The sequence below is a fragment of the Microtus oregoni genome, unplaced genomic scaffold (genome assembly GCF_018167655.1).
Source record: "Microtus oregoni isolate MIOR12 unplaced genomic scaffold, Mior012 000077F_ref0000221, whole genome shotgun sequence".
In the NCBI taxonomy this organism is placed as follows: Eukaryota; Metazoa; Chordata; class Mammalia; order Rodentia; family Cricetidae; genus Microtus; species Microtus oregoni.
In genome coordinates, this window is record NW_024544029.1 from 4,342,941 (window position 1) to 4,414,506 (window position 71,566).

The 71,566-nt window shown below is 43.0% G+C and overlaps 3 protein-coding genes across 5 annotated transcripts; 1 reads left to right on the forward strand and 2 right to left on the reverse strand.

Moving 5' to 3' along the window:
• The first annotated feature begins 6,618 nt into the window (after positions 1-6,618).
• On the forward strand, positions 6,619-7,593 carry LOC121441402 (testis-specific H1 histone-like). The gene has a single exon (XM_041642533.1). It carries the CDS (start codon positions 6,619-6,621, stop codon positions 7,591-7,593), a length of 975 nt encoding a protein of 324 aa, XP_041498467.1.
• A 2,735-nt stretch (positions 7,594-10,328) lies between these two features.
• On the reverse strand, positions 10,329-25,293 carry Znf641 (zinc finger protein 641). 3 transcript variants are annotated; one of them, XM_041642651.1, is made up of 7 exons: positions 25,171-25,293; positions 22,587-22,795; positions 21,828-21,919; positions 20,963-21,023; positions 20,533-20,662; positions 19,832-19,945; positions 10,329-18,994 (listed from the first exon to the last, which is right to left on the reverse strand). In XM_041642651.1, the coding sequence occupies exons 2-7, from the start codon at positions 22,719-22,721 to the stop codon at positions 18,240-18,242; spliced, it is 1,287 nt and encodes a 428-aa protein (XP_041498585.1). In that variant the 5' UTR covers positions 22,722-22,795; positions 25,171-25,293; the 3' UTR covers positions 10,329-18,239. The 3 variants fall into 3 exon arrangements, with proteins under 3 accessions (XP_041498585.1, XP_041498588.1, XP_041498586.1); XM_041642654.1 differs by lacking the exon at positions 20,963-21,023 and having other exon boundaries at positions 20,533-20,620; positions 25,171-25,287; XM_041642652.1 differs by lacking the exon at positions 20,963-21,023 and having other exon boundaries at positions 25,171-25,287.
• Positions 25,294-57,465: 32,172 nt separating this feature from the next.
• Positions 57,466-58,389, reverse strand: LOC121441520 (olfactory receptor 8S1-like). The gene has a single exon (XM_041642763.1). The coding sequence runs from the start codon at positions 58,387-58,389 to the stop codon at positions 57,466-57,468; it is 924 nt and encodes a 307-aa protein (XP_041498697.1).
• Between the last annotated feature and the right edge of the window lie 13,177 nt (positions 58,390-71,566).

Consider the following 71,566-nt stretch of genomic DNA (forward strand, 5'->3'; position numbering starts at 1 on the left):
CTTCCTCTTGAAGTAGATTGGTGCTGCCAGGAGCAGAGTGTCTCATTGTCATGAAAAGTCCTCAGTTATTAAAACATTAAATGTCCTATTCTGTAATCTTTGAAAGACATGAAGATTGTCTATCTAACTGAAATACATCTCTATATATCTAGAAAATCTAACTAACATGACTACAAGCTTTACTATTATCGATGATTATCCATTAACAACCTATATTTCTTAATTATACAGTACATATTTAAATGAACTACACAATCACAATACCTTAATCAAAATCAGAAACACTTATACATATAACAAAATTGACCTTAAATCGCTATCAATAAAGCAAAATCTATACTAATGCAAATTATTCATATCTATCATATCCCCCTTTAAATGTAAAAGAACATTTATAAACATTTTTTGGGAATTTGGGCGCAGTTTTTTTCTCTCCAAACTGCTTCCTGCTGAATGGGGGTGTCGTTAATTTGGTCTTTCATGGTATAACCTGTGTGCTAGTTTCATCTCAGTTGGCAGTTGAGCGAAGCAATTTTTTGAAGGCGTTCACACCAACCCTTCAGGAGGGCGTGGTCCATCATACCAAATCGGAGTAGAAGAAATGAACAGCGTCTCATCCTCTGTGAAAACAAAATAAGAAACTCCTTTCCAAAGTATCATGTCCTTAGATCCAAATTTCAAAGTCAAGGCATCAAAATATCTATGTCGGATTAGTTCAGCAGCATTTATAAATAAATATCTTTTAACAGCTGTTGCTCCTTCCTCAGCATTCAAACAATTCAAAGAGAGCATAATAGCATACAGTATCAAGATTCTCTGTGTATTTTCCATCTTTGTACAGCTTTGTTTTAACCTCTATTTTGTTTATTTTTACTTTTAACTCTTTGCTTTTTGAGACAGGTTCTCTGTATCTTTGACCTGAAGTAACTCTGTAGACCAGGCTGTCTTTGAACTCTCAGAGATACGCCTGTCTCTGCCTCCCAGGCATTCGGGATTAAAGGTGTACACTACTACACCTTGAACTCACAGAGATCTGTTTGTCTCTGCCTTCTAGGCACTGGAATTAAAGGCTTGTGCCACCACACATAACAATTCTCTTCCTTTTTTTGTTTTTTACTTTAAGAACTTTAAATTTTAGTCTGCATATATTTTTAACACACTTCAAACCATTTAGAACTTTTCTCTGTCTTTGAATCTCTCTTTACTGCATATCTCTCTTTTTCTGACCACATGAATCTTTAATTTACCAAGCAATATCAGTAGGATTAAAGGCGTGGCTTTGCCGGCTGGATCCAGCCCATTCCTTAGCTTTCCAGCCTCATGGCTGAGGTATTGGCTGTAGCCAGCAACCGCACAAACCGCCTGCGTAAAAGAGTCAGAGTTTGTCCTGGCAGGACAGCCCAGAAAGCCGGCATTTTTAAACAGCGCAGCTTTTTTCCTGCTACGGCTGAAAACTGAAAAGCATGCGTTCAGCTTTTCGTCAACACCGTTTAAGTGTTTCGTGGCAGGACCTCTTAATGAGCTGCAGGCTTTGCAGCTAAAGCTGAGTCAGGAAGCCTCTCTTAGATGAGGCGCTTGCTTGCCTCTAACAAGCAGAGCAGACCCGAGAACACAGCGAGTCTAGTTGTCATCAAACAAATCGTAGCACTTTACTCCAAATGCTCTATTCAAAAGCTCTGTCTCCCGCAGGAGCCAGACAGAGATCGCAATGGCGGCACAGCCCCAGGAAGTCGCGCTTTAAAATGACACAGCATTTTTTCTGCTACTGTTGCCGAATCAGGAAATCTCTCTACAGCACGCCACCAACAAACAGCAAAAATCTGTGTTAAACTCTCTCTCCCTTATTTTTAAGCCTTCTCAGGTTTTTTAAATGGGTTTAGTTGTCCACACGTCTGGGTGCCAACTGTAGTAATGGGGGCGGCAGCGGGGCTGCGTCCCCAACACCCCAGCTGCCTGCCCAGCTAGCTTATGCCCCGAAATAATTACACGGACACTGTATTCTTTTAAACACTGCTTGGCCCTTTAGCCCTAGCCCTTACTGGCTAATTCTGTTATCCCAATCAACCCATCTCTAATAATCGGTGAGCACCGGTCTTACTGGGAAAGGTTCAGCATGTCTAACCTGGCGGCTTGCTTCATGGCGTGTGTCTGCCCAGGAGCCAGGAGCATGGCGTCTCTGCTGAGGCATCTGCTCAGGAGAGCAGAGCTGTGGAGTCTGAGCTCACTTCCTCTTCCTTCCGGCATTTTGTTCTGTTTACTCCACCCACAGGGCCAAGCAGTTTCTTTATTGGCCAATGACCTTCCTCCATCAAAACTGTCTTGGCCCTTTAATAGGACAGAAAATTAGGTAGGCAGAGTAAACAGAACAGGATGCTGGGAAGAAGGCAGTGAGGGCAGTCGCCATAGCTCTCCTCTCTGAGATGGAAGCAGGCTAGAATCCTTCCGGGTAAGCCACAACCTTGTGGTGCTACACACATTAATAGAAATGGGTTAAGCAAGATGTGAGAATTAGCCAGTAAGAGGCTAGAGCTAATGGGCCAAGCAGTGTTTAAAAGAATACAGTTTCCATGTAATTATTTGGGGTAAAGCTAGCCGGATGGCAGGAAGCGGCCCGCCGCTCCCACTACTACACACTGTAGCAGGAACCTTTGCCTTCTTCAGTTGTAGAATAAATGCTTTCCATTTCCCCCAATTTCGTACAACATTGATGATAGGTGTGTGGTCCATGGCTTTTGAGATATTCTTCATCCAACCCTAGATTCTTCAGGATTTTTAACATGAAGGCATGATGAACTTTGCCAAGTGCCTTTTCGGCATCTTTAAGACGATCAGGTGATTTCTAATTTATATTATATTTATTGATTTGAGTATGTTGAACAACCTCAGATCCTGGGATGAAACCAACTTGAACTTAGTGTAGAACCTTTTCTTTTCCCCACCCAGAGTCTCAGTATGTAACCTGGATTTTGTCTAATAGATCAAACTGGCTTTGAACTCACAGAGTTCCACCTGCCTCTCCCTCTAGGATGCTGGAACTAAAGGCATGCATCTCTATGTCCAGCTCAGTGTAGGATCTTTTAAATGTGTTCTTGAATTTGAATTGCAGGTCTTTTCTGGAGAATTTTTGCATATATACATATACATCAGGTAAGTTAGTCTGTAGTTTTTTGTTTTATGTCTTTATTCAGGACTGATATCAGTGCTTGTCTTGGTTTTTTTGTGTGTGTGTTTTTCCCCTGCTGTGATAAAATGCTCAGACAAAGGCAACATCAGAGAGAAAGGGTTTATTCTGGCTTGTGGTTTAGGGATATAGTCTATCATAAGGAAGACCAGGGGACAGAGGTTTACAGCGCAGGTCACAAGCAGGAGAAAAGAGCAGTAAAGTTTTTATATGTATATTTCTGCTTGTGATTAAGGTATTGTGATTGCATAGTTCATTTTAAAAATAATGTACAATTAAGAAATATAGGTTAATAGATAATCATCTATAATAGTCAAGTTTGTAGTCATGTTAGTTAGATTTTCTAGATGTATAGAGATATATTTCAGTTAGATAGGTATTCTTCAAAATTTCAGAGACCTTCAGAATATGGCAACTAAAACGTTTGAAAACTTAAGACTTTTTATGACACTGAGACACATCTGCTCCTGGCAGCACCAATTACTTCAAGAGGAAGATGTGTATTGAAAAGGCTCCTTATGGAGTTGGTTGATCATTTGGCAAGAAACTGCTCTTGCCTAGACTGCTTGATAAACTGGACTTGAGGACCCGCAGAGAAATGACTGCTAAACTTGCCTGAAGGTGAGATGATCCTTTGGGGTTCCTGATTCATGAAAGAGTCTGTGAGACATTCTGCAGGACTCAGAAAAGTATGATGGACAAACTGCCAGTATAGGCAGAACTGTCTTTGAAATTTCCTGCGTCATGGAAAAAAATCTGCTGGGTACTATGGGCCTGTAGGCTGAAGATGTATGCCTTAGTGGTACAGAAGAACTTTGGGTGACTGTCCAGGTAGCGAGATGTCTCTGTCAATTCTAGAATTTTGGAAGTTGCTTGCAGTGCATTTCCTACTTACTTAGGTAATATTATATGCTTCTGGAGTCTTTGATGGAGTTGAAGAATTTATAGTTATAGTTTTCCTTGGTTATGATAAAAGATGAAGTAGATATAAATATTGTAACTGAAATTCTTGTTTGATAATTGTTTTGTTATATGTAATTTTACTATGTTAAAGATAAAGCCTTCCTTTTTGTTTAAACAGAAAAGGGGAAATGGTGTGGGAGATCCTTTCGTCTATGTGTTGTTTTTATTGGTTAATGAATAAAGAAACTGGCTTAGCCTATAGCATGTGAAGAGAAGGTCGGATTTAGAGAGAAGCCATGGAGACACTGGAGATAGACAATGGGAACTTTATCCGGTAAGACACAGCCACGGGGCAATATACAGATTAATAGAAATGGGTTAAATTATATATATATATATATATATATATATATATATATATATATATATATATGTTAAGACTTGCCTATAAGAAGCTAGAGCTAATGGCCAAGCAGTAATTCAATTACTAGAGTTTCTGTGTGATTATTTTGGGTCTAAGCTAGTCTGGCAGCCGGGAACCAACAAGCAGCCCTCTCCAACAGAAACCAGGAAGAAGGCAAGGGAATGGGCACTAGGGAAGGGGGATGAACAAGAAAAATGTACGAAGTTTATGTATGAGGATGCCATAATGTAAACCCTCTTTCATGATGACTTCAAAATTAAAAAAGTTAATTAAAAGTAACTGTCTTAATTAAGATTTCTATTGCTCATATGAAACACCATGACCAAAAACCAAGTTGGGGAGGAAAGTGTTTATTAGACTTAGACTCAGCATTGCTGTTCATCACCCAAGGAAAGCAGAACAGGAAGTCAAACAGGGCAGGATCCTGGAGGCAGGAGCTGATGCAGAGTCCACGGAGGAGTGCTGCTTACTGACTTGCTCTGCAGGGCTTGTTCAGTCTGCTTTTGTGTGGAACCTAGGACCACCAGCCCAGGGACGGTCCCACCCACCATGGGCTGGGCCTTCCCCTCTTGATCCCTGTAGTAGTTTGAATGTAATTGGCCCTTATAAGCTCATAGGGAATAGCATTATGGGAGATGTGGCTTTGTTGGAATAGGTATGCCCTCGTTGGAGGAAGTGTGTCATTGTGGAGGTAGACTTTGAGGTCTCATATATGCTCAAGTATCTCAGTATCTCAGACTACTTCCTGTTGCCTACAGGATCAAGATGTAGCTCCTTCTTCACTCTCAGCTCCTTTTCTAGCACCATGTTGGCCTACAAACCTCCATGGCCTGCCATGATGATAATGGACCAAACCTCTTAAACCATAAGCCACCCAATTAAATGTTTTCCTTGATGAGAGATTCCATGGTCATGGTGTCTCTTCACAGCCCTAGAAACCCCAAGACAATCACTAATTGTGAAAATGCCTTACAGCTGGATCCCATCAAGGCATTTATCCAGGTGAGGTTCCTTCCTCTGGGTTGCCTCTAGCTTGTATCAAGATGACATGAAACCAGCCAGGAAAGTAACACACCTAAGCAGAAAAATCTTAGGACGTATTTCATCATAGTGAAGCTTTTGGCTTGGTTTTCAGTTGGCGTTTTAGCTTGAGGTGTTAGACTACCACATCTTCTATGTTAGAGTAGCGTTCTGTGTTTATGGACCTATGTCTCCTAACCAAAATCCAGGTTTTTTTCTTTCCTAAAATTTATTACATGCATTGTACCCTTACATACCAAATTAAAAACAAAACCAAAAAAGCGCATAGGATTACAGAAATAATTGTGGTTGTGGTAATTAAGAAGGATCAATTGGCCTAGAGAGCTTCAGTTTTGGAGAAAGAATTTTAGCAGGAACTTGAAAGTTTGTCTAGGCAGGGAAAAAAGTAGAGTGGATAGGCAATCCAAGAAAGTATTTTCCGGGGATTCGAAACCTGGTTGGGTCTGGCCATCCTGCCTAGGGGAAGGAGGCCTCTCACCTTCCCATGGTGAGAACCTGAACAGCAGGGAGGCCACAGAAGAGTTTCTTTCTCTCCTGCCCTTGGGCTCCTTCCACTGCCAGGTTGCTTTGAGACATAAGTGCAGAGGTGGCAGTGGGGGGTGGTGGAGGAGGCTGGGCTTTTGTTTCTTGGATCCTCTTTTCCTTTTTACACACATCATATTGGTTTCTTGGTGTGGGTTGGGGGCAGCTCCTCTTTTCTTGGGTGGGTGTTAGCACAGTACAAGAAAGATAAGAACTCCTGCAGGAACCGACCCAGATCAAATCCCTGGAGGGGAGAGTCAAGCAGCTCTGAAGAACTGGGGGTGGGGGGAGGCAGAAGTAAAAGGAGATCAGAGTGCAGGCAAGCTGTATCTGTCCTCCTACCAGGGCGCGAGCGGGGGTGGGGTGGGTGGGGGGGTGGGGTGGGTGGGGGGTGGGGGGGTGGGGGGGTGGGGGGTGGGGGGTGGGGGGTGGGGGGGTGGGGGGGGCTGGGCCCCCCTTTGTGACGTGAGTGCCCCAGAGCTCCACACTTTGTAAGTCCTGAGGCCAGATCACAGTAGTTGGCCCCTCAATGGGGGAAGAGGGTCCCATGGCTGAGGGGGCCCAGCCCAGAGGGGAAACCCAAGGCGCAGAAATTACGATCCAGATTCAGCAGCCAACAGAGAGAAACCCGAGGACACCGGCCAGGCGGGACCCACACTCAGTGCTCAGGGTGTCCCAGCTACTGCTCAGGGCCATCGCTGGCCACCGGAGGCTGACTCTGGCAGAGCTCAAGAAGGAGCTGGGAAATGCTGGCTATGAAGTGAGCCGGAAGATCAACTGCCACGACAGGTCTGAGAGGGGTACGCTTCTGAGGGTCAGTGGCAGCAATGCTGCAGGCTACTTCAGGGTCTGGAAGGTTACAAAACCGAGGAGAAAAGTGGGACAGTCCGGGCTGGTGATGGGCCGCTGCTCTTCAAGGAAGACCCTGCCCCAATCCCGATCTCGAGCCCCGAGACCACGCAGACCCCGATCGCGTCGCAAGGCAGCCAAGAAGGCCAGAGAATGCTGGAGACACAATTCTAGGACTTTGAAGGCAAAGTCCAGGATAACCAGATCAATGGTTAGGACAAGAGTCAGGTCAAGGGCAAGGTCAAGGGCAAGGTCTAGAGTTATGGACCACGTGTGTGCCAGGGCCCAGGAACAGGCTTGTGCCAGGGGCAAGGAACAGGCTTGTGCCAGGACCAGGACACAGGAGTGTGTCCAGGACCGGGAGCAGGAGTGCACAAACACCAGAGAAGAGGCCCATATGGGAACCAGGATGCAAACCAGGGCCAGGGCCAGGGCAATGGACAACATCAGAGCAGGACCTTCAAGAGAAGACGGCAGGTCTCGATCTAAAAATGAGAGCCGGCCAAACTCGAAATCCAGGGACAAGAAGAGGCAGGAACCTGAGAGGGTGGTAAAACGAACCATCCAGAAACCAGCTGTGGCTATAGTTAACAGTGTTTCCAACCTACAAGGAAAAGCACGCACCAAGGCTTCTGCGAAAAGCAACAGTCCTGGGTGCTCGAGGAATCCTTAATGCCGAAGCTGTTTTCTGGGCGCTGTTTCCTTTCCAGACAGGCTCCAAGGAGAGTAACTCTCTTTCATTGAAGCTATTTACAAGACCTTCCTGTGTCTGTGTTTCCTCTTGCTCGCCACTGGAAGGGAAAAGGGTGGGTGTGGAGGTGAGATCTAGAGCAGGGGCTTGGAAGGGGAGGGGAGGGGGAATTGAGACTCTGCTATTCCCACGGGACCTTTCATAAAGAAAGGAAATAGGAAGAGAGAAATCACTAGGGCTACACAACAATGCCCGCCAGGAGCACCATCAAATCCTCAATGAGTCTTTGAGAGGAGGACAAGAGAAGAATAACCTCTGAATAATTCAGACATGATCTTTAATTTTAGGGTAAAACTTGATTAGAGTGAATTTGTAGCTTTTATCCTGAATTACAGTATTTTATATACAGTATATAAAACCTTGGATGCGAATGCAAGGTTAAATGAGGTGGAGGGTGAAAGCATTCAGCATGGGGTGTGGCACAGCGTAGGCGTTCGGGACAAGCGTGTGTAACTAGTGTAAGTGTGTGTAAGTGGTTTTCGATGGGGCGCTGGTGTCCGCAGAGAAGGACCGGATGGCGACTTAGAACACTCCAGGTTCCAGTCAGAGCTCTGCTCTTCTGACCTTAGCCATGCCTTTCACCTAAGCACCTGTGGTCTTGAATTGTTTCTTTGTAAAATATTGGGATTGTTACACAGTGTCAGGGGGGTGAAAAAGGACTAAACCTCATAGTGAGGACTGGATGTAGGGAAATTCAGCAGAGGGGAATTGAGAGCTGGGAAAGTGTGAATCTCAGAGGGGAAATTGCTAATATTGACAACACGCTTATGAGAGGTGCAGGCAAGACAGAGGCCAGAAGGAACACTTCGCTCGTGCACTTTTCTAGAACAAGTCTACTCTGGGCGCAGTGAGCCTAGAGTGAGCATAGTATGTTTTAGCTCTGCATGCGAGGGTGATGGGTAGCAGGAGCCATTCTCTTGCCACAGCTGTGACTCTAACTTCCTGGATAAGGAAGGTGTTAAGACACAGACAGTCTGCCTCCACGTGAAGCCAGATAAGTGAGAGAAGGGATGCTGCTGGGGTTTTTTATTCTTGAAAAAAAGGTCATAGTGGACATGGGCGCTTTCTCCAGCTGTATAGCTGGCTGTGATTTTCCCAGGAGAAACTTCATCTTCCACAAGGGAAAATTCAATCAGTATGCACTCATGTTATGTTTTCTTGTTTGTTTGTTTGTTTGTTTGTTTTGGTTTTTTCAAGACAGGGTTTCTCTGTAGCTTTGGTGCCAATCCCAGAACTAGCTCTTGTAGACCAGGCTGGCCTCGAACTCCCAGAGATCCGCCTGCCTCTGCCTCCCGAGTGCTGGGATTTTTAGGCGTGCGCCACCACCGCCCGGCTACACTCATGTCATGTATAGGAAAGCACGCTACTGTGAACTTCCTTTCGTGCACAGGAATGACCATGTTAAATTCACCAAAGCCAAATCAGAAAAGCACTGGCCGCGTGTCTCCCGTGCATGTGATCTGAAGTGTGAACCCCCACATCTGCAGTTCTGAGCACTTGAATGTGAATGGCCAAGTGAAGCAACGGGAGTGAGAATAGGGTCGATCTGGAGGGAGGAACATTGTCTACTGGACACACAGCAAAACTAAAAGCCCTTATGGCTGGAGGTTACGGCATACACTTCTAGTCCTGGGTTTTAAACCCCCCAAATACAGATCTTGAATCATTTCTACCTACAATAACCTGTTAATGACTCTGGTCACTCATCTATTTTTCCTAGAATCCACCACACTTCTATTATTACTGTTTAAGCAAAATTCCATTCAGTACAACTTAATCAACCTTATATTACCTTGATCAGAACCAGTAGCAAATAGGAGATCCAAACCCTCAGCCTGTCTGGACTAAGATGATTATTCCATTTATTTTCATTGATGAACTCTGGAGTAACTGTTTTAGGGAAATACAGGAACTCATGAACTCAATTCGGGCTGCCCAGCTCATTGGGCTATCTGAGTGCTCTACCAAAGGACTTCCTCCAAATAGCTAATTATATCCCTCAATCCAGTCATTAATGCAATACTCTGGGTCCTATCCTGAGAACACTAAAATGAATAAGTCATAATCTCCATTTTTTAATATACATTGCACGGAAACTTTTGGTTATTTTAATCAGAACAAGGAAGTAAATGTCTTTATCCTCAATTCTTGGCTTTCCTCTTAACTCGCTTGTTTAATACAATGATAATCAGATTATTATTGGGAGTAGCATTGTAGTGAACATTTATGTGAAGCTATTCCTGGGGAGACAAGAACAAATATCTGTTTACCCCAGATAAAAAATCATGACAGATCAAAGTGAGGCTACAACCTCAGTCCAACTTGGTGAATCAATGAGTTTTATTGAGGCTACAATAATATGGGTGATGGAGGAAGGTCATTGGTTAAATAAAAAGAAACTGCTTGGCCCTCATTGGTTAGAAGATAGGTGGGAGGAGTAAACAGAACAGAATGCTGGGAGGAAGAGCAAGTGAGCTCAGACTCCCCAGCTCTCCTCTCGGGAGCAGACGCCTCAGGGAGACACCATGCTCCCAGCTCCCAGGCAGACACACGCGATGAAGCTCCGACCCAGGATGGACATAGGTAGAATCTTCCCGGTAAGCGCACCTAGGGGCGCTACACAGATGATTAGAAATGGGCTAAATTAATATGTGAGAATTAGCCTAGAAGAGGCTAGATAGAAATGGGCCAAGCAGTGATTAAATGAATACAGTTTGTGTGTTGTTATTTCGGGCATAAGCTAGCCAGGCAGCCGGGGTGCTGAGGACACAGCCCCGCCACCCTTGTTACTACATATGGGTGAGAGGTTAATGACAGGAGCAGAAATGACTCAAAGACAGCTGTATCATTCCCAGCCCTGTAAGACCACTCACGGCACTGTGTAAGACCACTCACAGCCCTGTGTAAGACCACTCACGGCACTGTGTACGACCACTGCTTGCTCTCTGACTTCCCTCTCTGAGGGCTTTGTTAACTCTTGTGGCAGACCCGTTCCCTTCTCCCTATAGACACTTCCAGACCTTTACTCTCTTAGTCCAAGCCCATTCCTTTACGCCAGCCCCAAATATCTAGAAACACATTCTACAGGAACCCCCAGGAACCCTAGTGGCAGGGACTCAGAAGTACTCCCTATGAGACAACCCATAGTCACCACAGTTTCCTCAGATCCAGAGCAGGTGACAGAACCAAGTAACAGAGCCCTCGACCCTACAAAGACCATATATCAACACCTACAATCATGGATATCCACAAATCTAGAAACCTAGATGCCACTGAGAAACCACACCCACACCACCCTAACCTATAAGCCTCCGCCAGAGTCCAGCAACTCTCCTACAGAAAAGTTCCTGAAAAGCAAGACAGCTGAAGCACAAGCCAAGCCTTCAAACAGCTATTATGAATACGCTTAAAAACCACAAAGAGGAGATCAATCAACCCCTTAATAAAGTCTGTGAAAGCATAAACAGTGGAAGGAAGTGAATGAAACAGTTGAGTGTCTGAAATTAAAATTAAAGAAAACCCAAATTGAGGTAAAACTGGAGATTAAAATTTTAGGACGTGAAACAAAGTCTGTCTCACCAACAGAATACGAGACATATGTTTTAGAGTTTCTGTTGCGATGAAGAGACATCATGACTATGGTAACTCTTATAAAAAAATTATTGTTGTGTCTTCATCACGATGGGACATGGCAGCATGCAGGCAGACGTGGTGCTGGAGGAGCTGAGAGTTTTACATCTTGATATATGGGTAACAGGAAGTGGCCTGAGATACTGGGCATGACTTGACCATATATGAAACCTCAAAGCCCACCCTCACAGTGACACACTTCCTCCAACAACAAAGCCACACCTCCTGTTAGTCCCACTTTCTATGAGCTTATGAGGACAATTGCGTTCACACTACTACAACATACAAGAGAAAAATCTTAGGGATTGAGCACAAGATAGAAAAGATAGATTCCTTAGTCAAAGAAAATGTTAAATTTTTTTAAAAAAACAAACAGGCACAAAGCATTCAGGAAATCTGAGATACTGTGAAAAGACTAAGTCTAAGAATAACAGGAATTGAGGACCTAGAAATCCAGGCCAAAGGCACAGAAAATATGTTCAACAAAATCAATGAAGAAAATTTCTCTGACCTAAAGGAGAAAATCCCTACCAAGGTATAAGAAGCATAATTAGCACCAAAAAGACCAGACTAGAAAATAAATTTTCACAACATATAATTAGAACACTAACCACATAAGAGAAAGAAAATTTAAAAGCTGCAAGAGAAACACCCAAGAAAACATAGGAATAAATAATCCCATGACAGCAAATCAAAAGACATGGGGAGGGAACCCCACACCATAAAAAAAAACTAACAGGAGTCAGCAAACACTGCTCCTTGAGGACTCTCAGTGCAGATGGTCTCAATTCCTCAATAGGAAAGACACAGACTAACAGGCTGGGTTATGTAAAGCTATAATTGAGAACAGCGTGTATCGTTCTTTTTCCTGTTTGTGTTCATAGTCCGATTTTGTGTTTCAGTAAATATAGCTTCATTTTTTTTTTTTTTTGATTTTTCGAGACAGGGTTTCTCCGTAGCTTTTGGTTCCTGTCCTGGAACTAGCTCTTGTAGACCAGGCTGGCCTCGAACTCCCAGAGATCCGCCTGCCTCTGCCTCCCGAGTGCTGGGATTAAAGGCGTGCGCCACCACCGCCCGGCAGCTTCATTTTTTTTTTTTATTTGACCTTTTTGCTGTGTTTATTCCTCTCTTCAGTCTGCAGTAATCTGGTATTCTCTGTAAGTCAGAAAGAACGTGTGTGTGTGCGTGCGTGATTGTGTTTGTGTGTGCATGTGTATGTTGTGTGTGTTCTCATAAAATGTTTTTCTTTATGCTTCAACCAAAGCAGATAGCTTTGCTAAGTAAAGTGGTCTGGGTTGGCATTTGTGGCTTGATTTTAGATCTTGGAGTACATTGCCTCAATCTCTTCTGGCTTTTAATTACAAAAGTTCCCATTGGGACTTGGCTGCCATCAGAAGGTGTTGCCCAGATTAAAGGGGGGATCTTCCTACTCAAAAGATCTGAATTAAAAGCAGATGTTTGTCTTACTTCAGATGATTTACTTAAGAACAAAAATGTTAGCAATGTACCCGGCCACTTGGGCTTTAGAGTTGATTCCAGATGTAGTCAAGATGACAACTAAGAAGAGCCATCACAGCATGGCTTGTGTCTTTTCTCTTGAAGCTGTCAATATCCCCTCACTGCTGTGTGGATTTAGTGTTTTCACTAAGCTTTCTTCTCTGGTCTGGTCTATTAGGTGTTCTGCGTACCTTTGGCATCTAACCACTGTGTCTTTCTATAATCTCCTTCCTTATATTGTTTCTGTGTTGGTGAAGGTTACATGTCTAGAACCCACTTCCACACTATTTGAATGTCAAGGGTCTCAAATTAGCAAATTTCTCCTCCTCTCACTTCTGGGGAACTCCAACATGGCAAGCTATCTGGTTGAGCTGACTCTCATTAAAGCCAAAAGGCAAGCACCCAGAAACATGAAAACTTGCAGTCTGAGGATTTAATATAGGGACAACACAACAAGATCCAAAGAAGAGAATTTAAAACCTGAAGTGGTGTGAGCATGAAAGCTTGGACGGAGTAGACAGCATGTCAGAATTTCAAGTATTTGTTGAAGCTAGTTGCAGACAGGGTTGCGCCCAATGAATTCAGGATCACAATGGCTGTCCTTCCTTTTTTCTCAATTCCCTAATTTCTATCTGTGTCCTTTTTTCCCCTTGTGGTGGTAAAGACCAGATTTGTTGAAAAGGTTTTCTCAAGTGGTTGAGGGGAAGTAAGAGTGAACACAAGGAGACATGAATCAGCCTGAGAAACCCTCAGAGACATCTGTAGCACCACCCTTCAGCAGGGTCCCCTAGGCTTCTTTCATTGTACGGGGTTCCTACGGCCCTGTGCTACACTCATGAGGTAAAGAGGTTCTTCCTGCAGGGCCACGGGCTTGTTCTCAACAGATCAGTGGGTCAGCCGTCAGCCTCTATGGCCCTTGTCTCATCCCTTTCAAAGCAACCCCAGAGCCAGCTTTCTCTGTGTCTTAACTCCACCTGAGCCAGCTTCAAGCTTCTTTTAGCTTCCCCTAAATACCTAGCTTCTGTGAACTTGCCTTGAGGTCAGTTGGAGGAGGTCATCACCACCTGGGCCTCCATACTCCAGGCCCTTGCAGAGTGGCCCTGAGACTGGTGGAGAACTGGGGAGGGGAGTGTCCAAGGTCTGTCCTCATTCAAGGGCCCCACCCTCTCCATGCAGCACTGCAGTGCCCTCTAAAGCTGATCTCTGACCCAGCAAAACTGGGAGGTGGGTAATCTGAGGGGACTTGTTACTGAGGCAGGATTTGGAGGGGCAACTGGGGGCTGGTCAAGATTGAGGCACAACCTGCCTTTCACCCCACAAACTCACCCATTAGCAATACTCTGTCATGGCCTTAAAAAAATCTGGAGAGATGAACAGGGAATAGAAATTTAGAATATGGCAATTTAGGTCATCCTTGTAGGGCTTCCTGCCTACCCCAGTTGAGCCAAAAATTTAGGGGAAGGAATGGAAAGAACGGGTTGACCTCAGCATGGGAGAGTTAAAGATGAAACTCGGCAGTGGGCAGAGGAACAGATGGGATCACAATGGAGTGGAATTCATCAGAAACTTGAGAAAGAAACTAGGTTCTCAGAGACAGAAATAGGGCAGAATAGATACCTTTGGAAAGGGGTGAGATTGCTCAAAACCCAGATAAAAGTGAGGAAGGAACAGGAAGTGTGTCACTTATGGGGAAGCAGAAGTGGTGGCAGCGCCTGAGCTGTGGACTCAAGCGGTTGTTTTGTTTGCAGTGTAAAACAATGAGATATTGAAATCTCCAGTCCCAATCGATTACAGGAACTTGACGTTACAGATATTGGTGGCCAACGCTAGTCCGTCGGGGACAAGGAAAGAAAGTAGGGGACAGGACCCAGGATGGGCCTCCTGAGTGTGATGTTCCACTTAGAGGGTGAAGCAGCATCGTTGCTTGGATGAAATCTGAGTTCAGCCAGTGGTCCTCAATTCTGGAGGGCATGCTTTAAAAAACATCATTGGGGTCAAAGGCCACACTCTTAGAAACACAGTGTGGTAGAGCACACAGAGAATGATGGGATCTTTTCAGCTCAGTTTCACCCACCCCTGTTCAGTGTGATTGGCGGAAGAGGGACAGAAGGAACCTCTAGGTGTGGGGCAGGGCTCACACTGCCCTTGGTGGAGACAGGAAACAGTGGTTTCCTTGTAGGAGTGTTGGGACGGGAGAAGTTTTGTCCCAAACCATGGCCCCCATACCTCCCCTGAAAGCATAGCATCTCTCTAGAATACAAAGCACCTTGAGAAAGCAATACCCTCTGGGCTACCGAGTTCTGTGTAAGGCTTCTCTAGGAGAATGAAAGGGGCGGATAACCAGAATAATGAAGACATACCATAAACAGGGATGCACAATGGGCTCCTCCCTATAGACCACCCTATTTACAATTTTCTAGAGAGAACACCGGTACATTTTATTTAAAGGGGCCAGTGCAGGGCTCTGGAAAGGTGACTTGACATTTAAGAGCACTTGTTGCTCTTGCAGAGCACAGGGATTCCATTCCCAGCACCCACATGGTGGATCACAATCGTCCATAATGACAGTTCTGGGAGATCCATTGCCCATGTCTGACCTCTGAGAGCATCAGACACACATAGTGCATATACATCCATTCAGGCAAAACACTCATACACACAAAACTTCAAAAAGTTAAAGGGATAGTGTGGTCATGAGGTACAGAGTTGAGAAGGTGAAAGCTTGAAGCTGTGGAAAGTTTCCTGTGGGGGGGAAAGGGACCTATTCATTCATTTAATGGCTGTTGCTTGTTTTATTATTTGTGCACAGGCAGTGGTATTGGACCGAGGTAGGCCAGATGAGGAAATGAGCCAAAGGGCTGTTCCTTTTGCACAAAGCCCTTGGACTCTACCTGCCTGTCAGCGGGGTGCTGTAGGTGCACCTACACTTTGGGGGCTCCACTTCCTATCCCTGCAATGACTAGGAGAGAGAAAAGGCTGGAGGTTAAGTGTGGCCATCACCAGGCATAATTTGATAAGATGGAAGGTAACTTCCGCATGCCCTTAAAGACAGCTGTGCAAGCTGAGCTGTGAGTGTGCCCGTGTCCCTATGGACAGAGGATGGTGTAAGCAGATTCCAGTATTGTGATCCAGCCCTGTCCTCATCTCTGGACAGCTTTAGGATTTTAATCCTTAAAATATGTCCTGAATCTTGCCTTGTACTTCTTGACGCGGGGATCTATACAACAACCATGAGTCAGGCAGGAATAAATTCCTTCTGGTTTTTAGACAGAATCTCATTACATAGCTGTTGCTAACCCAGAAGTCAGGGATCCATCCTCCTGCCTCCCAAGCGCTGGGATTACAGGTGTGAGATACCACAATGAGCCTTTGAAACATGTTCTCCTACAAAGGGCGTTACCCAGAACTGACTTAAGTGGGAGATTTTTCTGTTTCTCAACACTGACTCCAGACTGACCTTGTTCCTGGGGCCTAGGGTAAGGTCTGCTCGCAAAGGGCTGTCTGCTTTTGCTGAATTCATCAGAACACAAGACAAATGCATTCCGGCTCTAGAAGGAAGGCTAGTCTCAGCAGCAGGAGGGAGTTGATGTGAGGATGCTTACTTAACCAGGAGGCCCAGTCAGCAACATGACTCTATTTCAATTCCTCTTGAGCCCAGGGCCCAAGAGCTCTGTCTGATTCACCCAGATCTTTCTGAGCAGTACCTGCATCAACTAGATTGCTGCAAACCACTTCCTCCTACTTCTCTGGCTAATTCCAACTGTATTTGAGAAATGAATATTTTAGGGGAAACAAAAACAGCATGAAAACCTTGAAGAGAAAAATATCCACTTTTACATACTTTGCTCTTTTCCTCCCCAACTCCAAACTTCTCTTATATAGAAGATAAATTGTACGTTATAAAACTGGTTGGATTGTAAGATTAATACCACCACCAAAAAGAAAAACAGTGGCCAACTCATGAGCCAACAGACGTGAGAACATTGCAGGCGGCTAACCTTAGAGTCAAGAGTCTCGGTGTAATGTCATTTCCAGAACACAGAGGAACCCTCTCAGAGAGCTCTTTTACCCTCACCAGTGCCAGACCTAGCTACAGCCTTTTCCCCAAAAGTCCCTTTTCCTGGGAGAATGAGATGCTCGACAACAGTTCTTCCCTTTGAAGAAGCTAAGAAAATCCAACAAGAATAATGGGAGTAACTTCTGGTGCTGCTATTCCTGTCCTAATCTTGTAGCACTTAAAACAAGACAAAACTGCACTGAGCACGACCCACTGGCACCTTGCTTGAAGTCAACAAAAAATAGTCTCTTTCCATCTATGTGGGAAAAAATAATTTTCATCACAGAGATTCTGACTTAGATATACAAATCCACAAACGTCTACATCCCAAGAATTCCGGGGGAAACGTACACAACTTAAGCCACCATTGCACCGTTCTACTGAGAATCCCTTTACAAAAAAAAAACAGAAACGCATACTGTCCCCACTAGTCTTACCTTAGAACACAATCCTAGAACACCTCGTGAGTCCAGTCTGCCCTGAGCATGCTTTCCACAAAGATTCTTCACACGTACACAGACACCAAATACAAAGGGAAGGCTCTTGAGGGGAATAGTGTTTTCTTCGGCGTGGGCCTGGACTACTTGGGGTGTAAAGTCCATCCTTTAGCTTTGTAATCTGATCCTCAGCCGTGTGTGTGTGTGTGTGTGTGTGTGTGTGTGTGTGTGTGAGAGAGAGAGAGAGAGAGAGAGAGAGAGAGAGAGAGAGAATAGAATAGAATAGAAAGTGAAAGGCCACTCTATGTTTTTCAGAGGTAAGGGTGAGAGGCACGTGTAATGATGGGGAAGATGATAGACCTATACAACAATGTCTGGCCCCCATGCTTTCATAGATCAACATCGGGGTTCTGAGTGTCTGGTCACTGTTTCTTTCTTGTTTCCTCGTCGCCTTTTAACCCAGTGATGACAGAAATACATTTCACAGGGTCACCAGTTCTGTGGGAATCTGAAATAGATCCTGAGGCCAAATAAATTTAGGAAACATTGCATTAATAGACACTAATTTGACTGCAGTAGTTCTCAGGGCCCTTGATATACTGACATGGCCCCTTTCACTTTATATCCCCTCTTCAAAGGGGATATAAAATAATCAGCACACAAGGGTGATGCATGAATATTTAGACTCCAACATAGTCTCCAACCAATGAAAACGAACCTCACCCATCACTACTGGTTCCACTGTTTTCTTGGCAGTGGGTTCAAGCTGAATAATCACACACAGATTTTGCACTGTTTCCCAAAATTTTGCCCAAAGAACTCTGTTTTCGTTTGAGAAATGGTAAGAAATGCTCTGGCCATCAGGGTCCAGGAGAGGGGCATCTCTGGCAGTGGCTGCTGATAGAACCGGCTGAGAGGTTTGACCATAGCTACAGAAGAGACGGATTTCAAAAGGCAGATGTCCCTCTGTCCCATCTGCTCCCAGGACTCTGTCCCTGGTGGGTCAGCAGGTGCCTGTCCAGGTGGTGCTTGCGACCAAAGCTCTTCTCACAGCGAGGGCAATGGAAGGGCTTCTCCCCAGTATGGGTCAGCCAGTGTCTCACGAGGTGGTGCCTTCGGCCAAAGCTCTTCCCACATTCGGTGCACACATGGCACTTTGGCACCGGTGGGGCAAGCTGCTGCTGCCCATTCCCGGGACTCTCTCCGATCTCTTGGCCCTTGTAGGACTTACCCTCCGCGTGGACTCTCTGGTGGCTGGCCAGATGGGAGTTGCATCGAAAATTCTTGCCACACTCAGAACACCTGCTTGGCTTGTCACGTAGATGGGTTTTCTGGTGCCTAATCAGGTGATGCCTTCTCCCGAAGCTTTTCTCACACTTGAGGCAGCTGTAGGGCCTTTCCCCAGTGTGTGTTTGCTGATGCCTGGTGAGATGGGAGCCCCACACAAACCGTTTCCCACACTGAGGGCACGTATGGGGCTTTAAGAGAGTGTCCATCTCAGCACTACCCAGAAGGCTTGAGAAGATGTCTTCCCGAACAAAGGGTGGGCTTAGGAGCATGTCTCTGGGGCCCCTAGGCATGGACTCCCAGCTCTGAGCCTGGCCTGGATTCCAGGGAACAGTTTCTTCAGATACACCGGATAACACCCTGGGAGCTTCCGGCTCCATTTCAGGAGTGTCACCTTCATGCTCGCTCCCATCTCCTATGGGGAAGGAAGAATAGCACTCTTAGAAGGAGAACTCGAAGATGCTATCCCAGCACTCAGTCCCAGGGAAAGTTGTATGGTGCCAAATGTTATCCCAGAGGGGCTGGAAGAGCACGTGTGAAATCACAAGGTTGTGCAGTCGCTACAGGGATGTTCAAGAGCCTAGTCTTGAAGAGAAATGAGTCAAGTTTTCATCTGAGACTCTTTACCTTGTAAGTCTTCATTTCGTTCATAAAACAGGAACGCCCCCCGTGTGTGTGTGTGTGTGTGTGTGTGTGTGTGTGTGTGTGTGTGTTTCTCTCTCTCCCAGTAAGACTAGAATCCGTCTTTTCAGGATAATTATATCCACTCTTGATCTACACTCAGTAAGTGATAAATACTCTCATTATTATTTTTCTACCATCATTATGTATTTACTACCGTTCATCGCTACCAGCCCCATCTTCACACCTCCATCTGGACAGAGAGGGAAGGAATGAGCTATAGTCGTCGCTGGTTAAGTCACCAGCTGTCAGCATCAGTAGATTCATTCAGAAGACATCTATCTCTGCAGTGACATGGACGCTGACCTACAGCATCAATAACGACTCTTATCAGATGACTATTACGTTTTGATGCTCTTCTGCAAACACGTTAGCATAGCTAGCTGTAGTAACTTAGAAACGAGGTCTCACAGGTATGACCTATGATCCAAGCCCACACAGCCTGACTTCAGGGTCTGCCTTGCATGCCTTCTGCACCGCAGCCTTGCTTTTGGAAATGTAAGAATTCTGAGCTTTTTGCTTAGTGACACAGTAAAGACGACACCACAAGAGAGGGTTTCTGGGTCCTCACCTGTATATGTGACCTTCAGGATATCTCTCCCTTCTAAGTCCTGGGGGTCAGGTACCCACTGCTCTCCTCCTCCGTCTGGCTGAGAAAGCATGTCCAGTTTGGGAATCGGAAACCCTGCACACGAGAAAAGGAAACAGACACACACCAGCTTATTTCAACAGCAATTCTATATTAATGAACAAAACCGTTCCCTAGATTCCTCCTTGGGATGCCAGGACTGAAGAGTTGGACAGAAGCCTCCAGTCACTTCTGTTAGTCCCTCTTTCTTTTTCTAGAAAACCACAAGCTCTTTCCCAAGGAACCAGTTTGTCTTCCACTCACCTCCTCCTAAGCCATATCCTTCTGGCCATGACTGTACCTCAGATCCACTGTCAATTCCACTGCAGTACCCTTACCTTCCCATGGGGGCGCTCCAGGTCCCAGGGATCTAGCTCCAGGTGTCCCTGTCTCTGCTCTCTAAGAAGTCTCAAATTCCCAACCAAGATGAGCTTCAATTTTTCCCTCCATAATTTGCCATTATGTACAAAAAGATCCCTTGCTTCAACTTTTTCAGGCTGATCTCCAACATTCTTTCTTTGGTGGAAGTCTACCTAGACAGAGTCCCTGCCAGCGAAAGCCTCCTAGGCAGGTACTATCCAACAGCTCTCAGGTGATCCCACCCTCCCAGGAGAGCCTTTCAGGACACAGAATGTCCTGCTTACTCAGAGAGACGACAATCCCACAGTTTTCCTGCATGACATATTCTCCATAAAAGTCAGTCTGCGAGGGATCCAGGCTCCGCCACTCCTCCTGGGAGAAGCACAATGACACATCCTTGATGGTTACCAGTCCCTGAAACAAACACAGAGGTTGTCTATCAGCAGTTGCTCTGATGGAAAATACGATCTTACTATGAAGGGCTGAGATAGTCCAGGAAGGAGGGTGAGAGAGGACCCAGCTAGAGAACTGCCAACAGGTGAGTAGGCAAGACCCATAGCTTTGTAAAGAGAAAAAGCATAAAGAAATGAGATCAAGGAGTGAGTGAGGATAATTCGCTAGACGAGGTTCCCGTGTGAGACCATGAGAAGTCAGAGCCGTGACAAAGGCATCACTCCCTCTTTAACTATAGGTGTCTACTAAGTCTCCTCTTACCTCCTCATCCTTTCTTGCAGACTGTATCACAGCCTCCTTCCTCCACTCGACCTTCCCTTCTCTGTCAACACAACATGACATGAACAAAACACGCTGGCTCCCCTGGTATGCTATGATATCCCATCAGGTGCTACGGTACAGTGGGTAAGCCCAAAATCTGGAGCCAAATGACTGTTAGCTCTACTGCATCTTAGTGGTATTATCCGAATGCCTCCATCTCTCTCTGCTTCAACGTTCTCACGATAAAATAGGATGATTGCATGGCTCCCATATTACACAGCATATACAAGGTGCACAGGAGAGAATGCATGTGATAAGCTTTCTGCACGTGTTGCTATTAGCGATGCTGCTGTCTTTCCTGGCTGGTCTCTAGACTTGTGCTCTCTTCCTGCTTCTTCCTTCTCTTCTTTTTCCTAAAAGCTGTAAGATCTACACACCCCTCTGCTTTGTGCTTTCCAAGCTTTTCTCGGACCCTCTTTTCTCACTTCTTTCAGGATTTTTTCTTTTTTTTTAATTTTATTTTTGAGATAAGGGCTGACCATGCTACACAGACTGGCCCAAAATTCTTGGGCTTGGGCAACACTTGTGCCTCAGTCTCCCTAGTGACTGGAATTACTGCTGGGCACCATCATACCTGATTACAGATTTTCTTCCCCCAAAGAATTCAATTAGTTATTCTGAACTCCTCATCCCATCCCACAGATAACATTAAAAACCAATTTACATCCCTTAGAAACGGAATCTACTCGGCTATAAGCATACCTTTAGTGTTCATGGGAACTAACCAGCCAACGGGATGATGCCAAAGCTATAGAAAGGCAACTGCAGTGACCTTGGGAGAAGACAGGGTGGGGAAAGAACTCACCTGGGATCCAGCTGCAAGAAGTGCGGCTGCCATTTCCCAGTCTGCAGTGTTGCCCTCCTGAGGAACTGCTGGAGCATAGGGAGCAGACTGAGCTGATAAGGGGAGAGAGGAGCTGTTAGAGATTAAAAAAAAAAAAAAAAAAAAAAAAAAAAAACCATCTGTCCCAGCATGCACTGGGGCCCATTTTCCTTCTCAATCTATGCTCCCTGGTAAAAACTCAAATGTATACATTTAAATGTAGAGGCCTTCACTCAACTAGAAGACTAGAAGACTTATAGTGCTTCCAAAGCACCCTGTAAGGATTTAATGACATTGAATTGGAATAGTCATAGCATGAATGGATTCTTATCAAGTATCCTACATATTATTGACCGTGTTTTACAATAATCATGAGTCTCTAGCACTTCCTGTGTCTCCCACATCCAATACCATTAACTATGCACTTGCATGTAGGAGGAACGACTATGGGAGAAACAGAAGAAGCTCATTGGCACAGTTAGGGAAATGCAGGGCCCCACTGTATACTGGACAGCAGAGTACAGGAAAAAACAGGCTGGATCTGGTATTAGATGTGTCCTTCAGTCCATGGCCCTTAGAGTTAACTGTTGCTGGAGATGTAACCCAGGCTGGCCTGGAACCCTGGAACTCGTGGCAATCCTCCTACCTTAGCCTCCAAGTAATGAGATTACAAGCATCCAGCCAGGTAGGGAATATCTAACCCTACTTTTTGAGCAGAGACTAGAAGACTTGTGTCCTCACACTTCTCCTGAAGGGACAGTGGCTCCTCTTCAAGGTCACAGTGAAGGTGCTCCAGCGCCCCTGGTGCTGTTCTCCATGGGCCCTCTTCCTGGTTTCCTCTCTCCATCTGGGACTCTGCTCCATCCAGATGTACATTTGTCGACTCCCATCCTGCTCCCAGGACTACAGGCTGTTCAGAAAGCATTTCTGCGGCAAGCACAGACTGTGACCTGGAACATGCCAAAAGCAACTACAGAAGGGGGGGAAGGGCATGCCAAAGCCATTTCAGAGAAGGCTGAGGATGACAGTGAGAGGAGCCCAGCAGGAGACAAACTCACAAAGCATGATGTTGAGTCAAAACTTTTCTGGAGGAACTAAGGAACTGACCAGCGCCACACAGTCAAGGTGCTGCCATTTTGGAGACCTCGTGCTATAAAGTACATCCCTGAGGACCGCAAGAACTTCACTTAAAAATAAAAGAAAAATCCCGAAAACCCAGAGGCTATCCGTTGCATTTCTACCATCCAAAGTGCAGTGGGTGTGGGGGAAATGCAGGAAGGAATGCATTCAACAAAGATGGGAGTGAGCAGACCCAGAGATTCTATGCCACAAACTGCAACCTCATCAACTGATTTAGACGTCCCACCCAGGGGTGTGACCTGTCATGAGCACCTGTTCAGAAAGCGTCTCCTGTAAGAAAAGCCTCAGCAAAGGGACATGTGACCAGTCACTCATATGTAGGAAATGAACAGTGATACAAGCATAGCAGAAAAACCAGGATCCCGGAGCCTATAGCTGAGGTATAAATACCTAACACAGTCCTAACTGATGAGAGAAACTGCAGGTCAGTGAGGAGCTGAAGTAATTGGAGAAAGCAGAAAAGAACGGAGGTTGGACAAGATATGGAAACCAGGGAAGGTGTGTTATTAACACAAACTTTGGGGGAATCAACAGCCCCATGGTCTGAAATACAAGATACACTTGCTTGACAGGCACCAGTCACAATGCATTATATACATTCAAGAATGGTGTGGAGAAGGCAGGATTTGCTCATTGGAAGACATTCAAGTCAAGAAAGGGACAGCACACACCGTCAGTGGAAATGGACACGTTTTTTGCTTGTCAAGCACAGAAGGCTGAGCAGTCACACCAGCTGTAAACATCTGTATGTATCAAACAGAAGGAACGGGTTCTGGACCCAAGGAAGAGATTTAGGTTAGTTTTGTTGTTGTTGTTTTGTTTTTAAAGAATCAGTCCTACCAAGCATACGATCAAGTCTGCACTCCTCTTTGGACATTTATAGAACAAGACAGGTCCCATTTGAGAATGACTTTCTGCTTGGCAATCTATTTTTGTGATTCTTATACAATACCCAAATAAACAGGGTCGCCAAAAATCTCCCAAGAACGGGTCAGAATTTCAGTAGCTACTTTGGCTATCACGCGATCATTCGATACGTGAATTGAAGGCTACAGTAGACCTCAAGCGGCTTACTTTCTTGTCTATTTTTCTTTGACAAAAATTTCTAAGCACAGTGTACAGGAAAAACAAATTTCTCTTTCATCTTTGAAACCCAAAGATCCTCGTGGACGCATCTTGGACTAATACCCAGTTTACGTGGTCTCTCTTTCAAGGACTTCTCATGAGAAAGGAAAAGAGTAAAGTGTACTAAGGGGAAACTTCAATTATAGCTCTCCTCTGAATTTCAGCCCCTGTGTCCGTCTCAGTTTTAAATGCGCAGGGCACCGATCGCCCTTCTTCTCCATAAGCCATCCTTGTTTCTGACTGCCTGCGCAAGTTCTCAGCACATTTCAAGTCCAGCCTAGCACCTGGACACCTGCCTCCAACCCATTTCCCTTCATGTCCTCTGCAGAAAGGTCCTCCCACGCACGGAAGCCTTTCTGAAGAGCCCACTGGGCCTGCTGGATGACGACAGAAAAACCTTTGAAAATGCTGGCAAAACCCGAGCAAAGGAAGGAGTGGATAACTGTCACCTCCCTGCATTCCCTAAGGAGATCATGGCAGAGCGAGCACCTGAGCTGCAGAATGAACCTGTTTTCTCTCCTTTCTTTCCCTAGTTCAGGATGATCCCAAGCTGGCCGGAGCATAGGTTCTTGGGCTTTCCTTCCTGTTATCTGCTTATGTACCTAGGAGGCTGGGCATCTGCAGAAAGTTTTTTCTTTCTTTCTTTCTTTCTTTCTTTCTTTCTTTTCCAGCGAGTTCTGTTGTTGGATAGAGAATGGGCCCTGGTATCAAAGAGGGGCCCAAGGGCACAGGGACGTGAGTGACTCTAGTAGCCCAGCCGCGGGTGTGGCACAGCCCGGGCCCCGAGCCTGCAGCGAGTAAGGTTTCTTCTCTCCGGATCACAGCACCCCGGGGAGGGTCAGATTTCAGAAGACTCGGGACATGACAAAACCTGAGCGAGCAAAGTGGGGCCAGAAAACAGGTTCCCTCGAGCCGAGGCTAGAGCAAGTGAGAAAAAGGGTGCCGCGGGCGTCCGCGCGAGTGACAGCAGTGGGACCGGGTACGCAGCATCGAGGCCACAGTCCCCACTGCCAGGCCGGCTCCCTTCCCCTTCGCCCGCCCGCGTCCCGGCCACACTCACCCCGGCTCGGGCCCTTGGTGCTGCCTCCCGCCTGGCGCGGCCGAGCCCGCGGCCCGCACAGCCAGCGACAGGCGACGGCGGCCAGCGCGGGGCGGGCACAGGAAATCCCGCCGCTTCCGGGGCTCCTTGGTGCGGGCGGGGGTGGGCGCGGGCGGAGGGGACAACTGGACCCGTGGTCGGGTCGCCGCAGCCCCAGGGCGCGCTGCTCCGGGGGTCCCGCCCACAGCCGGTGCCTCCGACCACCCACAGCGCCCGGTTGGCCAAGTGGGCTGGTTCCCTCTGCTTGCCCTCGCGACAGCCAAGGCCGACCAGAGAGAGCACCGAAGACAGTGGACTCCGAAGGAAGCCTTTTGGTTCCACCAAGATGGTGCTGTATGAAGGGGGCTGTGCCGCTGCATGGTCTTCGGATCTGAAGAGACATGGGTTGCCAGCGTGCACACCATATTTAGAAGATTTAATTTTTTAAAAAAAATGTAATAATTAAGCTATGTTAGTTAAATATGTTAATTTTGCACATTACAAATGTGACCTGCGTTACATTTCTTCAGGGCATTTCCACCTTAAAGCATTAAGAGGAAAGTGACTGGTGAAGACCAGAAAGGCCTACAAAACAGATAATGGTAGAACCAGCTAGTAAATGTCACAATGTTTTATCAAACATTATCAAAATCATTCTGCAAAATCTTACCGCTCAGACTTAAAGAATAAATGACTCAAAGCAGAGCGTATGCGACAGGTATTCCTTTAATAGGCATCAACTCGCTGTTAAATGTCATTCGTTGTAAATATATGTTGGAAATCAAAGAAAGAACTGTCAGGGGAGGCTTGCGTCAATGGCTATTTGCCATAAACTATAATGTGATTTGTTTTTAAAAATCTACCCTGAGCTAGGAGCGAAGGCAAGTGATTGTGTCTGAGGGAGGTTGGAGACTCAGGAAATCAGTGGAGGAGCAGAAGAGGAGGATACTAGGCTGGCATTCTACCAGCTGCTCACTGGATGTGTGGGCGTGATAGGACCAGAATGTTCAGCCTCAGCCCCCTGAGCAGGCTCAGGGCTTCTCGCTTACACACCATGGGAAGCGCTAATTAGTGTGAACTGACAACATCTCAGTGCCTGGACTGGTAAAGGGAAAGGCCTTTTCATACCGTTTGCAAAGTGCTGTGAGTTGGTTGAGACCAGGAGGAGGAGGTTCGGCTCTTTGCATTCGTGAAAGGGACCAGGCACCTCTCATCTAGTGTCTCCACGATCTCAATGACAGTTCAGCCAGAGCTCTCTTCCCTCGTCTTACTCGTAGACTCGACTACTCTAAGGCCAATTCTGGAAATATTGTACTTAATTTTCCTTGTAGCTGGAATTCATGCATCTGCTTACATGGCCACAACTAAATCTAGGGTGGCTGTGATGTGAAGTGTGGGCGCCTGATAGACTCGAAGCTCCTGATGCATGGTGGTAAACTGAACTTACCAGAACACCTAAACCAAACTTTACCTGAAAAGCCTGTTTAGGAGAAGCTGGTAAACATCGTAACAGCCAGGATGTTCGTCTTCCCCCTGGAGGTAGGGGCATTGTGAGATACCATCCTACACCCTAGAAGAAGGAAAGGAAGCGAAATAGGTTTACATCTAATGAAGTGGGACACTAATATTTTATGAACATCTGTTTTATGCCAGGACACTATTTTAAACATCACAGGGAATAAACGTTAAGATGCAATCATATTTGCTCTTGACGGTTCTATCTCTTTAACAATCAATCAGCAAATCCTGTCAAGTGTAGCTGTTACTGCTACATGAGTTCGGGGGCGTGGAGTGGAATGTTAAAAAAAGAGAGAGCCCTGCTCTGAGTTCTAATCTGGTGCACCTGTCTCTGGGACAGTGTCTTATTCTCTTTCACCCTAATTATATGGAAGCCCAACGCCATGCCGTATTATGTGGAGAACAGCAAGCAGAAGTCTCCACCTTTTAAATGTTTCTGGTAGGAGAATTTCAATACCTACTTTGGAGGTGGAGGTGTAAAAAAATAAAAAGGGCATTGCAGACAGGAAGGTGCTGATGAGTGTGCTACGGGAAGGTCACGGACATAGGCATGTCTGTCTAGAGTAGAAAAGAAATAAAATAGGAAGCTGGTAGAATGGGTCAAGGGTTTTATTTTAATTTGCTATGTCAGGTGATAGTCACTGTCACTACCCTTTTGTTTATATAGAAATGATGTCACTATCCAAGTGTTTATAACGAAATGGTGTATCTCATGGTTCTTACTATATCCTCCTTATTATTATGGTTCTTATAACTTATAACCTGATGGTCCCAGCCTGTTCTTTTGGTGAAACGCTGTTTTTAAAAACTGAATGAAGTGTCCTGCAGTAGGATTCTAATATGTGGAACACGGAGTCCCTTAACCTAACTAAGGAAGTGAACTAACTAACCCTAACCCTAACCCAAAACCTAACCCTACCGTAACATAACCCTACATTCCTTAGAATGTAGCAGTCCTTCCTGGGCACAGGGAGAGGTCTCAGACATTTAGAGTTCTCAGGAAACTTTCAAATGTCTTAAGAGGTCAGTAGTCTTTGTGCATCAGCCCTGGCTCCTCCATCTTTGTGCACTAGCCCTGGCTCCTCCATCTTTGTGCGTCAGCCCTGGCTCCTCCATCTTTGTGTGTCAGCCCTGGCTCCTCCATCTTTACACATTAATCCATAAATATTGAGCATTGGGGATTTTTACAAATTCTTGGAGCCTGCTCCTCCACCCCTCAAGCCAAAAGATTCTAGTCTAGAATAGAATCTCTGTTGAATGTCTTTTTTTTTTTTTTTTTACTTTTCAGTCTTCCTTGGCAATTCTCGTGTAAAGATAGGTAATCTTCAACCACTTCAAAGAACTGCAGAATATAGCACTTAAATAACTTAGGGTTCTGTGGATGTGAGGCACAATTGCTCCTGGCAGCACCAATCTACTCCCGAGAGAATGTTGAGCACTGAAGACACTCCACTTGGAGCTTGTTTTCTTCTTGGAAAAACTGGCCTTTGGGCAAGAAAGTACCCATGCCTCGACCACTAACAAAATACACAGTGTCTGAACTGGACAAGCAGGATACAAGAAAAAAGGCTGCCAAACCTTGCTAAGACAGGGTAAGTCTTGACAACTTTCCTGCCTTTGAAATGGCCTGTCAGTTACTGTAGGCCTTAGCCAAAGTTGGTTGCTCCAGCGTTGCAAATGAGACTTTGGGTGATTGCCCAGGTGTCCAGTTGTCTCTGTCAACTACTGCATATTTTGAAAGCTGCTTGATTGCACTTCTTGCCTACTCAAGTAATATTATCTCCCTTCTCGGGTCTTTGATAGGGTTGAAGATTAGATAGTTGTAGTTACTTTCCTCTTATAACTTAGCCAAGCCATTTCTATATAACTCTTAGACTCCTTAGGATAAAATAATTATTGAAACATTTAGCATATGTTTCTTGTTTAATATTATTTATGCTGATTGTAATTCCATTTTTTATACTTGATATATATAGTTTTGTATTGGGTTTGGAACTCTCTTATTTAGACAAAGTGGGGAGGTGATAGGGAACCTCCTTTAGTCAGTGGCCTTTGAGAGGCTGGACCAGGTCGGGCATGGCCTTGGGTACCAAAAAGGTGTGCATCTTTTTCTCTCTCTCCTCTTTTACACGGATGCTGGATTCAGTTCCTGTTCCCCATTCATGAAGAGGATTGTTATCTGTGAGTCCCCCCCTAAATAAAGAACCCCTTATTGATGGAGGAAGGTCATTGGCTAATAAAGGCACTGCCCTGGCCCATTTTATTGGTTAGAGGATAGGTGGGAGGAGAAAAACAGGACAGAACGCTGGGAGGAAGAGGAAGTGAGGTCAGAGACTCCACAGCTCTGCTCTCTCGGGAGCAGATGCCTCAGAGAGAGACGCCATGCCCCGCTCCCGGGATGAAGCTCCGACCCAGGATGGACTAGGCTAGAATCTTCCCGGTAAGACCGGTTCTCACAGATTATTAGAGATGGGTTGATCGGGATGTGAGAATTAGCCTGTAAGTGCTAGAGCTAAAGGGCCAAGCAGTGCTTAAAAGAATACAGTGTCTGTGTAATTATTTCGGGGCATAAGCTAGCCATGTGGGCGGCTGGGTGTGGGGGACGCAGCCCTGCCGCCCCATATTACTACACCTTATTATACTTAGTTCTGAGCTAGTGTGGGATTAATTTATTCACATTCTCCTTCATCCCATGGGGAGTCAACAAAGTCTGTCATAGCATTTGAGGTAGGATCAAGGCCCTCCACCCTGTATCTAGGCTGAACAAAGTATCCATCTACAGGGAATGGGCTCCAAAAGAGCCAGATCATACACTAGGGATAAATACTGGTTCCACTGCTAGTGGCCCCACAAACTGCCCATGCCACACAACTGTCACCCACGTTCAGAGGGCCTCGTTTGCTCTTATACTGGTTCCCCAACTGTCAGTCCAGGTTCAGTAAGCTCCCACTAGCTTGAGTCAGTCATTTCTGTGGGTATCCTCATCACTGGCCCCTTTGCCATAATATTGTTCTATAACTAGACACCAGGGGTTCAGCCCAGTGCTTAACTGTGGATCTCTGCATCTGCTTCCATCAGTTACTGGATGAAAATTCTATGATGACATTGTAGGGTTAGCGAGAAAGCAGGCACTAGGGAAACTCCCAGGAAACCACAAGGATGACCCTAGCTAAGAATCTAAGCAACAGTGGAGAGGGTACCTAAACTGCCCTTTCCCTGTAATCAGATTGATGACAACCTTAATTGTCATCATGTAACCTTCATCCAGCAACTGATGGAAACAGGTTTTAAACAAGAAGAATGCATGCTTTGATTTCAAACATTTTTAAACCTCTTGCAAGGCCCAGATATTATGGTTAGAATTTTGCCTTAATAATATCAATCCAGGAGAAGGGATTAGAGAAAGTTCAGTGTGGAGTGCTTGTTTAGCTTGCAAGAAGCCCTGGGCTCCATATGCAACTCTAGGAAAACAAAAACAAAAACCTAGAGAGGACAGCCTTGTTGGCTTTGTTAGGTATCTTGAAGCACTTGGTATTATTTGCCAGTGGTAGCAAGATTGAAATTTAGGCTGAGCACTGATGAGGAAACAGGGTGCCAGGGGAAGGGTTAAGACCAGGCTCTGGTCCAGGAAGAGAGTGGAGAGGAAAGTCTGTCTAGGGGAGCAGGCGTCTGTATGGTAAAAGTGGGGAGGGGCGGGGAGTCACAACTTTTCAGGAGAGCTAGAGGAGATTGCTACATTTCTGCAGGGGGCTTCCCTTCAGCAGAGTGTTTGCAGAAGAAACATCTTGGGCCAGAGAGGAAGCAGATAGCTCTGCTAGGACACTTCTTTAAGGGAACAGAGCAGAACTCAGCTGTAGCTGCTCCAGGAGAGGAGCAGGATCCCTATATCCTGCGGGGAGACCATGCCCCACTGCACCGCAGCTTCAGGTAGCCTGGCTTCCTGATAGTCAGGACACCTTCCCTCCAGGGCTGAGCTTTCCCGTTGCAGATCCAGTCTCCAGAGCTGTCCTGTTGCAGTTCTAGGTAGTCTGGCTTCCCAATAGTCAGAACACCTTTCCTCTAGGGCTGAGCTGTCCTATTGCGGCTCTACCTCCCTCCTCCCCCACAGGGCTCTACGCTCCCCCCCAAAAAAACTGTCCTATTACGGCTCTACCTCCCCAGAGCTGTCCTGTTGTGGCTCTAACCACCCCCCCCCCCTTGTCCTATTGTGGCTCTACCCCCACCAGAGCTGTCCTATTGTGGCACTAACCCCCCAGCTGTCCTATTGCTGCTCACCCCCCCCAGTTGTCCTATTGTGGCTCTACCCCCTCCAGAGTTATCTACCTCCCCAGAGTTGTCCTATTGCAGCTCTAACCCCTCCTAGAGCTGTCCTATTGCAGCTCTAAACCCCCCTCCAGAGCTATCCTATTGTGGCTCTACCCCTCCAGAGCTGTCCTATTGCGACTCTAAGTATATCCTGGCTTCCCGATAAGTCAGGATATCCCAACATCACTACTGTACCATCACTACATCACCCACATGCTAAAGGTCAGTTGCCTTTGACCTCATTAGTTTTCTCTTCAGTCAACATCTCAGAGATCAAGCAACATAAACTATGGGGTCAAAAAGGAAGACCTAGTCTTCAAGGAGAAATTTGTATCTTCCATCTTTTAACCAATACACCTGTGCAAAAACCAAGACTGACCTTACACCACCTATGTAGGTAACAAACTGGTGTTACTTTGAAAATATGCTCTAGGTTATTAAGAGAAATTTCAGCTCAATTCAAATATGGTTTGTTTTTATTTAAACTGGGAGTTTTCAGTCAGCACTTGAAGTTGGCTTAGCTGGCACTCCTCTTTTTACCTGACCCCAACCAAAGAAAACACTATTTCTCAAGTTTTCAGCTAACGTCAGTTTTCTCCTACTTCGGTGAACATGGAATCAGTCAAACTAATTTTGCCCAAACCAGTCCCAAAGTCCTACTCTAGCTCTTTGTGATAGGAATCCTGTGTAGACCATGAGGGCTTCATTCCATTCTTAGCATGTGGACCTTCCCTGTTTCGTTTTGATTTGGGTTTTTTGTTTGTTTTGCTTTGTTTTCCTTCAGGGCACAATCTAGAACCCATTTAACTAGAATAAGAGACATTTCCAATCCTGCGTATTCTCATGTACCAAGTACTGATCTACCTCACAAAGTCAAGACACAAAGTGGATTCAATTTTTCTTTCACCCTCCCAACCAGACCCCCGAGAAAGGCATATCGAATATTATCAGGTTCTACAAAGAGTGGTACAAACTTGGAAAAGATGAGCTTTTATACAAGCATTCCTTCAGTATTTTCAGAGAGAATTCTAAGTCTCCTTTTTGTCTCCTGCTCCCTTTAGACTGCTACCGCCTTCCCGAAGGCACTCAACCTCACAGTCAGTATTTTAGACCTCCAATGACTTAACAGGATTTTAGAGTAAAACCTTTTGAGAGTCCTAGTAAATTTCTTATTCCTTACCAGTGCCTTTACTATTTCAGATGAGCAAAGGTTAGAACACTGTGAGCTCCTTCTGCAGCAAGACTTTGTACAGATTCAAGAATGTGTTCTTTTTCCCCCCTTTATCCTGAATTTCACCAAGATAGCTTTCTCCTGTAGGATCAAACTGTGGTTGAAATTCATGGAGGGGTCATGGGGAACAGCTGAAGTTTGGCACCATGAGAAACCAGGCCAGGACTCTGCTCAACATGAGACCTCAGTTGAAGTAGAAGCCCCAGGACTGAAGGGGTCATGAAGAGAACCTGAGGTTTGGCACCATGTAGCAAGGTCAGAGAACCAGAAGAGAGCCCAGGACAGGCTATTGGTGGGTGCAGTGCAGTTACAGTGAAGACCTCAAAATTTTGGAGGTGTCCCTACCATGGGATACTTCCTAAGAGAAGCGGAAACTGTGGGATAGAGCCAGCCTGGGCCTAGGAGGCAAGCTGTGTGTTCTGTGGCCAAACCCTTTGGGACCCAGAGGGTCGTGCGTGAGTCCCTGAAGTCTGACTCTGGGCTTCACACTGTTGAATTTGGGTTTTGTTTTGCTTTGCCTGTGACTGTGCCCCCAGTTCTTCCCTCTGGGAGTAAGAAAATATATAACTTGTTTTTGATTTTATGGGAGCCCACAATGAAAAGACTTTGGGGTTTTACAAAGACTTTGGAATTTCACAGATAATTTGGAATTTTAGAGGAACTTTGAATTTTGAAAAAGACTTTCAAAATTTTCTATTTTTATTTTTAATATTTATTTATTATGTATACAATAGTCTGTCTGTGTGCATGTCTGCAGGCCAGAAGAGGGCACCAGACCTCTTTACAGATGTTTGTGAGCTACCATGTGGTTGCTGGGAATTGAACTCAGGACCTTTGGAAGAGCAGGCAATACTCTTAACCACTGAGCCATCTCTCCTGCCCTCAATATTTTTTAAAGAGGCAAAAAGTTTAAAGTGTTTGATTTTTTAAAGACGGCAGGACTTTTAAAGTTGATGTGTTTTATATTGTGATATTAATATTAATATCAACTTTGAAAGTTGATGTGTTTTATATTGTGATATTAATATTGATAGCCCATCCTGGGGATGAGCAAGAAAGAAAAGGTTATGGTTTTGTGGTGATGTGTTTCTGTGTTGAGCTGACAAGGGGTCAATTGTGCTGGCTAGTTTTATGCCACACCATATGTGAGGTCATTTCCATAGGGACTTTAGCTTTCTTTGTTGTAAAAATGAGAAGCATGTGCTGAGAGTCTCACAGCAAAGCCATATCGGGCTAGGGCAGGACTAGTGTTTGAACTAGTCTTGTCTGTCTCTCAGTGTTCTGCCCTCTGTGGGTTTTTCTATTCTTAAGACTGAGTGTCATGTAGTGTGGGAGTCATATGCAGGTCCTCTGGACAATGCCTTCCTGTCACCTGGCTGTCATATTCAGCCATAGTCTCCACAGCTCAATGTCAGCTGCTGTAGAAGCAGAAGGAGCCCGAGGGCAGAGTAAGAGCCACGGTTTGAAAACTGGCCTGTGCATTGCATTAGTTTCAAAGGCTCAACTCCTCATTTGTCAAATTGAGTAATTGAAATACTTTTATAATAATATAAGTAGTAATAGAATTTTATAGTATAAAAATTATATAATATCATTTTAAAAAAGAAATAATTATTGAAATAGCAATATAACCCACAACAATGTACAAAAAAAGCAAATTTATATATGTCTGAGTGAGGGCTGGTGTAAAATTTTGAAAACTAGAAATTATTTGTCTACTAAACAATATGACAATATGGGTTGGGAAATGGCCTAGTGTGCAAGGCTGAGGCCTGGGTTTTAAAATACCAGAACCCACAGGAAGTCTAACTTGTTTGGTGGCCACCTGTAATCCAAGCACTCAGGCAGGGGAATGCCTGAGGCAAGCTAGTCAGCTAGACTGCCCAGAATCAATGAGTTCTAGGCTCAACATGAGTCCCTGCTTCAGTAAATAAACAACTGGAGAGCAGTCCAGAAAGGTCCTCACCTGGGCCTGCCACATTGCACGCATGCTCCCCCCCACCCCACCCCTCACACACATTGCAAACGTAGGACCAAACTTGTGGGACCTTGGTATGCATCTGAACTATACTGTTGGCCAGCTGCCTGGCTTTGAACAAGAAGACAGATCTGAACACAAATCTCCATCCTCACATCTGAGAATCATAGGCGGATGATTGCACGCTTTAGATTGATCTAAACATGCCACTGGACTCAGGCTAGTTCCCTCTTGTCTGTCTCATGCTCTTGGCTTTCCCCCTCTCCCCAGTCAGCATCTCTCACAGTACCACCCCTGGGCTTTGTCATCTAGCATGGAGCTTTACTGGTGTTGCCTTTGGTTACAGGTTCTCCTGCAATGATTTAGAGCTGCTTAAATTTCTGGGGTGAAACTGAAATAATGGGAGCTCAGACACCCTGAAATTCTGTGCATATAGTTTCAATATGATAGTCAATATCCATACCACTTACAAAGACTTGAAAACTAAAACCACATGAAGACACTTTCTTCATCTATCTAGAGATGAGTTGTTTTCAATTGTTAATGTGTAAGGTGAGCAGAGCTTGGTGAGACCTTTTGCACTTAAATGTTGGTAGCATGTATCTGTGTTTGATGCTTTGGGAAATAGGATGTTTAATTATCTCCTTAGGAAATTTATCCTAAACAAAATTATTCAAAAGTGAAGAAAAGCTGCATGTGAGGAGTGTGTATTTCAGTGTTATTTGAGGCAGTTACATTAAAATTAACAGAGAAGGCATAGTTGAAACACATGGCAGACTATTTTTAATGATTAAAGTGATTGTAAAGGAGAGACATAGATAGATATTATTAATATAATGTAATGCCTAATAAAAGGCCACAGAATAGTTTAAACTTATTAAATTATATGAAATGTATACACAGTAGGATCCCTGTAAGAAAATGAGAGCATAAGTGACTGCATAGGAGAGTAAACTGCTCAGTTTTAAAATGTTCAGTTTTCAAAAAAATACGCTTTTTATGATTTCAGTGAAAAATTTCTCCTGTGGGAAGTGTTATAACACAACTCACATCCTAGCGTTTAGCTGCAAACTCAGCAGCAACCTGCACTCCATCCCACTAAGCAGCAAATCCTTCCTTTCAGCACTCTGCTTATGCTCTGTATGCTGCCTAAGAGGATTCAACCTGATGGGAGAAGCCATTGTTCCCGGATGACGCTTAGCTGCTCACTTAAGACTAGAAATGGTTCCACAGTTAGAATTTTTTTCTATCAGCTACTCTGGCTTTTGCCTGCCTCCACTCTAGAAGCTCCCCAATGTCAGATCTGTGGTCTGGGAAGATGGGAGGTGGCTGTTTCTCCTTACTGAACCCTGGTAGAGAAGGCTGGAAAGGCGGCCAATAGGAACAGAGCCTCTGGAACACAGCATGCTGTGCGCTGAGAAGGAAGGAAACCAAAGACGTTTCTCTCCACTCAGTCTGGCTGCGCACTGTTTGAATGCCTTGAATAAATATTTATAGACACCTGGTGCTTGGGATTTTAGATAATGGAAACTTTGAAAAATCTTGTTTGTGTCAAAGAAAACAAAAAACAAGGCTGATAGATTTTGCTTTATCTCTAACAGTTTCTGAGGAGCTGAACAGTCAGACTGTTTTCTACAGATTCAGAATTTCTTGAAACTGGGGATCAAGACTAAGTGACCCCAAAAGTGATTTCAGACCAAGGTGTTAGAATTTAGAAGGAGATTCCCTGCTAGAGAAAATTAGAATACTCTGAAATCATTGTCACCAGAAATTAGCATTACTCGTGCTGGCCTACACAGCTTCCCACTCCCACAGGCAGAGCTGCCCCTCCCCATTCAGACCAGAAGGAATCTGATCAATGACAGGAATGGGAGAGTGCGGATCAATAGTGCCGGACTGTTGGACTTCCTACAGTATGCCAGCTCTGTCCTGCCCTACTTGTGAATATAAAAGGTGTTTTCTCCTCCTCCTCCTTGCTGTGGAATAGTCTTTGAAGACGTGTTACATTGGTTTATGTTGTGGAACATTTCCTTAATGATACAAAGATGTGTTGCATTCTTTTACGTTGCATTTGTTTAACTCTGTGAAGCTGTGTTACTTTGCCTGTCTAAAACACCTGATTGGTCTAATAAAGAGCTGAATGGCCAATAGCAAGACAGGAAAAGAATAAGTGGAGCTGACAGGCAGAGAAAATAAATAGGAGGAGAAATCTGGGAAGAGAAACTCAAAGGAACAAGAAAAGGAGATGCTAGGGGGCAACCACCCAGTCAAACAGCCAGGCACAGAATAAGAAGGAAAGAAAAGATACACAAAAATAGAAAAAGGTAAAAGTACAGCGGCAAAAAGTAGACAGGATAATTTAAGAAAAGATGGTTTGAAACAAGACAAGGTAAGGCAGGGCATTTATACGTAATAATAAGTCTCTGTATGTATTTATTTGGGAGCTGGGTGGCACCCCCCCCATGAGTCAAAGAGCAAAGAGAAAAAAATAACCAACAACACTTCCTCCTCTTTTCCCTACCCTCCCTCGCTGAGGATCAAACCCAGGACCTCATTTACTTTAACTTAAACCTTTCATCTCCTTTACATGCCTAGCCCCCTACTCCCTCATCTCAAGCTGAGTTCCCAACACTGTGGAAGTTTTGGGACTCTTCACTCCTGGAACTGGGAAAGGATGGAGGAGCTTGACAAGCTTGTTTCTGCCATCTGCTTCACATTGAAAGGTAATGACGCAGAATGCTCCAAGAATTCTGTTATGGTTCAGAAGTTGGTTTTCTTTCCCATCAAATAAAAACTGTATGGTGAATGACATAAGCAATAGTGAGAATGTGTCTAGTTTTGGATAAACACTAAAATGTTGACATGCCAGCATTCTGATTGGATAAACATTAAAATGTTGACAAGTGTGCATTCTGACTGGATAAACACTAAATTGATGGCATGTGTGCATTCTGATTGGATAAACACTAAGATGTTGACATGCATAAGTTCTGATTGGCTAAACACTATAATGTTGATATACGTGCATTCTGATTGAATAAACACTAAAATGTTGGCATGCATGCATGCATTCTGACTGGATAAAGCTAAACTGTTGGCATGGGTGTGAAGATGGATGCTAAAAAGAAATCCCACACGAGCTCAGACTTGAGTATAATAAAGGGTTGTTTATTTAGGGGTAGACTCACAGATCACAGTCCTCTGCATAAATGTGGAACAGGAACCAAATCCAGCAGCCGGAAGAGAGAAGGAATGGGACTTTACGTCAGCATTTATAGTATAATAGGCCACGCCCAAGTGGGTGGGTAACTTAAGGGCTACTTGCTGTAGGATTTTCTACAGTACCTTCCCTTTTTGTTTAAATAAGAGAGTTCTAAGCCTAATACAAAATCATATACAATAAGAACACATATCCAATATAAAAATTAGAATTACAACCAGCATAAACAATATCAAGCAAGAAACATGTGATAAATGTTTCAATAATTATCCTCTCTTAAGGAGTTTAAGCCTTGTATTATAAATCACTTGGCCAAGTCATGAGAGGAAAGTAACTATGACTATCTAGTCTTCAAAACCATCAAAGATCCGATAAGGGAGACAATATTACATAAGCAGGAAGTGCGACCAAGCAACCTCTGAAATGTGCAACAAATGACAGAGACAACTGGATACCTGGGCAATCATCCCAAGTCTCATTTGTAACGTTGGAGCAACCAACTTTGGCTAAGGCCTACAGTAACCGACAGACCATTTTCAGAGGCAGGAAAGTTGTCAAAACTGTCTTACCCTATCTTGGTAAGATTTGACAGTCTTTTTTCTTGTATCCTGCTTGTCCTGTCCGGACATCCTGCATTTTGTCAGTGGTTGAGGTATGGGCAATTCCTTGCCCAAAGGCTAGTGTTTCCAAGAAGAAAACAAGCTCCAAGTGGAGTGTCTTTGGTGCTCAGCATTCTCTCAGGAATAGATTTGTGCTGCCAGGAACAATCATGTCTCTGGTCAACAGAACCCTAAGTTATTTGAATGCCATATTCTATAGCTCTTTGAAGTGGCTGAAGATTACCTATCTATGCGGAATACAATCTCTATGCATCTAAAGAACCTGATTAGTCTAACTGTAAGTATGACAAACATGAATGACCATTGACCTATAATTCTGAATACCTATATAACTTAAAGACTAAGACTTTATATTAGAATATTATTGTGCTACACATGAGAACATTGACCACAAAATGTGAACAATGCATAAGTATCTTGATCAGAGGTAGAAATGTATATTGCAATATGATAAATATATCCCAAAATTGTGTCAATGTACACAATGTCTTAAGCAGAGGGAGAAGCATACATGCATACATTATTGCAAAATTACTTTGCCTAGGTATAGAAATATTGTAGACAAAAATAGAAACATATTCAATATAATTTAAGTTTGTATCAATATACAAGAATCTATACCAATGTAAACTGGCTATAAATAATAGCTCACAAGTATTCTATTACTCACTATTATTATTAGTGTGAGTATGCTCACACTAATCTATTATCCTATCTAATTCCCCCCCCCCTTTTTTTCAAAGAGATCCCTGAGCCTGCATATTTTCCTCCCAACCCCCAACCCTATACCAATTATAACAAACCACTAAATGATGTCCCTAACCCTGAGGACAAATTTTGTTAAGAGGGGGACATTATCTAGAATTACTTCCAGCTGTCATGGGGGGTGATATTCTTCCTATGGGATCCTGTGAAAGTAAGATAATGGCTAAGTTTCAAGATTACTGTCTGGTATAATTGCAAATAGTCTCTGAGTATTCGGTAGAGTTTTTCTGAGGTTTCTATTTGGAGTTCTGAATAGTGCAGCATTTCAGCTAAACAAGTTGGAACCATCTTGAGCAACTTGTACCCAAAACAGATCTTGTAATAGTGCTATCAGCATCATGATGTCATATCAATCAGGTGTAATCGTTGTTGTGGGGCCCCATCTTCTTCCTGAAAGCTTCAAAGATTACAGCAGAAAAATTCATTGTTCATTGTGGAAAACTTAAACATTATTTATACAAATATATATTCAATGAAAGGTATGATAGAGACAAAAATAGGTATGAAGAAAAGTAAAAATTTTTTTCTAAATTCTTTCTTCTTTCTGTTCCATACCAGACAGCTCCTGACATGAGACAGAAACTCTGAATTTTTCTTTTAACAATATGCTTGGATTTAGAGAAGGACAGAGCCATTGTCCAACTCCAGAGCCAGCTCTGATTTTTAACTAAGTCATGACTATTATTCTAGTTTATGTTCAGTAATTCTTACCTTCAGATGACCTGTCCTCATAAGTCATAATTCTCTTTGCTTGGTGATCCTACTGGATATTATTTTTCCTCTTTAAGCATCTAGATGTCCAGGGTCTCTTGACTATTTGAAAATGAGTATTTTTCTGCAAAGACAAAAACAGAACCCTGCTCCAATCCTTTGAGGTTTCCTTACCACCTATATGGCTGTCACTTCTGTGGATGAGCCGTCATTTCTCTTTCTCAAGAGATTTCTCTTTTTCAAACCAAATCTTTATTAATTTTGATGGTATCTATAACTTTTCTTCTCCTGTTGAAACAAGAGCAAAATTCCTTACCCAACATAGCACATCTCCTGGCTTCCATTGTGAGGTCAACACATTCTTGAAATATACCAGCTGATATAATTCAGAAGACTTTTCTATTATCCAATGTTTCTCTGCTGCTGTTGTTTCTCATTAGCGTTAAGAAAATTCAAGGTTAATAAAGCATTATGTAATTTATTTCTGGGGGTGTTTTCCACCCCTTTCTGTTTGTTTAACATATCCTTTATAGTTGATCTTTCTATAACTGCCTGACCTGTAGGATTGTTTGGTATACCTATAATATTCTTTATATTATAATAAGCAAAAAACTGTTTCATTTTTCTTAGAGACATATGCTGGACCATTATCTGTCTTTATTTGTGCAGGTATACCCAAGATGGCCATAACTTCTAACAAATATGTGATTACTGAATCAGACTTTTCTGAGCTCAAAGCAGTTGCCCATTGAAAACCTGAATAAGTGTCAATGGTATGGTATACATATTTTAATTTTCCAAAATCCACAAAGTGGAACACATCCATCTGCCAGATTTCATTCATTTGAGTACCCTTTGGGTTAGTCCATGAAGGTAGCGGTGTTTGGTTATAGAAAGAACAAGTAAGACATCTCTTTAAAATCTCCTTAGCTTGTTGCCATGTAATAGAAAACTTTCTATAAACCTTTGCTACTATCATGATATTTCTTATGAAATTTTGAGGCCTTCAGCACACTTCCAATCAATAATCAATCAATTTCTGCATTACCTTGTGCTAGAGGACCTGGGAGAACCATATGGGATCGGATGTGTGTTATATATATATGGGACAAAGCCTATTCCTGATTATATCTTGAACCTGTATGAATAATGAAGTCAATTCTGTATCATTATTAATTCAGCAGTTTCAATATGCAAGACAACTCTTTCTGCATATTGTGGATCAGTAACTATATTAAGAGGTTCTTTAAAATCCCTTAGTACCATGAGAATTATAAGGGCTTTGTTCCACCTTACTTAAATCTTCTGGTTTGTAATCTGCATTTCCTGATTTATTTGCATCAGTGTAGAATGTATGGGCTCCAGTTATTGATGTGTCCTGTACAATGTGGGGAAGGATCCAAGTAGTTCTCTTTATAAGATTAATTCCATCACTTTTGAGATAATTGCTATTAATCTTTCTTAAAAAATTAGTTCAAGCTTTTTGCCAAGGTTCATTGTCTTCCCATAATTTTTTTAATTTCATCAGTAGTAAAAGGCACTATAATCTCTGCTGGGTCTATACCTGCTAGTTGACAAAGTCTCAATTTTCCTTTTATAATTAATTCAGAGACCTTTTCCACATAAGTTTTTAGTTTTTAAATTGGTTTATATGTTTAAAAAAATCATTCTAAGATAATATCTTCCCTTTGCATAAGGTTCCTATAGGGGAAATTCTGGAAGGCAGTATAACTGGAATGCAATTAAGATTTAGATTCACCTTATCCACATGTGCCTCCTGTAATTTTTCTTCAACAGCAATCAATTCCTTTTCTGCCTCAGATGTTAATTCTCTGGGACTATTTAAGTCTTTGTCACCATCTAAGGTTTTGTTTAAATGAACTATTAGATCAGGTGTTATCCCAACAGTTGACTGTAGACTGGAAATGTCTCCTAACAATCTTTGAAAGTCATTAAGAGTCCACAATAAGTCTCTCTTAATTTGTGCCTTTTGTGTTCTAATTTTCTGTAAACCTATATTCTAACCTAGGTAATTGACAAAATCTCCTCTCTGTATATTTCAGGAGCAATTTGTAATCCCTATTTTGGCAAAACTTTATTTACTTCCTTAAAAATTCTTTCTAAAGTATCTATGTTTGACTCAGATAGCAAAATGTCATCCATGTGATGGTAAATTATAATTTTAGGAAATTTTTTATGTATTATTTCCAATAGATGGCTGGCTTACAAAGTATTGGCATAGGGTGGGGCTATTGAGCATTTCTTGTGGAAGGACAGTCCATTGCTATCTCCTAGTAAGCTGAGAATTATTATAAGTAGACACTGCAAAGGCAAATTTTTCTCTGTCCTTTTCTTGTAAAGGTATAGTTAAGAAACAATATTTTAAAGCAATAACTATAAGAGGCCATCCTTTTGGTAATAGAAAAGGCAGAGGGATTCCAAATTGTAGAGGGCCCATAGGTTGAATTACCTTGTTGATAGCTCTTAGATCTGTCACCATTCTCCATTTACCAGATTTCTTTTTAACAACAAATATAGGAGAATTCCAAGGGCTGATTGATTCTTCAATATGGTGAGCATCTTGTTGCTCCTGTACCAGCTGTTCTAAAGCCTGCAGTTTGTCTTCTGTTAAAGGCCACTGTTTAACCCCTACTTGTTTCTCAGTTAAGCATTTTAAAGGTAGGGCTGTTGGTACCTTTAAAGGTTTGCTAGTTGTTTTGTGTTTTTGTCCAACCTGAATGGCTGGTGACTTTTGTGTATAGTACCTTATAAATCCTTCCCAAAACTATGAGTTTCTGGGACTACAGGAATGTTAACCTGGGTTTTCCATTGCTGCTGCAGGTCACAACCCCATTAATTCACTGCAATATTAGTCACATACAGCCTCAGCCTTCCTCTCTGTCCTTCTAGTCCTATGCATTCAACCCATCACATGCTTTGTTTTACTTAAGATAGAATTCCAATTCCTAGGAATTGAATATCTGCCTCTTGAAGAGGCCAATTTGGATGCCAAGATTTTGGAGTAACACTCACATCCACACCCATGTCTATCAAACCCACAATTACAATACCATTTATATGGACTCTTAGCTTTGGTCTTTGATTGTTTATAGAAGTCTGCCAGAATATACATTCCTATTTCCTATTGGAATTTTGAATTCATCCTCCATGTCTATTCCATCATCCAGAATAGTATTGTTTTTTATAGAAGGCTCTGGATTTTTTAAATTTTTCTGGTGATACATGTCCTCCACAGTGACTGGGAATGACTGGACAACTTTTGACTTGGGGGCCTGCAAGAGGCCCCCCAAGGAGGTTCTCAATGGTATCGGGCTGCCTTGTCTGTCGTTTGTTGATCTGCATTTTTTTTTGGTACAATGTCAGCCTTTGCCATACCTTTTACATAATCTGTAAGGTTGATATCTTTTATTTTTGCGATTCCCAAAGGAGACATTTTATCTAGGAATTCCTTGTCTACAATCCCTTCTCAGATGTCCTATTCTACCACAATTAAAATGTTTGGCATTTTGATGTCTCCTCTTATCTTTGGAAATTGCTTCTCCTACCCAAGATTTAGTATTGTAGTCAAATGTCTCAACATTCATTGTATGCAGGATCCATTCATCCATTGGTGCTGATCTATCCTTTAAAGGCCTAAGTATCTTTTTACATTCTAAGTTGGCATTTTCAAAAGTCAGAGATTCAATAAGTACTCATTTAGCATCTGGGTCTGTTACTCCTATTTTTACAACCTTAGTTATTACTTGTAAAAAGTCACTAAATGGTTCTCTTTGGCCCTGTTTAACCTTAGAATATGATTCAATTCATTTTCTTGTTCTTGAATCCTGTCCCAAGAATTTAAGGCTGCTTTGTGGCATAAGGACAAGACTTGGTCCTTGTAAAGAGCTTGAACCTGTGGGTCAGCATAAGTGCCCTCACCAAGAGTTTGATCTTGGGAAGTCTCAAGTCCTTTTGCTTTTCCCTGTTCTAAAATTTTTGCCTCTTCTCTGAAATAACATTTCTACAGCAGTTGGGGCCCATCATCCAGGACTGCTGAAGCTGACTGAATCCAGTTGTGTGGGGTTGCCTTAATGCTAGAAGCCCATGTCTTTACCATCTCCCTAACAAATACAGAATGCAAGCCATAAGTTACTACTGCTTGCTTAATTTTTTTAAGATCATTCATTTTTTTTTTTTTGAGATAGGGTTTCTCTGTAGCTTTAGAGCCTGTCTTGGCTGGCCTCAAACTCACAGAGATCCACCTACCTCTGCCTCCTAAGTGCTGGGATTAAAGGCGTGTGCCACCACTGGTAGATCATTCATTCTTTTTTAAAAAAATATTTATTTATTTATTATGTATACAATATTCTGTCTGTGTGCATGTCTGCAGGCCAGAAGAGGGCACCAGGCCTCTTTACAGATGGTTGTGAGTCACCATGTGGTTGCTGGGAATTGAACTCAGGACCTTTGGAAGAGCAGGCAATGCTCTTAACCACTGAGCCATCTCTCCAACCCCCTGGATCATTCATTCTTATAAGTATCCATCTATCTTCTTTGGATCCTTTTGGACCTTTAGAACTTGATGCTTTGTCAGAGTAGATTACAGGGTAGCAAGCTAAAACCCTGGGTAATTTCATCTCTGACAGGTGCTGGTGATGTTAAATCCTGTCCTTGTACCCCCTTCCCCTGCTCATCCTTGGACATTATTTGGATAGTGTACAAATTGCCTTCCTGGAGAGATACTCTCTCTGCTAACCCATCATAACTTTTTAACAGATTTTGATCGTCAAATTCAACAGTATGACTTCTTTCATATAATTTCTCAGTACCCTTTGACATGGATTGAATTTTGTCTGTAAAATTAATGTTATCCTTTTCAATAGTATTAATTTTTTCAGCTAACTTTTGATTTTTGATGGTATTAATCCTATAAGCTATCTATTCATTATTAGTCTGTAAAGACTGTATGTATCATTTCTAAAGTGCCTCATTCTTGGATCTGTTATCAAACCATTTTCTTAAGGATATAATATGAAGAAAAAAACTGAGTCCCAATATCCAATAAATGGATGTATCACAATAACCATATAAGCCTTGCATAATACAATCCATAGTATCAGCAGAAAGGTTACTAAAAATTTCCATGGTAATGTTGTCTGCAATTATATAACTTTCAAGTTTATTGATTTATTACTTAATAAAATATTTACCTGTGTTATAAAGTCTGATAAATTGTTTTAGGTGTAATAATATTTATTGTCCAGCAGGTGTCGTGGTTGCAAGTCACAACCGGTGGCGCCACAGTCTTACACCCCTATGGTTTTCTGCCTTGGTGCTGGTTAAATACTGACAAATATGCTTTGCTTGACAAATTAAAAGCAATTAAATTAACTCCATACATAAAGCAAGGATCCCAGAACTCCGGAGCAGGGAGCACAAACCAGAAGCTGTGCAAGTGGCTGTGCGGCAGGGAAGGTAGCAGTGTGGGGCAGAATGTATGCAAACTTGGGAAATTTCCAAGTCACCACATGCACTTAGTAATCTCCCAGCAGGTCAGTTATTCCAGGGTTGTAACCCGCCTGGCAGGTCAGTTATTCCAGGGTCCCAAAGAGGCACTATCTGAAAAGACATGGGCGGGAAAGAGGAACGAGGCCAAGCAAGATCTGTTGTCAAAGCCTCCGTTTATTAGCGTAATGGCAGCAGCTTATATAGCCCTTGGATGAGGAATTTGGCTTGGGATGGGGGCAGGGGCATGGCAAGTGCAGGAAGGGATCACAAGTCAGTCACGAGGTCATGAGTCGACACACCTAGTGTTCTCTATGCAAGCGGAATCGTTCCTTTTGTGATTCCAACCACAAACAGTTCTCTAGATAGTTGGAATGTGGGGCAGGTTCCGCTCACAGATAGCTCTCAAGATAGTTGGGTGTGGGGTGGGCTCTGCCAACAAACAGTTCTCAATACAGTTGGGGTGTGGGGCTCTCCGCAAACATCCCCAGGACAATGGTCCCTGCTATAATCTTTAGGAAAATGGCTCCTGACACACTTAGCTCTGCTGTGGCGGGAGTTTTACCAAAAAAAAAAAAAAAAAAAAAAAAAAAAAAAAAAAAAAAAGCACTGAGTAGGTGAACACAAGCCAAGCAGGCAAAGGTGGGAGACCTTCTGGGCTGTGGACCATTTGGGCCTTTTAGACCAGTCTACCTGGTAGGTGTGGTGTTCGGATCCACATGGGGCTTCAGATGAAGATGCATGCTAAAAAGAAATCCCACACTAGCTCAGAATTGAGTATAATAGTTATTTATTTAGGGGTAGACTCACAGATCACAGTCCTCTGCATGAATGAGGAACAGGAACTGAATCCAGCAGCTGGAAGAGAAAGGGAGCATGCTCTTTACGCCAGCCAGCATTTATAGTATAAACATACCCAAGTAGGTGGGTAACTTAAAGACTACTGACTGTAGGATTTCCTACAGCATGGGTGCATTCTGACTGGATAAACACTAAAATGCTGGCATGCATGCATTCTGATTTGAGTGAGTTTTTGTTAAGAAGCTCTGGGCAATTTTGTTGTTTTTCCTGCTTCCTCATTTGCCTCTTTTGGTTCTAAAGATGGTGCTGGTCAATCTGTGTGACTTTAATACTTTTTTTTTTTTTTTTACCATTGGTTCCCCTTTGCCAGGTTGACCGTAGTGGGCAAATAAATATTTAGGGTGCTGTTTGTCTGGGGGAAAGTTCATATTCACAGAGGAAGTAACATGTGGGGAGGGGTCTTCTTCGATCTTTAGATTATAACTCAAAGAAGGGTTCCTCAGAGGTCATCCTGTTCGTAGCCCAGTTCTGCTACTCAGAGGAGTAACCAACAGATAGTGTGGTTGATTGTCACTTTCTGCAAGGGAGGATTCAGTGGTATGCATTACCTTCATCTTGGAGCTTTAGCAGAAAGCCCAATGGCGGTCACTAAATGAAATTTTTCCCTCTCCACATTATCATACCCACTTATCTCACTGTGGGGAGACCAGCATTGGTGTCATTGGCTTACTTTGCTCCTTGAATGAACAGCAATAGTTGTGTTTAGCATATGTGCAAGAAAGCATATTCTCCTCTAGATAGCATGATTTTGTGTAGGTCCCAGTGTCCTTCAGAGAACACTTGCTCTTGACACTCCAGTCCTGGCCCACTTCACATTCTCCCTTTAATGTGACCTGCAGCCTTAGGAATGAAAAGAAGATTGTCAGAGACATGGTATTTGATGCCCACCTTTTCTCAAGAGTCATTTAGTCGTCCATGACCATCTGGCCTAAGGTAAAGAACCAGAGAGAATTCACCACATCACCTTATTGGAATTGTCTGCATGGAGCTGGTCATTATCTTTTTATCTCTGGCCTGACTTTCTAGGTTGTGATAGCAGAACCTGTCAGTATGTGGAACAAAGCGTGCGTTGTGTGAAACCACACTGTCATGGAGAAGTGATGAACTATGGGTGTCATTTTTAAAAATCTAGTTGTAAGCAAGCATTTCTACAAACACTCCAATATCTCAGATGAGATAACATCCAGAAACATAGTTGGAGAGGCAGGTGAGGTGGCCACTGAGACACAGGGAACTCAAAACAGCTTCTGGATAACTTATCTTCTGTATTTCTTGACTGGGTTTTAAACGTTTCCTCATCTCAACTTGTTTATACAAAGTTGGTACCACATCATTTGCCTGGTTTTAATAATTTACCCAGGTATTTCATGTGCAGGGTTCAGCATACACTATCAGCTGCTTGTTATTAGATGTCTATTCTATTTATTGCCTGAATTCTGATCCATCATTATTACCAAAACAGGAAACTATTACTTGTAACTGGCATACAAAACAATTTCATCACTATAATGTCTTCACACACGCAAATAATATACTTTATTTATACTTATGCCCATCTCTTTTTTAAATTTATTTTTTTTAAAAACTATTTTTTCTCATTTTACATACTAAATCCATTTCTCACCCCCTCTCCTGCCCCCTCACTGTCCCCCCCCACAATGTCTCCCATCCACTCTTTAGAGAGGGTAAGGCTTCCATGGGGAGTCAACAAAGTCTAACACATTGCTTTGAGGAAGGACCAAGCCCCCCACCCCGCTATATCTAGACTGAGCAAGGTGTCCCTCCAGAGAGAATGGGTTCCAAATAGCTAGGACATACATCCTGGAGGGATAAATCCTGGTATCCCTGCCATTGGCTCCACAGTCTGCCCCATCCATACAACTGTCACCCACATTCAGAGGGCCTAGTTTGGTCCTATGCTGGTTCCCTCACTATCAGCCCGGAGTTGGAAGGCTGTCATTTGCTCGGGTAAGCTGTTTCAGTGGCTATCCCCGCTATGGTATTGACCTTTTCACTTGTATTCCCACTCCTCCCTTTCTTCAATGGACTTTGGGAACTCAGCCCAATGCTCCATTGTAGTTCTCTGCATCTGCTTCCATCAGTTGCTGGATGTAGGTTCTACGGTTACATTTAAGATAACCATCAATCTGACTACAGGTCAAGGCCAGTTTGGGCACCCTCTTTGCTATTGCTTAGGCTCTTAACTGGTCATCCTTGCGGATTCCTGGGAATTTCTCCAGTGCCAGGTTTCTTCCTAGCCCCATAATGGCTCCCTCAATCAAGATACCTCTTTCCTTGTTCTCTATCTCTGTCCTCCCATCTCAACCATCTCATTGCCTCTAGTTCTCCTCCCCTCTCTTCTTATCTCCTCTTCCTCCCCTTCCACCTTCTCTTCTCCCCCTACTCCTATGCTCCCAGTTTTCTCAGGAGATCTTGTCTATTTCCCCTTCCCTGGGTTCATGGGCTATAGGCTCCTTTCCTTTGCTTTACAGCTAGTATTCACCTATTGGTGGGTACATACAATGCATATCTTTCTGGGTCTGGGTTACCTCACTCAGGATGGTTTCTTCTAGTTCTATCCATTTGCATGCAAATTTCGATAGGCCATTGTTTTTTTTTTTTCCTGCTGAGTAGTACTCTATTGTGTAAATGTGCCATGTTTTCTTTATTCATTCTTCAGTTGAGGAGCATTTAGGTTGTTTCCAGGTTCTGGATATTACAAATAATGCTGCTATGAACATAGTTTAACAAATGTCCTTGTAGTATTATTGAGCATTCTTTGGGTACATGCCCAAGAGTGGTATTGCTGGGTCTTGTGGTAGGTTGATTCCCAGTTTTCTGAGAAACCGCTGTACTGATTTTTTAGAGTGGTTATACAAGTTTGCATTTCCACCAGCAGTGGAATAGTGTTCCCTTACTCCACATCCTCTTCAGCATAAGCTATTATTGATGTGTTTGATCTTAGCTATTCTGACAGGTGTAATATTGTGACTGAGAGTCATTTTAATTTGCATTTCCCTGATGGCTAAAAATGTTGAACATTTCTTTAAGTGTCTTTCAACCATTTGAAATTCTGACCACACTGAACCTAATAGAAGAAAAAGTGGGAAGTAGCCTTCAATGCATGGGCATAGGAGATCACTTCCTAAACATAACACCAGTAGCACAGACACTGAGAACAACAATAAATAAATGGGACCTCCTGAAATTGAGAAGCTTTTGTAAAGCAAAGGACATAGTCAATAAGACAAAAAGGCAGCTTACTGGATGGGAAAAGATCTTCACCAACCCATATCAGACAGAGGACTGATCTCCAAAATATATAAAGAACTCAAAAAATTAGACATCAAAACATCAAATAATCCAATTAAAATGGGGTACAGATCTAAACAGAGAGTTCTCAACAGAAGAATTTCAAATGACCCCATCTCTTATTAGTTCCCTTCTTTCCCATTAATTGTTACCCCACAAAGTTATTTGGAAACAGTTAGATCTTATTAGTAAACAGAAATAAAGACTAAACCAAAGAGGAAGAAATGGAGGCAGTGTGGGAATAATTCCACTTTGAGAGCCAAGTTGTAGATGATCTCAAAGACAAAATACAGACTACGGGAAAGGAAAGAGAAAAGTGTCCCAAGAGCTGATACCACGTCATGGCAGACCTAACTCCTGTCTTTTCCATGTGCTCTATCTGTGAAGTGAGTATGTCAACAAGACTTAATCCATAGGGAAAGAGCAACACAACTATTGTTCTCTAGTAAGGTCCTCCTTTGTCTATCTAGGTGCCAGGAGGTGAAAGAAGAAACATGAACTCTGGCCCTGAGGTCATAAGGTCAGGAGAGCTGCCCCTGCCTGCCACCAGTTGCAATACTCAGGAGAGCAGGCCCTTTTGTTGCAAGGACAACACAAAAGAGTCAATCCCATTGATGAAAGTGTGGATGAGCCAGCCCAGAAGTTGTGAGCATGGGATAGCTCTCCCCATTACTCACCTGCCAAGTGGTATTATGAGCAGAGGGGAGCTGGTCCTGAGATGGAAAGGGCGGGAGATCTGCCACTGTTAGTCCGCAGTTGCAACACCTGAAAGAGCAGGCCCTGCACCTCTTGAGGGCAGCGCAATAGAACCAACTCCATTGCGGCAGTGTGGATGAGCCAGCCCTGAAGCTGTGAGAGATAGGTAATGGGAGAGCTGTCCCTATTACCCACATATCATGTGGAGGCGTGAGTCAGGGAGAGATGCCCTCCCTCCCTGAGGCAGATGGGAGAGCTGGTCCTGTCACTCATTAGCTGTATCACTCGAGAGAGTGGCCCCTATACCACAGCTGGGCAACACAGTACAGCTGGCCCTGGGGAGTAGGTATGGGAGAGCCAACCTTGATATGGAAGCAGGAGAGCTGGCCCTGCCCCTTACTCATGTTTGTAAGAGATTAACCCACCAGAACAATTCAGAAGAGCTCACCCTGGTGGTGAGGACAAGGCAGAGCCAACCTGACCAACTACCCAGGCCCAGAACCAGGGTTATGTGTTGGCCAATCCCAACATCCACCCCATCTGTGATTTGCTGGAGCACATGAAGGTCCAGTCCTGCAGACCCAAGGCTACAGGATTTCCACAACTCAGGGCAACAGCAGGATAACCAAGAGAAGTTCCAATGAGGGCCCAGCATCGACAGTGTAGCAGAAACCAGAGGCTTCCAACCAGACCAATGACTCTGCAGTGAACACTTTCAGGTAAAGATACATGGACAAAAGGGTTTGCTGTGTGACTGCCTGCCACACCACAGCTTCCATGGCGAGACTGATGTTTTCCTTCTCTCTCATTTTTTTCTCTTTTTTTTTATTGTTTGGTGAAACTTCTTTTTCTTTTTTCTTTTTTTATTGATTTTTATTGAGCTCTACATTTTTCTCTGCTCCCATTCCTGTCTCTCCCCTCACCACTTCAACACTCCCCCAAGGTCCCCATGCTCCCAATTTACTCAGGAGATCTTGTCTTTTTCTACTTCCCTTGTAGATTAGATCCATGTATGTCTCTCTTAGTGTCTGCATTGTTGTCTAAGTTCTCTGGGATTGTGATTTGTAGACTGGCTTTCTTTGCTTTATGTTTAAAAACCACCTATGAGTGAGTACATGTGGTAATAATCTTTCTGTGTCTGGGTTACCTCACTCAAAATAATGTTTTCTAGCTCCATCCATTTTCTTGCAAAATTCAAGCTGTTGTTATTTTTTTCCTGTTGTGTAGAACTCCATCTTATAAATGTACCACATTTTCCTTATCCATTCTTCAGTTGAGGGGCATTTAGGTTGTTTCCAGGTTCTGGCTAGGACAAACAATGCTGCTATGAATATAGTTGAGCACATGTCCTTGTGGCATGATTGAGCATCCTTTGGGTATATACCCAAAAGTGGTATTACTGGGTCTTGAGGAAGGTTGTTTCCTAATTTTCTGAGAAACTGCCACACTGGCATCCAAAGGGGCTGTACCAGCTTGCATTTCCACCAGCAATACAGAAGTGTTCCCTTTTCCCCCACAACCTCTCCAGCATAAGTTGTCATCAGTGTTTTTTATCTTGGCCATTCTTACAGGTGGAAGATGAAATCTCAGAGTTGTTTTGATTTGCATTTCTCTGATGACTAAGGATGTTGAACATTTCCTTAAGTGTCTTCCAGCCATTTTAGATTCCTCTGTTGAGAGTTCTTTGTATATTTTGGAGATCAGACCTCTCTCTGATGTGGGGTTGGTGAAGATCTTTTCCCATTCTGCAGACTCTTGTTTTGTCTTGTTGACCATGTCCTTTGCTTTACAGAAGCTTTTCAGTTTAAGGAGGTCCCATTTGTTAATTGTTTCTCTCAGTGTCTGTGCTACTGGGGTTATATTTAGGAAGTGGTCTCCTGTATCAATGCATTCAAGTGTACTCCCCACTTTCTCTTCTATAAGGTTCAGTGTGGCTGGCTTTATGTTGAGGTCTTTGATCCATTTGGACTTGAGTTTTGTACATGGTGATAGATACGGGTCTATTTTCATTCTTCTACATGTTGATATCCAGTTATGCCAGTGCCACTTGTTAAATATACTTTCTTTTATTCCATTTGATATTTTTTTGCTTCTTTGTCAAATATCAGGTGTTCGAAGATATATGGATTGATATCAGGGTCTTCTATTTGGTTCCATTGGTCCTCCTGTCTGTTCTTATGCCAATACCAGGCTGTTTTCAGTACTGTAGCTCTGTAGTAGAGTTTGAAGTCAGGGATTGTGATGCCTCCAGAAGTTATTTTATTGTACAGGATTGTTTTGGCTATCCTGAGTTTTTTTTTTTCTTTTCCATATGAAGTTGAGTACCATTCTTTCGAAGTCTTTGAAGATTTTGCTGGGATTTTGATAAACATTGCATTGAATCTATAGATTGCTCTTGGTAAGATTCGGTCTTTTTTCTCTTAAATTTTATTTTATTTTGTGGGGAAGGTTGCAAGGGCAGAGGGCAGATACAAAGGGAAGGACAGGGAAATGAATGGGATGGAGATGCATGATGTGAAAGACAAAGAATAAATAAAAAGAAAAATGTTTGAACTAAAAATAATAAAGAAAAGAAACCTTAATTCACGTTTGCTATGGTTTCAGTGTGTGCCCTTGCCATGATCTGCATGACTTTAGACTTGACTGGTGTGACAAGGAGGACAGACACATGTCAGAAAGGTTGGGACGAGTGTGCTATGCACACTGATGGAGATGCACCAGCAGCCTGGAAACTCAATGGGTTTACTTTATGTCTCTGAAAGGAGGTATTTTTATGGCATACAGATGAACAAGGAGGTGGGTTTATAGTATACGGCTGAACATGAAGGTGGGTTTCTGGTACATACCTGAACAAGGAGATGGGTTTATGGTACGTGTCTGAACATGGAGGTGAGTTTATAGTACATGGCTGAACACTGAGGTGGGTTTATGGCATATGATTGAATGCAGAGATGGGTTTATGGTATACAGATGATCAAGGAGGTGGGTTTGTGATATATGGCTGAACACGGAGGTGGATTTATGGCGCGTGGATGAACACGGAGGTGGATTTATGGTGCGTGGATGAACACGGAGGTGGATTTAGGGTACATGGCTGAACATGGAGTTAAGTTTATGATATATGACTGAACAAGAAGGCAAGTTTAGCTGACCTTGGTAGGAGGTCTCTATAGCATGTGGTCTCAGGCTGTAGTCATACAGGAGGAGGAAGCTGTGACTGATAATTTCTGTACACTCTGTCAACATTTGTACCCAGACAAGCAAAAGACCTGGTCAACCCCTTGCACCTGACACAGCCCATGTCAAACAACACACACTCATCCCTTCATCCACTTCCCACATACCCTCAAAGTTTGCACACTGGAACCTTGGTCTTTCAGTCTGGCAGCGGTGAGAGGAAAGGTCTAGCGGTTAGCGTTTGAGTCATGGAATGGAGCACTCCTGACTGAATTAATGCCTTTCTCATGGACCTGGGCTAGTTCTCCTGGTGGTGAGTTCTAGCTCTCATGCGTCTGAATCAGTCACCACTAGAGTGAGTTGTTACAGAGGGAGGCTGTTCTCCTATTTTGTCTTTTACCCGTAAATGCTTGCACTCCCTGTTTTCACTACGAATTCCAAGGGGTGGACTGCCAGCATCATGCTTGGACAGAGAGCCTAAATATACTTCTTTTCTTCGTAAGTTCCCAAGTCTCAGATATTCTGTTGCAGCAATAGAAAGCAGATGAAGATGATGTGACAGAAGACTTCCAAGTTAAGAGTTCAAAGACATCTTTGAGATTCCTTTATCTTGTGCTGCTCAGAATCAACAACAAAAACTGATTCTTAGAATAGAAACACATGAACAATGACTCAGACTGTTTCTAATGCAATCACACCATTGTCTTTTTTTCATGATTTTCTTTTTCTAAATATTTTTCCGAGGGTGCTATATAAGCAGACTCCTCAGGTATAATAATTCAGAAGGGTAGCCGGGCGGTGGTGGTGCACGCCTTTAATCCCAGTACTTGGGAGGCAGAGGCAGGCGGATCTTTGTGAGTTCGAGACCAGCCTGGTCTACAAGAGCTAGTTCCAGGACAGGCTCCAAAACCACGGGGAAACCCTGTCTCGAAAAACCAAAAAAAAAAATAATAATAATAATAATAATAATAATAATAATAATAATAATAATTCAGAAGGGTAGCTACACTGGGTGGCCAATGAGTAACCAGCTGAGCTTGCATGTCCAGGAGATAGGTAAACTGACATCTTAAATTTCTTGAATGTTTGCTGCTTTGACTTCAATAGCTTAGTAATTTTCTGATATGTATTGAACAAGATGCCTTTTAGCTCTGTTTTCTTTTTAATATTTATTATTATGTTATATAAATGAATGGTTTGCTTGAATTCATGTCTATGCATTACATGTGTGCCTGGTCCCTGAGCAGGGAAGAAGAGGGCACCTGAAACTAATGTCACAGATGTGGCTATGAAAACTGGCAAGAGAACCTGATTGGCCAGTGCTTTTAACTACCAAGCCACCTCTCCAGCCCCAATTACTCTGTATTTTTTAAATATTTATTTTATTTTTACTTACGTGTGTATATGTGTCTTTGTATTTGTAGGGGGATACCCTAGGAGGCAGAAGGAGGTGTCAGATCCCCTGGGGCTAGAGTTACAGGAAGTTGTACCATCCTAATATGGGTTCTGAGAACCAAACTCTGGTCCTCTACACCAGCAGAAAACACCCTTAGTTATCCCTTGAGCATCTCTCCTGCTTCTAAGTTCCCTTTCTACTCTGGAAAAATCAGAACTTGTAAGTTACTTGCTTGTCTCTCTTTGAACTGTGTATGAATACTGTCTTGATCTCTGGACAACTTTACAATCCAGGGATGTCTTTCTCAAGGACCTAGAAAACATCTCTACATTAAAAACACAGCAGAGGAAAGTATTCCCAGCTCTAGGTCTCTGACAGCAGAGACGCTGACTAGCAAACACAGATGGTCTAATCAGGGAAAAACACTTGAAAACTCAGAAATGACCCAATGCACTGGATATATCTCACGGGCCAACATCTCCGATAATGCCATCCAGAACCTTTCTACTAACTCATCCCAGTTTAAAATTTCTCCTGCCTTTGGTCCACTGGAATTGAGCCTCTCTAGTCTGCCACAGTGATCTTTAAAGTCTCTCTGGTATGTTTAACTCAGACACGACATTTCCTAAGGTGATACAGCTAGTGGGTGAATTGGGTTTGACTGCGTGCACAGAGGGATGTGGTGGACTGAGTTTTACCACGTGCACAGAGGGATAACTTGAATAGAGTGCCTTTGATCATACAATATTGTTATCACTATGACTCTTTTTTTATATTTATTTATTATGTATACAATATTCTGTCTGTGTGTATGTCTGCAGGCCAGAAGAGGGCACCAGACCTCATTACAGATGGTTGTGAGCCACCATGTGGTTGCTGGGAATTGAACTCAGGACCTTTGGAAGAGCAGGCATTGCTCCTAACCTCTGAGCCATCTCTCCAGCCCCCATTATGACTCTTTACACGTAACTTTCTCTTCCATATAGGCATCTCGTCTCTAATGTGCTTTGTTTTTATCCTTTTGTTTATAGGGATTCTTGATCATTGTCAATGACTGCATTTTAACGATAATAAACATAGAAGTTCTGTAAAAATAAGAGTGAATTATACAGACAAGATGATATGTTTTTTTGCCCAGAAAACCCAAAGGATTTTGTAAACAAACAATAACAACAAAAGTGGAATTTTGAAAATGGATGTTCCTGTGTAGAAAAAAATGGAAGCTGCTCTACTTTAAGACAAAATTCACATAAAAGAGCAAATATTGTATTAAATAATAATTGTGATGCTAGTTATAAGAAAAGGCTCTGCTTTCACATTCTAGAATGAAAACTTTTTCCTTGGAATATGCTTCTTTGTCTGGTTTTGGTATCAGAATCTCACTGAGTTCCCTGAGAGTATTTCTGCTCTTCTGTGTTTTGGAGGGTCTTATTTAAAAATTATATTTATTTCTTCTTATAAATTTTGTTTAAAATTCACTGTAAGGTCAGGTAGATTTAGGGTTTCTTTTATGAGAGGTTTAAAAGTATAAACTGAACTTTTTTAGAGTCTACTTGAATGTGAAAATTAAAAATGAGTATATTTTCAATGCCAAATACTGGCAAGGATTTGGAGAGCAACTAGAATCTTCATGGGCTGCTGGTGGGAACATTAGTTGCGCAGACAGTATTGAGAGTAGCAAAGCAGTTTCTTGTAAAGTCAAATATTACAATCACTCTGACCCCAGATCTCCTCTCCTAGGTATTTATCCAGGTGGGTGACCACATGCACCTTCGCAGATACGTCTACTCATGTACGTACATTACAGGATAAATGGGTCGGCATCCCCACGCTGAAGGAAAGGAAGCAGACACAAACATCTGCTTTACACTGTTACTGCATCTATGTGAAATTCATGCAGAGACAAAATTATAGTCATTGAAGGTTAATCTGTGATTGCCAAGGGCCAGAAGTCGAAAAGAAATATATTGTCAAAGGCCCATGGGAACTTTGTGTTAGGAGAGAAATATTTTATACAAGATTGTAGTAGTGACTTCTATTCCTATACCTGCAGTTCTCAAAATACCTTTATGAAACTCAGCACAGTATAGAGCAATTCTTTTCCAATACCATTTTTAAAAATAAAGAAATGATCAAACTCTATGTTAAAGTCAGTGGGTTGGTAAGTTATGCCATTGAAATAGATTATTTAAAAGATAACATCAAGGCAGTCATGATACAGCCACCTCGTATCCATGGAGGAGGAAAATAAGATAGGAAAAGCTGCAAAGTCACACAAAAAAGATCACAGGTACAGGAAGCTGGGTAGTCTGAGCCACTTTTGAATCAATGGACTACAACTCAGGGGACAGCATTAGAGCTAAAAAAGAATCAGCAGCCCACTGGGTGCCAAGGTCACCCCTAGTGAAAAGGACTTGACACTGGCACACATATAATGGTACGGTGGAATTCTGCCCAAAGGAAAACGGGTCCTATTACTAAAATAAAATAGAAAGTATGGGGGGGGGCAAACTAAGAAATGTCCTCTCCCAGATAAAACAATAAACAAATACGTAAATGATGAAGGGGAAGCCCCAGCCAATCACCTTGTTTGTAGGGCGTGTACACCTTTGGCCAATATTTACCTATAAATCTGGCGGGTGTGCTCCCCGCCTCCTCTCTTTGTTTGCTGCTCTTCGCTGGAACCCTGGCTTTGTAAGCTCCCCTCTTCTTCCCCTCATTAAAGCTAAATATTTTATATTAAAGCTAGGTCTGATTAATTCTATTTGCTGGTCGTTTACGCCCCTTCAGAAGAGTTAGATATTTAATGGTTTGTCTCTGAACAGAATTGACCTTAAGGCCACCAAGGGAAGTGGCATTTCTCGAGGAAAATCCCAGTATTTTCACATAGCATTAACCCCAATGGCGTCACTATGAAATCTCTCCACTCCATGATCTCTGTTCTTCAAGTGTTTTCCTCACTCTGTGTTTTTGGTCGACTTACTAAAAATGCCAGCATTTTCCAAGCATTTTTCTGATAGCTGTCGTCACCTCCTTGTTCTTGAGGCTGTAGATGAGGGGGTTCAGCATCGGGGTGATGACACCATACTGCAAAGAGAAGATGATTTCCATGGGGGAGCCCGAGGTCGGCATGGTGTAACGCAGGCCGGCTGACCCAAAGTACAAGATCACTATAATGAGGTGGGAGGAGCAGGTGGAGAATGCCTTGCTTCTGCCTGCGGTGGAGCGCATGTTCAGGATAGTGGAGAAAATGCAGCCATAGGACGCTAAAACCAGAAGAAGAGTTGCAGAGGCATGTACAACAAAAGACCAGAGCAAGACAGTGGCATTAGTGGAGACATCCGAGCAGGAGAGAGGGAAGAGGGAAGGAATCTCACAGTTGTAGTTGTGTATAGTTCCATAGTGGCAGAAGTCCAAATTCCCAGCTAGGAGGGTGTTAGTGAGTGAGTTCAGTATGGCCAATCCCCAGGATCCCCACACGAGCCCCTCACAGAACCAGCTGCTCATGATCTGGCCATAGAGTAGAGGGCGGCAAATGGCTACGTAACGGTCATAGGCCATAACTGCAAGGAGTAAGGCCTCGGTGCCTCCAATGGCAAACACAAAGAAGGCCTGGGCCAGACAGCCTTTCACGGGGATTGTTTTTGTCTTAGACATTAGGTTTTCCAGCATCTTGGGCACAGAGACAGAAGAATACGAAAGATCAATGAATGAGAGGTGACCCAGAAAGAAGTGCATAGGTGAACGGAGGTGAGCATCTGCCATTATCGCTAGCACAATCACGGAGTTCCCTGCCAGGGTCAGGACATAGATAACAAGGAAAATCACGCAGAGTGCAGCTTGGACCTGAGCATCAGCGGACAGGCCAAGAAGGACGAACTCAGAGACCACACTGACGTTTCCCATGGCTGTGTAGTGCATCTTCCTCAGAATCTGAAAAGCAAAAGTAATAAAACAAAAGAACCTCCTCTTATATGATGCCTTCTCTTCTTCAAGAAAATGATTTCTTCCATACCCCAAAATCCAAATTTCATTGACTGTTGATCCAGATAAAACAACAATTTCTATATTTTAAATGCCACACGTTTGTGATCAGACCAGCCAGCTGCCCACATTGTCCCTTCTCCCGCTTCTGACATGGGCTGTTGGCCTTTGGCTGTTTTAGAATGGTTTTAGGTCTCCGGTGCTTCTGAAGAAAATGGGGATGTAAAAAACAACGAGGGTGAAGAGTAAAACTATGAGTGGATTCAAGACTGGAATTCTCAGTTCGGCTAAAGAGGCATTGCAGTCACAGCAGGAGCCTAGGCAAGAAAGAAGACAGAGATGGTGGTCATTTCAACATTGCTGTATAGCAGAAATTTCTTTGGAAGAAAGAAAGATAATGAACTGCCTGATCAACTATTGGCCTTCAAAGTCCTAAGAATACACTGTTTTGCAATAATAATAATAATAATAATGTGAAATAATGAACTGACAAGGAACACCTGTAAGAAAGCAGAAAAAAGATGTGTAGTCAGAGAGTGAATTATAGTTTCTTTTTAAATTTCCTCTTGCTCTGGTTGGCAATCAGATAGAGATGTCTAGCTCAGGGAGGCTGTTTAATTTCAGCATCACCCGTGCTCCTCACACTTTTAATCAACAGAGGTTAAGAAGCTGCTTGAGGTCAGAGTTGGCTCTCACAGGACTGAACCATTTTCTCTAGGTTCTGTGCCAGTAAAGCGAACAGTTGGAGAGTGTGTGTCCCAGGAATGGTTTGCTGACTCATGAGTAACAGTCTGCCTGCAGTGCCTACAGGGGGCCTTGCTTTCCATCCTGAGATGACAGAAGAAAGCACTTGGTAGATAATAACATCAATAAATCATTTCTTCCAAGTCCAGAGACCACGGTGCCTGGGAGTCAGGAAGGAAGCCATACTGTTGATGGAGTTTCAGACACTTCAGCAAAAAACGTCCCTCCCAAAGTTAGTCCCAACTTGCTTTATAGAAATGTTTATGATTTGAGAAGTTAAATCGAAGAAATAAGCATGGGTATGTGTGGTTACGCACACCCGTGTCCACATGGAGCCCAGGAGAGGACGGGAGTGTGTACTCGGTTACTTTCTGACCTATCCCTTTGAACCTGAGCGAGACTAGTGGACAGTAAGCCCCACGCACCCTCCTGTCTTCCCAGCCCTGCCACCAGTTCTAGTAGCTCCTGGCCACACCAAGATTTTTACATGAGTTCTGGGGATTAGAACTTAAGTCCTCCTGTTTGTACAAAACTCTCTTACCCAGAAACAAAAATAATAAAACCTGTTTCTGTCGTGATTTCATGTGGAATATGCAAGGATATTTAATGATATTATCAAAGGTCCTCACAGAGGCTTTTGTTTTTACTTGAAGGGTCCCAGAAGGACATGGGAGATGCTTCAATAGTTAAGGATGCATACTGGTATTGAAGATAACATAGTTCAGTTGCTAGCACCCACACTGGGCATCTCAGCAGAAATATGACATCTTCTTCCAGTCTCTGTGGATCCCTCCACACATATAAATATACCCACACAGACACACATATACAATTAAAACTAAAAAAAATTTCAATAGGGTTCCAGAAAACAAAATAATACTTCTATTAAAAATATCTTATTTTATTTCTTAGTGTTTGAAATCACACTGGTTTTAGTCATTCTTTTCTACAGACTCCAGAGGAACCAAACTCGAGGAAGTATAATAACACGAGTTTATTGGAAACTAAATGCTGTGTGTTTATTGGAAAATGCTCAAGGGATTTCTTAGAATAACTTACCCAGGAATTACACAAGAAATAAAACCTCCTCATGGAAGATATTCTAAAAGTTGTACCTGAAACAAGTGATGAGTGCATGGCCCACAGAGTTTGGGTCAGTGTCTTCCCGGATCTCTGGAAGACTGGGCTGGAAGATGACAGACCTCCAGCCTTAGAAACTGGAGCAAAACTTAAGGTTGAAGGTGCTGGGAATGAGCCTCGTTGCAGGTTTTGTCCTGACAACATCTGCCGAGCCCATACGTACAGGTCTAGTAGCAGAAGAGGGAGATGGTTCTAATGGCAAAGTAAACAACTCTCGCGAGCCCATAAACACGACTTGTTGGATTAGGAGATACAAAACAGGTTGATTAAATTGTATTCTTTACATCTTCACTGCTCCCTAGCCCTGCCTCAGAAGCCCAGCTGTGACTTCCTGGCTTCCTGAAGGTTCCAGAGAATCCCCAGATGTTCTGATTCAGAGCTGAGGCTCAGGAGGATCAGAACAGAGAAAGTCGCTCTGGGGAGAAAACATCAAAAGTCATCTAACCACTGTCTGTCTGTCTGTCTGTCTGTCTCTCGGTGTCTGTGTGTATGTGGCATTTTCCCCAAATTTACAATGTGGATGACAGCACCACTAATGAGAACTTAGCACTAAACAAGCCACATCTGGTATTTCTGACTTGTTCAACATTCTAATTTTAATTATTAAGTGTTTTCTACCAAGCTAAAGATGCAGGCAAGAAGCAGTGTGTGTGTGTGTGTGTGTGTGTGTGTGTGTGTGTGTGTGTGTGTTGGGGGGGTTAGCAGTGGAAAGGAAAGAGAGAACCCTAGTGAGTGAAGGAAGTATGCAGAGGGAAGGAGAGAGGACAACCAGGGCCAGGAGGTGGCCGGAAGAGCTGGCTGGTACCATGTTTACCTTGAGTACATGTCCTGCAGAAGGAGAGTTCAGTTAATCTGCCTCCAGGGCAAACAGGAAACATTTCCATCCAAGTCCTGTAGCTGGTAATTCTTTGCCTTCCTAGGAATATTTATGAATAAAAAGAGTAATATTTACAGGAATCCTCTTAGTCAAAAGTGGTCAGAGTTGTCTCTGAATTCAGGCCTGTCCACGCCCTTGAAGAGAGAAATAGAAATCAGGAGTTAAAATTTCCATCAGTTCGTTGTTTAAGCAACTTATCTCCTCCAGCCTCGCTCCCAGGCACACAGTCACTCGCTGCATGTGGCTTCCACACGGTTCTCAGTATCCAAGAGCAGCAGCAAGCATGAAGCCCTCAGGGGTAACTGAGCATGGCAGCCAGCAGATTTAAGTAGTCGATAGATGGGTAGCTGAATCAGATCCCCAAAGACAGCTCGGCTGGTACCTTGTATTCCTTGAAGGCATGACCTAACACCAAAACTTTCAACTCATTAGCTCATTGTTTGTTTTAGTTTGACTTGACTTTAAATTGGCATCTAATACTGTATGTATTTATTGGGCAGTGTGTTGCTTTGGTGCATGTATGTATGTTACTATGATCAAGTCAGAATCATTAGCATGTCTGTCACCTCAAACATTATTTTTTTGTGATGAGTATGTGAAAATTCTCTTGTAGTTATATTTGAAGCGATGCCAACCTATCGGGTTACAGAATACCAAAGCACCCCCTCTTAGATTTGAGTTATCTTCACCAACCTTTCCCCATGAACCCCTCTTCCTCCCTCCACGGTCTGGGAACGCATGTTCTGCTTTTTTTGAAATCCTTTTTCTTACAGAGGCTCCATGTAAGAGTGAGGGCATGCAGTGTCTGTCCTGTGCTTGGCTTCTTTCATTCAGCCTAAGAATCTTCAGCTCCAAAATTGTCATAAATGGCAGGATTTTAGGTGGGAGCCCACAGGAGTGGGTCCATTCCACCTTGACTAAAGGTCAGAGAGCTCAGGCCTGTTCTTGCTCCTTCAAGGTTTTTGGCAAGAACTTTGACTTAAGGTGTGGGTGCTAACAAGATGTCTTGATCTAGGGTGTGGCTACTTGGTGTTTGGGGTATTAAGATGGCCCACAGAGGTGGATCCGTTCTACCATGAGGATAGGTTAGAGAGTTCAGGCATATTCCTGCTCCTTCGAGGATATGACAGGAGCTTTGACCCAGGGAGTGGTTGCCTAAAGACACTTGAACTAAGATGTAGTCACTGCAAGTCCTGCCTAAACAACAGAATGCTTAATTCAGGATACAGGCGATTGATGCTTCAGGTATTGAAGAGGTAATTGCTCTGTTTGTCCTTTGTATCATGTTAAAGCAGTCTGTTGCCTCCCCCCACCCCATTTTTTGGATTGGGGTATATAAGCACATGGAAAATAAATGGGTGAATTCAGTATTCACAGGATTGCCCTCCCAACTCTAGTCTGTGTTGCTGTCTGTTTTCTTTGTATCTCTGGTCTGTCTGCCTGACATTTCTAATCCACACGCCCCTACCTTGGAACATGCCAACCTACTAAGGTTGGACCCCGACAGACGCCCCTCAACATGGGGCTCATGACAATTTTACTCGTTTCATGTCTGAACTGTATTATACTTCACTTAAAAACTCCTTTCAGCTGTTGAGAGATGCTTAGGCGAACTCTGTATCTGGCCTAAGAAGACTAATTCGGCATGGACGTAAGAATCTGTTTAACGTGCTCATACCCGGTGACGGGATTGCTGGATCATGTGGGAGATCTAGCTCCAGTTCTACATGGCTGTAGTAAATGCTCATGCCCACCAACCGTATGTAAACGTCCCCTTCCCCACATCTCACCAGCACTGTTTCTTCATTTTGTCTCACTATGTATCCCAGGCTAGCCTCAAGTCATAATCCACCTGCCTCTGCCTCTCAAGTGCCGGGATTACAAGCATATGCCACCACCCCTGGCTTTGCCTGACAGCCAGTTCTTACTAAACTTAGGTTACATCTGCACGACGTGTTGACTTGATTTTCCCTGATGACTGGTGATACTGAGTATTTTCTCATGTAGTTATTAGCCATTTTGCATATTTCCTTTTGTGCAGTGCCCATTACAGTCTTTAACTCATGTTCAGCCACTTTTCTATTATTTTACTGTTGAGTTGTTAGCATTCCTTGTACATTCTGGGTATTAACTCTCTGCCCCTACCATGTAGGCCATTTTTTTGCTCTATTGATTATTTCCTTTTTGTACAGAAACCTTTTGGTTTTATGTAGCTTTATTTGTCTATTTTTGCTTTTATTCTCTGTGCTTCTGAAATTCAGAAAAATCCTTGCCCAGATCAATATCATGAATCATCTTCTTCATATTTTATTCAAGCTGCCTTGTAAATTTAAATTTGGTCTTGTATTTTAGTATTCAGTCAGTATTGAGTTTATTTTGTATGTAGTAGGACATATGCTGGAATTTTTAAATGGCTTGGTCTTGCACAGGTCTTGTGTGGGTAACCATAGCTGCTGTGAATTCATGTGTGTAGATCCATGTCATGTCCAGAGGACAGCACTTCACAGCACACCTACCACTTCCAGCTCTAACATTTATTCCTTCTGGCCCTGTTCTGAAACATCCCCTGAGCTTTGATGGGTTTTGGAATGTTAGAGGTCCTGTGCTGGCTGCATTGTTTCTCTTGCTGTGAAGAGACATCATGACCATGGCAACTCTTATAACAGAAATCATTACAGATTCCGAGGTTTAGTCCATTATCATCATGGTAAAAAGGGGTGGCATACAGGCTCACGTGGTGCTGGAGAAGGAGCTAAGAGTTCTACATCTTGATCTGTAGGCAACAGGAAGTGAACTGTGTGCCACACTGAGTGTAGCTTGAGCAAACGAGACCTCAAAACCCACCCCCACAGTGACACATTTCCTCCAACAAGGCCACACCTTACTCTGGGGAAACCACACTTTTGAATAGTGTCATTCCCCTTCCAGCACTTTGAACAGTGATGTAGCTCTGGATTAATTACCCTCTCCCCACTGTAGTAAGAAGCATCCCCAACCAAAGATGGAACAGCACAAATCTATGGGATATAAACATAAAGATTTAAAAGTCAGTTTGACAACATGGATATTTATAAGAATAATATTGTTGAGTTCACCCCTAGACCCAGTGGCATTCTTAGCTACAGGTTCTGGCTATGCTCATAGTACCAGTCATTAATTCCCTCCTATAGAACAAATCTCAAATCCCATCAAGAGAGTCTTGAGTTACTCCCATAAATAATCTTGCCACTATTATACCAGTGTGCCACTGACCACCCCAGCCAGGTATGGGGTTTTGTGGGATGTGGTTTCCTGAAGACTAGGTGGGTAATGATTCAGTGGTGACAAACAGAAACAAACACAGAGGCAGTTTGAATCTGAGTGTATTTTGCAGTTCTCAAACAAGGGTTTTTATACAAGAAGAACAGGTATTACCATTCTTTAAAGATGTGTTTATTGAAGCAGTTACAAAGAACAATTATCATAACCACCTGGCACAAGAAGGCACAAAATCAATCAGTTCCTAGACACTGGGTTTAAAGAATCAATTACAAATGGAACAAATAACATCATAATCACTAAACAGAACAAAATACAAAAAATCACTTATAGTTAATGAATGACTCCTAGGTCCAGATCAAGGTAATAAATTTTCATGTGTAATCCTTATTTAACATCTAGCTTTTGTCTTATTAAAAGTTCTCAAAGTTCAATTTAAACTATACTTAAGCAATGCTTTCTTTATCACAATGTCAAAACCAACCTCATCTACACACACACACAGCCATACAAATTCATATGTTGTTGGGAGGATATTGATCCAAGTATTATTTTTTAATTATGTAAATGATTATGAAGCAAAGTGTTGAATCTCTTAGAAAAGAGATCATGGCCAGTAACCCCAATTTAAGGGGGGTGGCTTCTTTTCGGCTGAGGCTAGCTGGAATTTTGTCAATATTAAAAGGAAATAGAAGCAGACAAACTGCCATGAGAACTATGGCTCAATAATTTCTCTCCGGGTAGAGAGTTCCACAACTGGTTCCAGGAGACCTCCTCCTTTTGGAGTCTAGCACCTCAGTCTGTGGAACCTGGCTCACAGAATCTACTGGGGTTTGTGTGGCACCAGTGGGTATATCTTGCCTGAAAGAGGGATACTGTAGCATGTAAAGTCTAATATAGGATAGTATACTGTTAATGTCTTTTCTTCCCAAGCAGTCTGCATAGTACCTCCCAGCACTATGGATGCTAATCAGCAGGAAGTATTTCCAGACTGGCTCAAGATGGTCTTGTCTGTGTCTTGCAGTCAAAGTGTGAGGTGTCTTTAGCAATAGGTCTTACAATCTAATTATGTTGGGCAACCAAGTAATACCAATAGCCTGTGTTGTTTGTGGTGCCTCTGGGGCGGGCCTCTCTGATCTATAACTCACAGGAAGGTAAGTCATGCCTGGTACTGGGATTTTTGTTTGATAATCCACATCCTCTAGAAGCACAGTTATTAACTAACTTGAGGTATTTCTATTCAAACATCTTTTAAAATTATATGTTTAATCAGATTATAACCAAGTGTTGATGGAGGAAGGTCATTGGCTAATAAAGGAACTGCCCTGGCCCATTTTATTGGTTAGAGGATAGGTGGGAGGAGTAAACAGAACAAAATGCTGGGAGGAAGAGGAAGTGATCTCGGAGACTCGACCACTTTCCTCGCGGGAGCAGACGCCTGAGAGAGACGCCATGCCCTGCTCCCGGCATGAAGCTCCGACCCAGGATGGACTAGGCTAGAATCTCCCCGGTAAGCGCACCTTGGGGTGCTACACACAGATGATTAGAAATGGGCTAAATTAATATGTGAGAATTAGCCTAGAAGATAAAGGGCCAAGCAGTGTTTAAAAGAATACAGTGTCCGTGTAATTATTTCGGGGCATAAGCTAGCCATGTGGGCGGCCGGGTGTGGGGGACGCAGCCCTGCCGCCCCATATTACTACAATATGGCGCCCACGTGGACAACTGCTTCCACATGAAGCCTGAGACAGCTTGGGAAGTAATTCTAGAACAAAATGAAAGCATTGTGCCTGGTTTCTTGGTAGCAGCAATTTCTCGGTTCTACTCTGCTTGTTAGAGGCAAGCATGTGCTTTCATCTAAGAGAGGCTTCCTGACTCAGCTTTAGCTGCAAAGCCTGCAGCTCATTAAGAGGTCCTGCCACGAAACACTTAAATGGTGTTGACGAAAAGCTGAACACATGCTTTTCGGTTTTCAGCCATAGCAGGAGAAAAGCTGCGCCGTTTAAAAATGCCGGCTTTCTGGGCTGTCCTGCCAGGGCAAACTCTGACTGTTTGAGGCAGGAGGGCCGGCTACTGAGAGAGGACTTGAGTGTTGTCTGTTGTAGCTCACTTGCTGGCAGGGACCTTGAAATGCCATCCAGTAAACATGGCTACAGCCAGTACCTCAGCCATGAGGCTGGAAAGCTAAGGAATGGACTGGATCTAGCTGGCAAAGCCACGCCTTTAATCCTACCCATATTGCTCAGTAATTTAAAGGCTCGTGTGGTCAGAAAAAGAGAGATATATAGTAAAGAGAGATTCAAAGACAAAGAAAATTTCTAAATGGTTTGAAGTGTGTTAAAAATATATGCAGACTAAAATTTAAAGTTCTTAAAGTAACAAAAAAAAAGGAAGAAAGTTGTGTGTGTGGTAGCACACGCCTTTAATCCCAGTGCCTAGAAGGCAGAGACAAACAGATCTCTGTGAGTTCAAGGTGTAGTAGTGTACACCTTTAATCCCGAATGCCTGGAAGGCAGAGACAGGCGGATCTCTGAGAGTTCAAAGACAGCCTGGTTTACAGAGTTACTTCAGGTCAAAGATACAGAGAACCTGTCTCAAAAAGCAAAGAGTTAAAAGTAAAAATAAACAAAATAGAGGTTAAAACAAAGCTGCACAAAGATGGAAAATACACAGAGAATCTTGATACTGTATGCTATTATGCTCTCTTTGAATTGTTTGAATGCTGAGGAAGAAGCAACAGCTGCTAAAAGATATTTATTGATAAATGCTGCTGAACTAATCCGACATAGATATTTTGATGCCTTAACTTTGAAATTTGGATCTAAGGACATGATGCTTTGGAAAGGAGTTTCTTATTTTGTTTTCACAGAGGATGAGACGCTGTTCATTTCTTCTATTCCGATTTGGTATGATGGACCACGCCCTCCTGAAGGGTTGCAGTGAACATCTTCAGAAAATTGCTTCGCTCAACTGCCAACTGAGATGAAACTAGCACACAGGTTATACCATGAAAGACCTAATTAACGACGCCCCCATTCAGCAGGAAGCAGTTTGGAGAGAAAAAACTGCGCCCATGTTCCCAAATATGGTTTATAAACGTCCTTTTACATTTAAAGGGGGATATGATATAGATATGAATAATTTACATTAGTATAGATTTTGCTTTATTGATAGAAATTTAAGGTCAATTTTGTTATATGTATAAGTGTTTCTGATTTTGATTAAGGTATTGTGATTGTGTAGTTCATTTAAATATGTACTGTATAATTGAGAAATATAGGTTGTTAATGGATAATCATCGATAATAGTAAAGCTTGTAGTCATGTTAGTTAGATTTTCTAGATATATAGAGATATATTTTAGATAGACATTCTTCGTGTCTTTCAAAGATTACAGAATAGGACATTTAATGTTTTAATAACTGAGGACTTTTCATGACAATGAGACACTCTGCTCCTGGCAGCACCAATCTACTTCAAGAGGAAGATGGGCATCGAAGAGGCACCTTATGGGGTTTGATAGCCATTTGGGCAAGAAACTGCTCTTGCCTGGACTATTGCATAAACTGGAAACAGAGAACCCGCAGAGAGAGGACTACTGAACTTGCCTAAGGTGAGATGATCTTTCGGGGTTCCTGATTCATGAAAGAGTCTGCAAGACATTCTGCAGGACACAACAGATAGTGACTGAACTGACTTTGAATTTTCCTGCTTTATGGAAATGTCTGCTGGATACCATGGGCCTGAAGGCTGAAGATGGATGCCCCAACGGTACAGAGGAACTTTGGGTGACTGTCCAGGCAGCGAGATGTCTCTGTCATTTCTAGAGTTTTAAAAGTTTCTTAGTTCTTGTTTACTTAGGTAATATTATATCTTTCTGGAGTCTTTGATGGAGTTAAGAATAGTTAGTTATAGTTATAGTTTTCCTTAGTTATGATAAAGATTATTGTAACTTTTACTTGATAACTGTTTTGTTATATGTAATTTTGCTATGTTAAAGCCTTTTTTTTTTGTTTAAACCGAAAAAGGGGAAATGATGGAGGAAGGTCATTGGCTAATAAAGGAACTGCCCTGGCCCATTTTATTGGTTAGAGGATAGGTGGGAGGAGTAAACAGAACAAAATGCTGGGAGGAAGAGGAAGTGATCTCGGAGACTCGACCACTTTCCTCGCGGGAGCAGACGCCTGAGAGAGACGCCATGCCCTGCTCCCGGCATGAAGCTCCGACCCAGGATGGACTAGGCTAGAATCTCCCCGGTAAGCGCACCTTGGGGTGCTACACACAGATGATTAGAAATGGGCTAAATTAATATGTGAGAATTAGCCTAGAAGATAAAGGGCCAAGCAGTGTTTAAAAGAATACAGTGTCCGTGTAATTATTTCGGGGCATAAGCTAGCCATGTGGGCGGCCGGGTGTGGGGGACGCAGCCCTGCCGCCCCATATTACTACAAAGTGTAGTCTCATAAAGTTTCTTCATGCGTTCTTGGTTTTCATTAATAGTCCCCTCTCCCTCCTTCCCCAAACTTTCTGTCCCCATTCTTGCTTAAACTTTTAGTTCCAATTAAAGTGTTGGGAAAAAAATATTCCAATCAAATGGACCCAAGAAACAAGCGGGTATAGCTATCCTAATATCTAATAAAATAGACTTCAAACTAAAATCAATCAAAAGAGACAAAGAAGGACATTTCATATTAGTCACAGGAAAAATCCATCAAGAGAAAATCTTAATACAAAACATCTATCCCCCAAATACAAGGGCACCCTCATATGCAGAAGAAACACTTCAAAAGCTAAAATCATACACTAACCCCACAGACTATGAGTGGAAGACTTCAGCACACCACTCTCACCACTGGACAGGTCAGTCCGACAAAAAATGAGCAGAGAAATAAGGGAATTAATAGATATTATGACTCAAATGGACTTAACAGACATCTATAGAATAGTCCATCCAAACAGAAGAAGGTATTTCTTCTTCTCAGCACCTCATGGAACCTTCTCAAAAATTGAGCACATACTCAGTAACAAAACAAACCTCAACAAATACAAAAAAAATGGAATAACCTCATGTATCTTATCAGATCACCATGGTTTAAAACTAGAACAACAGCAATACCAATTCCAGAAAGACCACAAACACATAGAAATTAAACAATGCTCACCTGAATCATCAATGGGTGAAGGAAAAAATAAAGGGAGAAATTAAAGACTTCCTAAAATTCAATGAAAATGACCCCACAGCATACCCAAATTTATGGGACACAATGAAAGCAGGGTTAAGAGGAAAGTTCATAGCCCTAAATACCTACATAAAGAAGCTGGGAAAAATCCCAACTACTGAGTTAACACAACACCTGAAAACTCTAGAACAAAAAGAAGCAAATTCACCCAAGAGAACTAGACAGCACAAAATAATCAAATTGAGAGCTGAAACCAACAAAATAGAAACAAAAAAAAACAATACAAAGAATCAACGAGACAAAGAGTTGGTTCTTCAAGAAAATCAACAAATAAACAAACCTTTATCCAAACTAACCAAAATGCAGAGTGTTGTCTTAGGCTTTCTGCCCAGTACATGCAGTTGTTAAGTCCCAAAGTAATCACACAGAGGTCTACATTAGCTATAAACTGATCCATTAGCTCAGGCTTCTTATTAACTCTTATAACTTATATTAGTCCATTATTCTTGTCTATGCTAGCCATGTGGCTCGGTACCTTATTCAGTGAAGCAGTCACATCGAGGTTCTTTTGTGGCTGAATCACTACTGCAAACTAAGACTTCTTTCTTCCCCAGAATTCTCCTGTTATCATTAACCCATCTCTACTTCCTGTCTGGTTGTCCCTCCTATACTTCCTGCCTGGCTACTGGCCAATCAGCATTTATTTAAAATATAATTGACAGAATACAGATCATTGTCCCACACCAGCAGGGAGAGAATATCCAAATAACAAAAACAGAAATTCTGGGACAGATGGATGGTTAATCTCTAACAGCTCCTCTCTCCCCTTATCAGCTCAGTCTGCTGCCTGAGATCCAGCAGTTCCCCAGGAGGGCAACACTGCAGACTGGAAAATGGCAGCCACACTTCTTGCAGTCAGATCCCAGGTGAGTTCTTCCCTGGCCCCATCCTATCCTAAGGTCACTGCAGTCGCCTTTGTATAGCTTTGGCATCATCCCATTGGCTCGTTAGTTCGCATGAACACTAATGGTATGCTTATAGCCGAATAGATTCTGTTTCTAAGGGATGTAGATTGGTTTTTAATGTTATCTGTGAGATAGGGTGGGGAATTCAGAATAACTAATTGGATTCTTTGGGGAAGAAAATCTATAATCAGGTATGATGGTACCCAGTGGTAATTCCAGTTACTAGGGAGAATGAAGCACAAGTGTTGCCCAAGCCCAGGAATTTTGGGGCAGTCTGTGTAGCATGGTGAGAGCTTATCTCAGAAAAAGAAAATAGAAAAATAAATAAATAAACCCTGGAAGAAGTGAGAAAAGAGGGTCCAAGGAAAACTTGGAAAGCATAAAGCAGACAGTGTAGATTGTGGAGCTTTTAGGAAAAAGAAGAGAAGGAAGAAGCAGGAAGAAAGCACAAGTCTAGACACTAGTTAGGAAAGACAGCAGCATCGCTAATAGCAACACATGCAGAAAGCTTATCACATGCATTCTTTCCTGTGCATCTTGTATGTGCTGTGTAATATGGGAGCCAGGTAATCATACAATTTTATTGGTAGATCACTGGGGCAGAGAGAGATGGAGGCATTCAGATAATACCACTAAGACGCGCTAGAGCTAACAGTCATTTGGCTCCGGATTTTGAGGTTACCCACTGTACCGTAGCACCTGATGGGGCATCATAGCATATCAGGGGAGCCAGGGTGTTTTGTTCATGTCATGTTTGTTGACAGAGAAGGGAAGGTCCAGTGGAGGAAGGAGGCTGTGGTACAGTCTGCAAGAAAGAATGAGGAGGAAAGAGGAGACTTAGTGGACACCTGTGGTTTTGTTTGGTAAAGGGATTCACAGTAGAACAGTGCAATGGTGGCTTGTGTACAAAGTTTCCCTGGTATTCTTGGGATGTAG

What these genes read in the sequence shown, in the direction of transcription:
- Znf641 (XM_041642651.1), bottom strand. Translation starts at nt 22,721, where the DNA reads ATGTACATCTGGATGGAGCAGAGTCCCAGATGGAGAGAGGAAACCAGG. An exon ending in CTGCAAGAAAGGATGAGGAG is followed by an intron (nt 20,663 to 20,962) that starts GTAAGAGGAGAC and finishes TGTTTGTTTCAG; the next exon opens with GGACTGGTAACCATCAAGGA. An exon ending in TGGGATTGTCGTCTCTCTGA is followed by an intron (nt 19,946 to 20,532) that starts GTAAGCAGGACA and finishes TCTCGTGTGCAG; the next exon opens with GGTTTCCGATTCCCAAACTG.
- LOC121441520 (XM_041642763.1), bottom strand. Translation starts at nt 58,389, where the DNA reads ATGGGAAACGTCAGTGTGGTCTCTGAGTTCGTCCTTCTTGGCCTGTCC.
- LOC121441402 (XM_041642533.1), top strand. Translation starts at nt 6,619, where the DNA reads ATGGCTGAGGGGGCCCAGCCCAGAGGGGAAACCCAAGGCGCAGAAATT.